Source organism: Convolutriloba macropyga, chromosome 9 (genome assembly GCF_964194025.1).
Source record: "Convolutriloba macropyga chromosome 9, txConMacr16.3, whole genome shotgun sequence".
NCBI classification, from domain to species: domain Eukaryota; kingdom Metazoa; phylum Xenacoelomorpha; order Acoela; family Convolutidae; genus Convolutriloba; species Convolutriloba macropyga.
The window spans coordinates 32,169,624-32,241,712 of record NC_134476.1 but is presented as its reverse complement, the minus strand read 5'-3'; the positions used below and the strand labels follow the sequence as shown (position 1 = coordinate 32,241,712).

The following is a 72,089-nucleotide window of genomic DNA, read 5'->3' as shown; positions in this document are numbered from 1 at the left end:
TGATAGGAGAGCAGCCGTTACATACAATTCATTAGAATTTTTTGCACAATTATTGCTACATTATTGTTATTATGTAGAGATATAATAGACTTAACGTTGACGTCATTCTGAAGTATTCTTAGCAAAAATAAAACAGATTGTTTTCAGTGCATAACTATTAAAGAAAAGACCAATGCAGAAGGTTAATTAAAGAACGGTCGTTACGTAATATTGTATTGAGTATAACTAGAAGGGGGAGCAGTTGTGTACTAGGTACCATAGGACAAGCAATTGCTGAAAATATCCTTTATTGTTTCCCCATAATTTGTCCTTCGAGCCCACTTCAGTCTGATCAGAAGTCAAATTCGAGCGGCGAAAAAACTTTCAAGCGCACTGGGATCTGATCAGAGGTGAATGCGAGCGCAATTCAAGCGCAGCAACGAAAATTTTGAGCACCGTTGAAGTCTGATCAGAGGTCATTACTGTCTGGGTGGTCTGATCAGAGCTGGTGATTTCGGTCTAGGACCCCAGCCTGGCTCCTTCCGCATAGTTGACGAGCTAAAATGTCATGCTGGTTTCATTAAATGAATTTGATTGGATGAATGAAAAATGAAGGGCATTATTTGCTATTGGCTTGCTTGTCTCTTTCATGATAGCCCTCCCTCCCCCCCCCCCAAAAAAAAATGTGAGTTTTTTTCCTCAATGCCAACACCTTCCCCCAGAATGAATAATTCCCCAGAAAATGAACTTCGTCAGCCGATTTTTGCAGCTAAAAACTTTTTGAAATGTGCAAAACAAAAAATTGATGCACAATACCTTAATTTCACATTTTTTAGTTTGAAACTTTCGCCCTGTATGATTTTAGTAAATGGGTTTTGCTCATATATTTACCTGTAAAGTTAAATTATATGTATCTATAGGTTTAAACACGTATAGATGACGCGGCGGGGGGTGCAAAATTGCGAGGTGGGCTATAATAGAAAAAGAACTCTTTGTTTTTGTGTTAAAAGCCGTTTATCAATTATGGGAACATCTCCAGTTTTAACCTGGAGAGACAAAATACTCTTATGATCAGAATCTTGTCACTCACCAATTGAAGTTTAGACAAATGTATCTGAAAAAAAACATCTTGAGTTACCCGAAACGTTGAGGTAATTTTGTCTTATCTTATATGATATTCACCTTAAAAATTATGGGGGAACTTTCCCAATTTTTACCTTAACAATACCTTAAATTTCACCTCAAAAAACCTCACGTTTTTACCTTAACTGTTAGAGGTGAAAAAAATTAAGGCAAAAATTACCTTAAAAGTAGAATTATCATTCAGGGATGTTTTGCAGTGTTTCTATGGTGTGATAAAATGTCCTACCTGTGCAACAGTAGGGGCCGTTTGAGAGACACAACCCTTCATTGGTCACTTTCTTGGTACAGTCACAATTTCCCGCGCACGACCCACAACAATGCGCACAGTGGAAGATGTTCAGGGCAAATAGAAAGAGTAAAATTTGAAATCTGAATGATTGCTGGAGCATGTTGTATAACATCTTGTATAACAAGATTAGACACAGAAAATGAGCAGCAATTATGGGATTTTCAGGACTTCTTATTACATAACAGTGTCGCAATTCTTGCGCAATTGTTGCAACATTATTGTAATTATATTGACGTCATTTTCTCGTCCAATGCACACATACTGAACAAATGTTTCGATTTCGAAATATAGCCATATTCACTTGGTTTACAATGAAGGCTTCAATTATTTTACAAAATTTCCACAAACCCTACTCCAATATTGCAACCGGGGAGGCAATTCTTCAAAAGAATTGGAATAGCATTTTATTACGTAATATTGAGTGAGAATTACGTAATATTACATTGAGTGTAATTTTAGAAACGGGTATTCTCCTCTGGCGACAATTGTTGAAACCATCCATTTATTTTTCACCCAAAAAAGGAGTTTTCCTGGTTGCAAATGCAAAAAGTTGCAGATGGCGACATTTAGCCTGCAAATCTCACAACTATAGCGACATGTAGTCTACCAGGGTTATAAACCCGCAGCTATTTCACTTCAGAGGAGACACGCACTGATAAGGAGTTCAATGTGATATATCATCACCCGGGTCGAATGTCCTCCCTAAAATCCTCCCATTTTGATGTAAGAATGGGGGGGGGGTAATTTGTCTATGGGGGGTAAATTGATGTAAGAGTGTGGGGGTAATTTGTTCAGAGGGGGTAAAATGATGTAAGAGTTGGGCTGCAATGGGAGGAATTTTAAGGAATTACCCCCCTGACTGAAATTGCCATGTAAGAGTGGGCTGCAATGGGCTGCAATGGGACGACTTTTAAGGAATTACCCCCATGACTGAAATTGCCATGTAAGAGTGGGCTGCAATGGGCTGCAACGGGAGGACTTTTCAGGAATTACCCCCCCCTGACTGAAATTGCCATGTAAGAGTGGGCTGCAATGGGCTGCAATGGGAGGAGTTTTCAGGAATTACCCCCATGACTGAAAGTGTCATGTAAGAGTGGGCTGCAATGGGCTGCAATGGGAGGACTTTTCAGGAATTACCCATCACGACTGAAATTGTCATGTAATTGTGGGCTGCCATCGGCTGCAATGGGAGGACTTTTAAGGAATTACCCCCCTGACTGAAATTGCCATGTAAGAGTGGGCTGCAATGGGCTGCAATGGGAGGACTTTTAAGGAATTACCCCCCCCCCCCTGACTGAAATTGCCATGTAAGAGTGGGCTGCAATGGGCTGCAATTGGAGGACTTTTAAGGAATTAACCCCTTAACTGAAATTGCCATGTAAGAGTGGGCTGCAATGGGCGGCAATGGGAAGAGTTTTCAGGAATTACCCCCATGACTGAAATTGTCATGTAAGAGTGGGCTGCAATGGGCTGCAATGGGAGGACTTTTAAGGAATTACCCCCCATGACTGAAATTGCCATGTAAGAGTGGGTTGCAATGGGCTGCAATGGGAGGAGGGGTGAAAATGAGGTAAGGGTTAGGCTGCCAAGGGGGGTAAAATGGTGTTAGAGTGAGGGGGTAATTTGTCCAGAGGGGTTAAAATGAGGTAAGAGTTGGGCTGCCAAGGGGGGTAAAATGGTGTAAGAGTGAGGGGGTAACTTGTCGAGAGGGGTAAAATGAGGTAAGAGTTGGGCTGCCAAGGGGGGAAAAATTGTGTAAGAGTGAGGGAGTAATTTGTCCAGGTCCAGAGGGGGTAAGAGTGAGGGGGTAATTTGTTCAGAGGGGGTAAAGTGATGTAAGAGTTGGGCTGCCCAGGGGGGGGGGGGGTAAAATGGTGTAAGAGTGAGGGGGTAATTTGTTCAGAGGGGGTAAAGTGATGTAAGAGTTGGGCTGCCAAGGGGGGTAAAATGGTGTAAGAGTGAGGGGGTAATTTGTTCAGAGGGGGTAATGTGATGTAAGAGTTGGGCTGCCAAGGGGGTAAAATGGTGTAAGAGTGAGGGGGTAATTTGTTCAGAGGGGGTAAAATGAGGTAAGAGTTGGGCTGCCAAGGTGGGTAAAATGGTATAAGAGTGAGTGGGTAATTTGTTCAGAGGGGGTAAAATGATGTAAGAGTTGGGCTGCCAAGGGGGGTAAAATAGTGTAAGAGTGAGGGGGTAATTTGTTCAGAGGGGGTAAAATGATGTAAGAGTTGGGCTGCCAAGGGGGGCAAAACGATGTAAGAGTGAGGGGGTAATTTGTTGTGGGGCAATTCTAACAATTATGATTTATATATATAGACCGTCAAGAGTTGGACAAGCATCGATGGTCTGGAGGATAAGGCGACGCAGCTGAGGGTACAGACGTTGTGGGTTCAAGACTGGCAGTCTTCAGGTAGGGGGGCTAAAAGATTGGGGGGGGGTTAAATGATGTAAGAGTTGGGCTGCCAGGGGGGGGGGGGTTGGGGGGTAGAATGATGTAAGAGTTGGGCTGCCAAGGGGGGTAAAAAGACGTAAGAGTGGGGCTGCAATGGGAGGATTTTTTAGGAAAATGCAGCTCAAAACTCTTACGTCTTTTTGGGCTGCATTGGGCTTCCAAGGGGGGTAAAATGGTGTAAGAGTGAGGGGGTAAAAGACAAATTAACCCCCCACTCTTACATCTTTTTTGGTCTGCCAAGGGGGTAAAACGATGTAAGAATGAGGGGGTAAAAGACAAATTACCCCCCAACTCTTACATCGTTTTACCCCACTTGGCAGACCAAAAAAGATGTAAGAGTGGGGGGTTAATTTGTCTTTTACCCCCTCACTCTTACACAATTTTACCCCCCTTGGAAGCCCAATGCAGCCGAAAGAGACGTAAGAGTTTTGAGCTGCATTTTCCTAAAAACTCCTCCCATTGCAGCCCCACTCTTACATCATTTTGGGCGGAAAAATTCAACCCGGGCACGCAATTTTTCCCCGTGGAATCTCGAAACTAAAACCATAAGTAAGATTGCAATTAACCCAAAAAAACATATAAATGTCAGAAGTCCAAGTTTAAGTTAAATATATTTTTGAAACTGTTGTCCAATGAGAAACCTTGACCAGTGTTATAACACAACTCAAAATAATTTTTGCTTGGAAAGCGAATATTTAACTAATTTGCTCCCATATAGATCTTTCAGAAATGACGCTGGTTTTGGTTGGTTTAGCATATTATCGGTTTGATGAACAGTTCATTGTAAATTGACTATCTTATTTTCAAACTGACCTGATAAAACAAAGCTAGATTTTCTGCATCTTATTTGTTGGCTTTAACTTCAATGTTAAACGAATTTTCGATTTTCGATTAGTTAGAATTTGATGAGGGTCTTTAATAAGTTATAGTGAGGCAGACTAGTGAGTAGAGGGATGTACCTATGTATTAACATTAGATATAGCCTATTTTCGCCCAACTTCCTAAGATGTACCTCAAAAAGAGAGTGAGAACAAAAGACCTATCAAATTATCATAATTACCCATGCGTGTGGAAATGCGTCCAGTTGTCATAATTAGCCCCAGGTAAAGATCGTTCAGTTGAGATAATTGATTTTCCACTCTAATGCGCTTCAGCTAATCTTATCAAGTTAAAAAATTTAACAGCAGAACTTTCACTTTCATACACTTCATTTGCACATAACTTTTTCAGATAACAAAAAAGTTTAAGTTTTTGATTTTTAATGAAATGTTGTTTCCAATAGGTTCATATTTTAGGAAGATTTTTACAAAAATTTCTTCAAGCAGAAAATTTTTGAAGTTATCGTTTTTTTTTCAATTTTTTTTTTCGTCATTATGTGAAAACGTAAAAAGCATGCAACGAACCGTTTTCTGGGCGGCTTCTTTTGATAATTTCTGGTTTGATTCTCAGTAGTGTCAGTTTTCAACACCTAAAACCGCGAAACAAATTTCAAGATGATAATGTTCGGATACACTATTAAAATGTTTTTGACGCTGATTTCAATGAAAATTATTATCGCACAGAACTTCATTGAAAGTTTTCGTTTTTCTTTAGTTTCAGATTTTGAATCCTCAAACTTATTTTTTTGAAGCTATATAATCGAAAACATTTTTAATGGCGTTTTTCAACGTATAAACGACAAAAACTATTTTGAAGAGGGATGCCACGACAACTTTTTTTACTGATTTTCAAAAAAAATTTTTTTCGATTTATTTAAATTTAACTAAAACACCTCACCTCATCCTTGCCACAAATTTACAAATCAAACCAAAAAAATGTCACTTTCGTGTCAAAAAATAACCAACTTTTGCTAGAAATACACAAAAATTGATAAGAAATACAGTCTCTTCGTGGAAAAAAACACCTTTCGTGACAAAAGTAACCATTTTTACCAACAATTTACTCAATTTTAGTGACCTTACCAAAGTTTTGCTACAAAAATGCCCAATTTTAGCAAAAAAAATACCCAATGTTTGCCGAAAAATCATTTATTGCCAAAAACACAAAACTTGCCAGATTATTCGAATTCCTGCAATTAATACCTAATTGATGCCAGATAATACCCAATTATTGCGAAAAAAACCCAAAACCTCCCATAAAATAGGCATTTTTTGCCCAAAAATGCCCAATTCTTACAAAAATAAACAAATTCTTAATAAAAAACCCAATTCTTGCCAAAATGTACCCAGTTCTAGCAAAAATTACTGAATTCCGTCCAAATCAGACAAAATCTCTCAATTCAAAAAATACCCAAATTGAACAGATTTTTATCAATTACTTATCTTAGAAATATCCAAATGGACACGATCTTGGCCATCATCTGTGTTTTTCTGAAATTCTGATAATTCAGTTATTTGGTTTTTTTACAAGTTCAAAAATTTAACGACCAAAAATTTTTTTAGACCACGAAACTTCTCAGGTGATTCATTAGGATTTCGTTATGAGCATAAAGATGTCACTTTTAAAAATTCATTAGGTTCCAAAAATAGTCATAGAAATGTCTGAGTTATATCACAATACTATAACAATTACGCCCCACTATCTTCACAATTACGTGCAATTAAATGGTCTCACCTTTGTAGGGGTCACTGAACTATTTTGAACAAAGTATAATCTATAATTGATAAATACACATTTTTATCAAACTGAGCACAACTTCCACATAGTATTGTCAATTTTTACCTCAAAATTGCGTAAAAATGATGTCCAATTCAAATTTTTTTGTTTTTGTCCAATCCCAAAAATTCCAGTTCATTGTTTTTGTTTTTTCCTTTTTATATTCAGCAAATCAATTGTAGCTAGCACTTAATCTTCTCTTGATACAGTTTCACTCTTTTATTACTGGCAAATTCTGATAATTCCGCTATTTGGTTTTTTTACAAGTTTAAAAATTTAACGACCAAACCTTTTTTTAACGACGAAACTTCTCAGACGATTCATTAGGATTTCGTTATGAGCATAACGATGTCACAACTTACTCACCATCTTCACAATTACGTGCAATCAAATGGTCTCATCTTTTCAGGGGTCACTGAACTATTTTGAACAAAGTATAATGCACAATCTAGAATTGATAAGTAGATATTTTTATCAAAGTGAGCACAACTTTCGCATAGTATTGTCATATTTACATCAAAATTGCGTAAAAAGGATGTCATTTCTGTCACTGTGCACAAAATTTTTCCAGTTCATTGTTTTTGTTTTCCCTTTTTTTCAGCAAATCAATTATAGCTAGCACTTAATCTTTTACAATTTTACTTTTTTATTACTGCAAGTCTAAGTTGTCATCTCTAAATCCAGTGAAAGTTTTTCATCTCCAGGATCTCTTGAATTTCCGGCTCCCAATATGTTATATCTCTTGTAAAATATGAAAACCAGCAATGAAAAGCGCTATCATATTCATTGTACTGATCGGCAAATAGCATATTGTTTTTTCAATGGAAAAATTGTTGATATTAATACACAAACACAAATTTGCTTTAATTTTTTTGTACTTAAGCTTTCTTTGTATCCGACAGAAAAACATTGGAATAAAGAACAAGATGAACATCGATGAATCTGTAAAATTGAACGAAAACATCACGGCACATTTATTCTTCCCCGAGTTCAAAGACAATGTGATAGTTTGGAAGGAGAGAAAAAAGTGATTCGATTGGAGTGCTGATTTACCATTCTCATTTCGGAGGCAGCTTATAGTCTCAAATGTTGATCCAAAAAAATATTTTTGAAACTGTTGTTCACTGAGAAACGTTGACCAGTGTTATAACACAACTCGAATTAATTTTTGCATGGAAAGCGAATTTTTAACTTGAGAAGTTGTAAATTTGCTTCAATGTAGATCTTTTTAGAATTGACGCTGGTTTTGGTTGGTTTAACATATTATCGTTTTGATGAACAGTTCATTGTAAACTGACTATTTATTTTCAAACTGACCTGATAAAACAAAGCTAGATTTTCTCCATCTTATTTGTTGGCTTTAAATTAAATATTAAATGACTTTTCGTTTTTCGATTAAATAGAATTTGATAAGGTTCTTTAATAAGTTATAGCTAGGCAGACTAGTGAGTAGAAGGATGTACCTATGTATTAACATTAGACAAAGCCTATTTTCGCCCAACTTCCTAAGATGTAACTCAAAAAGAGATTGAGAATAAAAGACCTATCAAATTATCATAATCAACCATGCGTGTGGAAATGCGTCCAGTTATCATAATTACCGCCATTTGGAGTCCGTTCAGTTGAGATAATTGATTTTCCACTCTAATGCGCTTCAGCTAATCTTATCAAGTTGAAAAATTTGACAGCAGAACTTTCACTTTCATACACTTCATTTGCACTTAACTTTTTCAGATAACAATAATGTTTTAGGTTTCGATTTTTAATGAAATTTTGTTTCGAATAGGTTCATATTTTAGGAAGATTTTCACAAAAATTTCTTCATTTTTTTCAATTTTCTTTCCGTCATTATGTGAAAACGTAATAAGCATGCAACGAACCGATTTCTGGGCGGCTTCTTTTGATAGTTTCTGGTTGGATTCTCAGTAGTGTCAGTTTTCAAAACCTGAAACCGCTAAACAAATTTCAGGATGATAATTTTCAGATACTCTATTAAAAGGTTTTTGACGCTGATTTTTCAATGAAAATTTTTAAAGCACAGAACTTCAATGAAACCTTTTGTTTTTTCCTTAGTTTCAGATTTTGAATCCTCAAATTTATTTTTTGGTGGTATTGTACATAACAATACAATTATATACGGTCCCTTCGAAGAACAATTCAATGGTGATAATTCCAAGGTCCAAAAAAATAATCTTCAGTTTTTTGTAGTTTTAGTTTACCAAATCTGAAACCGCAAAAGAAATTTTTCGAGAGTGTTACGCTAAATAACCTGTTTATAGGTCGTTTATCAAAAGAGCGTTTTGTGGTGATTTTACATTAACCAAAAAAACACGTTTCAATTTTTCAAATTTTCAGCGTCTGGAACATTAAACCTCAAATTATTTTTTCATACTTGTTTTTTAGAATGTTTTTTAACGTAGAGCCCAATGGTGTCAACTTCAAAACCGAGAGAGGACAACAAGGTTGTTTTTTTTTGAAATTTTAAACTCTGAAACATGAGACCAAAAGAATTTTTGAAGCTATAAAATCGAATACATTTTTAATGGTGTTTTTCAACGTATAAACGACAAAAACTAATTTGAAGTGGGATGCCACGACAACTTTTTTACTGATTTTCAAAAAAATTAGTTTCAATTTAACCAAGTTTAACCAAAAACACTTCACCTCATCGTTGCCACATATTTACAAATCAATCCAAAAAATGTGTCCAAAAATAACCAATTTTTGCCAGAAATACAAAAAAATTGATAAGAAATAAAGTCTCTTCTTGAAAAAACACCTTTCGTGAAAAAAGTGACCATTTTTACCAACAGTTTACTCAATTTTTGTGACCTTGCCAAAGTTTTGCTACAAAAATGCCCAATTTTAGCAAAAAAATACCCAATGTTTGCCGAAAAATCATTTATTGCCAAAAACACAAAACTTGCCAGATTATTCGAATTCCTGCAGTTAATACCTAATTGATGCCAGATAATACCCAATTATTGCAAAAAAACCCAAAACCTCCCATAAAATAGGCATTTTTTGCCCAAAAATGCCCAATTCTTACAAAATAAACAAATTCTTAATAAAAAAACCCAATTCTTGCCAAAATGTACCCAGTTCTAGCAAAAATTACTGAATTCCGTCCAAATCAGACAAAATCTCTCAATTCTTGCCAAAAACGAAAAAATCCTGCCAAAACTACCCCACTTTATCACAAAGCAGCTAAAGCCTCTCAAAAAATACGCAAAATTTGCCCAATTTTCTATAAAATTGTCAAAAAATACCCAAATTGAACAGATTTTTATCAATTACTTATCTTAGAAATATCCAAATGGACACGATCTTGGCCATCATCTGTGTTTATCTGAAATTCTGATAATTCCGTTATTTGGTTTTTTTACAAGTTCAAAAATTTAACGACCAAAAATTTTTTTAGACCACGAAACTTCTCAGGTGATTCATTAGGATTTCGTTATGAGCATAAAGATGTCACTTTTAAAAATTCATTAGGTTCCAAAAATAGTCATAGAAATGTCTGAGTTACATCACAATACTGTAACAATTACGCCCCACTATCTTCACAATTACGTGCAATTAAATGGTCTCACCTTTGTAGGGGTCACTGAACTATTTTGAACAAAGTATAATCCACAATCTATAATTGATAAATACACATTTTTATCAAACTGAGCACAACTTCCACATAGTATTGTCATATTTACCTCAAAATTGCGTAAAAATGATGTCCAATTCAAATTCTTTGTTTTTGTCCAATCCCAAAAATTCCAGTTCATTGTTTTTGTTTTTTCCTTTTTATATTCAGCAAATCAATTGTAGCTAGCACTTAATCTTCTCTTGATACAGTTTCACTCTTTTATTACTGGCAAATTCTGATAATTCCGTTATTTGGTTTTTTACAAGTTCAAAAATTTAACGACCAAAAATTTTTTTAGACCACGAAACTTCTCAGGTGATTCATTAGGATTTCGTTATGAGCATAAAGATGTCACTTTTAAAAATTCATTAGGTTCCAAAAATAGTCATAGAAATGTCTGAGTTATATCACAATACTGTAACAATTGCGCCCCACTATCTTCACAATTACGTGCAATTAATTGGTCTCACCTTTGTAGGGGTCACTGAACTATTTTGAACAAAGTATAATCCACAATCTATAATTGAAAATTACACATTTTTTATCAAACTGAGCACAACTTCCACATAGTATTGTCATATTTACCTCAAAATTGCGTAAAAAGGATGTCCAATTCAAATTCATTGTTTTTGTTCAATCCCAAAAATTCCAGTTCATTGTTTTTGTTTTCCCTTTTTATATTCAGCAAATCCATTATAGCTAGCACTTAATCTTTTCTTGATACAGTTTCACTCTTTTATTACTGCAAGTCTAAGTTGTCATCTCTAAACCCCGTGAAAGTTTTTCATCTCCAGGATCCTTTGAATTTCCGGCTCCCAATATGTTATATCTCTTATAAAATATGAAAGCCAGCAATAAAAAGCGCTATCATAATCATTGTACTGATCGGCAAATAGCATATTGTTTTTTCAATGAAAAAATTGTTGATATCAATACACAAACACAAAATTGTTTTAGTTTTTTTTTACCTAGGCCTTCTTTGTATCCGACAGAAAAAGCAATGGTACAATGAACATCCTGAACATCGATGAATCTGTAAAATTGAACGAAAACATCACGGCCCATTTATTCTTCCCCGACTTCAGTGACAATGCGATAGTTTTGAAGGAGAGAAAAAAGTGATTCGATTGGAGTGCTGATTTACCATTATCATTTGAGAAAGAGCTTCTAGTCACGACAAACGTCTCTTAACCAAAGAAACAAGCAATTGTTGACTTCAACAACAACAAGAAAAAACACAACCCTACCATTCTCAGACAACATGGAACAGAGGAGATTAATCCGTACACAATTCTGAGATCATGAGCCGTCCTACCGACCCCTGTTTTAAAATCAAATGTGATTTTATGAGAAGGAGAAAGAATTAAAGTTCCTCTGGTGTGATTCCGTCGATTGTGACAAACTGTAGGAAAACAATTCTGATTCTGATTGTGATGAGTGGGCAATTGATTCACTGACAGAGAATATTTTTGCTAGTGAAGAAAAAGACAAGGTACTTAACGTGAAGTTTCATTTTAAAAAAGTTGACCAGGCAATCGCCTTTTTGCTTTTGTCTACAGAAACTGGAACTGAATTAAAAGAGACAATGAAAGAGGTGAAGAGAGCGTTGACTGCTAAAAATGCTACACTGAAGTCTGCCTGAACCAACCATAGTGGAATAGTCAATAGAGATGAAGAGTACCAAAACCATAGTATTCCTAATGGGCCAATGGAAACAATATCTGCAAAACTTTCCACAGATTCTGAGTAATCGGCGTATTGTACACATTCATGGTCAAGAAAAGGGCTTCTGCTGGCAATAACGATTAGAGTGTGGGAAGTAAAAAGGCAGATGGTGACAAAATGAAGCGGAAATGTGTCCCCCATCGCGCAAATCGAGACGAACTGCTGAGTTGTATAGTAACTGAAACTAGCAAACTCAAAAGATATTCCGTGATTCATTGTTTGTTTATAAATATTGTATGAGCTCAGTTCTAAAGCAACATTTTCTGAAATAATTGACTGACTGTTTAATATGCATTATTCTTTTTTGGTTTCTACACTAACAAAAAGATGAATTTCTTGCATGCATTTGCGTTGTACTTTGTATTTTAATAATAAGGTTCACCAAAATAGTTTTTGTCTAGTTTTGATATAAACAATTTTTCCTGAGAAATTTGTTCTACAAGAAGCTTCAAAAAATGTTTGTAGAGTTTTCTATTCTGTGAAAGTGTGTTTTGCAAAATGTGTTCTTCGAAAAAACAATGATTGTTTTGTCAGAAACATTTCTTTTTAAGATGTCTAATTGTTCAAAAATATCTTTTTTATCAAGAAATTGTGACCCATAATTGCTTTTTTTCGAACATTTTATCAAAAAAAGTCTTGTGCAAAATCTCTTTTTCTATTTCACTTTTTTTGCTAACTTGTGTTTGGAAAATTGCGTTGTCAAAAACAATATCGTAAAAAACTTCAGTTTGCAATATATATTTACGCTTCTTAAAAGAAAAATGCTTCTTTTTTAAAATATTTTTAAAGAAAATGTAATTGTTTAATAAATGTTTTCATGTAATTGTGACTCAAAAAAACACCTTTCAGAAAAAGGGATTTTATAATTTCAATTCAGCAAAATTGTGGTTTAGAAAATCGTTTTTGAAAACAATGTCATTTTTTGAGTTTAAATTTCTGTTAAAAGGTGCGTTATTTGTAATATCTATTTGTTCTTAATTGTCGTTTTTTGTTATCTAATTTTGATTTTAAATATGCGTTTTAAAATCTCACAAAAATTTATATTTAGCTAAATTGTAGTTGGAAAAATGGGCTGTTTTTCAACAGTTTTTTGTAAACAATTTTGTTGAACTTCAAATTTGAACTTATTTTTCTGTCAAAAAGTGGAAAAACACGTTTTAAAAAATTTTTATTGGTAAAAACAATCGTCCTCTATTATGTAATTTCGAATTTATGAAAACTTTTGCATTTTTTGTTATATTCTATTCGATCACAAGTGTGTTTTTTTAAGAAAATTTTGATTAAAAAATGCTTTTTCTGCAATTTTTTTACAAAAAAGAACTCGACTAAATATATATTTGAACAATTTTCTTTTAGCAAGAATGTGTTTTAAAAAAATGCGTTTTTCGGAAGAAAGTTCGTCAAACAAATTTAATTTTGAATTATTTTTTTGTCGAAAAAAGCCCTTTTTGTATGATCTATTTGTACAAAATTTCGTTTTCACTGTGATTTTTATTCAAAACTGTTTTTTCTACAAAACTATTTTTAGAAAAAAACTCGAATAAGAAAAATTATCATTTACAATTTCACATTTTGCAAAATTGTGTGTTATTTTTTTTTGAAAACAATATAACTTAAAATCCAGTTTGAATTTAAATTTCTGTCCAAAAATGCGTCCTTTTGTAACATCTATTTGTCCACAAATGTCGGTTTCGATAATGAACGTTTGATATAAAAGGCAATTTATGCTAAATAATTTCACAAAAAACGCAACTAAAAATGCATATTAAAAACTGACATTTTGCAAAAGTGTGTTTCAAAAAATGCGTTAAATGAAACAATTTTGTAAAGAAATCCAATTTTCAACCTAAATTTTTGCAGAAAAATTACTTATTCCTTAAATTTCTACCTAATCCAAGTCAGTTTTTAATCCAAAGCAGTTTTTGTTATGTATTTTTGGTAAGAATTGCATCTTCTGCATGAAAGGTTTACGAAAAAAACCTAACTTAAAAGTATGTTTTTTTTTTACTTCACACTGTACAGATTTGGGTTTTTAAAATCACGTTTTCGAAAACAACTTTCAAAAAAATTGGTTTTGTTCTCTGTCGAATATTTATTTGTTAGTTAACATCGAATGCTTAAAATAGTTCTCTTTTATTATGTAATTATCTAAAAAACTCTATTCTCAGCATTTTTTCACAAAAATCACAATTAAAAAAGGTGTTTTAGATTTTATCATTTAGCAAAAAACTGTCTCAAACAATGCGGTTTTTGAGAAGACAGCGTCGTGAACAATCAATTATGATATAAAATTTTCTTCCAAAGAAACTTCTTTTGTAAAAACTAGTTAATCCAGTACTGTCCTATTTTTCTTTGTAATTTCGATTAAAAGCTTTTCTGCAAACTTTTAAAATAAATATAGGTCGCTGATAACAAAGTTATAAATAATTCACAACAATTGAAGAGAAATTAATAGTAATTTTGCAAAATTGTGTTTCAAAATATGCCGTTGCTGACAAATGTAAATCTTTTGTTCTACAAATTTGAGCCAATTACTATTGGGTAATCTCATGGTCTAAAAAATTGCCGATATACACTACGGCCGATCACAAAAAGTTTGACGTAAACACCCGTATTTGGATATTATTGATGCGTGGTGACAGTTACTCACGTGGTGACAATTAATCGGAAATAGAGGATCGTTGGGAGCGTACAGCGCGCCGCACGGCAGAGCGCGATCAACCATCTTTTTTTCAAAGAATATCCAAGGACGCACGATAGGCTTTCAAGAAGTGAATTATTGGCACCACTCAACAATGGTACACAACAATGGTATCTCAGGTGTTTACTCCAAACTTGTTTGGGATCAGCCGCAGAGTTAATCGGCAATTTTGCAATTTTTTAGAAGACTAGGATATTACCTAAAAATATATGGTTAAAAATTGTCTATGAAAGAATATACATTTGTCAGCAAACGCATTTTTTGCTACACAATTCTTCAAAGTTACAATTATATTCTCTACAATTCTAATGAATTGTTATTTACAGCTTCGTTATCAACAATCTACTCGTTTTAAAAAAATTGCAGAGAAGCTGTTCATTGAAATTACAAAGTATTAAAGGACATTAATGAATTAAACAGTTTTTGCAAATAAAAATTATTTCAAAGAAAATTCGTCATCTTAATTCATTATTCACGACGTTTTTTTCCAAAAATACCGCATTTTTTTAAAAACAGTATTTGGCAAAAAAGATAAAATCTAAGAAAGAATTTTCAAACTGTAATTTTTGTGGAAAATGCTGAGAATAGAGTTTTTTATATCAAAATTACATAATAAACGAGAACTTTTTTAAGCAATCGATATTATATAAGAAGCTGTCATTCGACAGAGTAAAAAAATTAATTTTTTTTCCACAAACGCATTTTCTAAAACCCAGATCTGCTAGGTGTGAAATTGTAAAGGACAATTTTAAGTAATTTTTTTTGTTAAAAACGTTTCGCAGCAGCACACCTTCTCAAAATTACATAAAAATAAATGACATTTTTGACTAAGTATAAATTACATATAGAAGCTTTTTTGACAGAGATTTCAATTGAAAACTGGACTTTAACGAAATTATTATTAAACAATTCTGATAAATATGAGTTTTGAAAAAAATTAACTGACTTTTTTGAGCAAATATTTTGCAGAAAATGCATTTTACGTGAACAGTTCATAATAAAAAACGATATTTTTCAACAAATTGATGTTACAAAAACATGCACTTTTGTACAGAAAATCCAGTTGGACTTATGACGATACTTCTTGCGAAACAATTTAAAACACAATTTTGCATTATGTGAAAGTGTAGATGACATTTTTTTTAAAATGATTCTCTTTGTTAATTTTTTTTTTTGCAGAAAACACATTTTTTTCAAAATTAAGAACGATATTTATGAGCAAACAGAAGTTACAAAAAAGGTTTTTTTATCGAAAGAAATTTAATTCAAAATTGAGTTTTAAACGACATTTTTCGAAAAAGCAAAATTATAAAAGAAATTTTTCTAAAAGATGATTTCTTTGTAAAAACTTTTTGAAAATATGGAATTTAATCACGTTTGTCAGGCCAAACAAAATGACAATAAACAAACAATTTTTAAGATCACTTTTTCTAATTTTCGTTGAGGCTTTTTTCCAGTTTACTAGTCTATTCCATACTGCTAAACGCACTTTTGTTTAAAACAGCGACTATCAAGTTTTTTGGTCGTTTTTTATGTTGATTACTTGGAGCTGAATTGTTGTGTCCAGTATAATATTAGTGAAAGACGTGCAGGTCGTTTATTTTTTGCGCAAATATTAGGTTCAAGTTTTTAACTTCATTTTCACTCAAAAATGAATCTTGTATGATCTTGCAAGGTAACCGTCCCTTTATGCTACATCACACAAGATAACCGTCCCGCATCTTACATCTCTTATCTTGCAAGAAAACTGTGGGAGTTTGTCTAGGGAGGTTGAAGATTAAAGAGTGAGATAATAGGAGCAAGAGAGATGCCGGTTGATGTTTTTGAAGGTGTTGCAAAATAGTGTAATTTTTGACAAAAAATTAAATCCATTTGGATTTTTGAGTTTTGTTTTCGAAAAAAAATAAACGCAAAATTTTGCATAATGTGAAACTGTAGATCATAGTTTTTTAATTATGATTTTTTTTGTGAAATTACTTTGGCAGAAAATGCATTTTTTAAATCAAAAATTCACAAATGAAAACGACATTTTTGAATTTATAGATATTACGAAAAAAATGTTAAAATTTTGAACGACAATTTTTTAAAATGCATGTTTAAAACACTTTTTTGCGAAAAAGCAAAATTATAAAAAGAAATTTATATAAAAAAGATATTATCTTTGCAAAAACTTTTTGAAAAAAAAAGGAATTTTAATCAGGTTTCTCAGGCTAACCAAAGTGACAATAGTAGTAATAGGGTGAGCAGAGCTCCACGGGGAGGGTGTAGAGTCCATGTATTAAGATAGGGTATAGGGGAATTTTTGAGAAAGGATCTACTCTAATGTATAACGATAAGATATAAATCTAGTAGTAAGGTAAGATTTTTAGGTTGATTTTTGGGAGTCACTTTTCACAATTTTTTTTAAAGGTCATTTAGCAGCGCGGTGGGGAATTGTACAGGCAGCGCGCACGCGAATTTTACAGGCAGCACGCATGGGAATTGTACAGGCAGCGCGCACGGGAACTGTTTAGGCAGCGCGCACAAGAATTAGGGGATAATTGACCTCGCAGTAATTTTCATTGTGCAACATTTTTTTTGTTTAATGCCGCAATGTATTAAGATTAGGTATAATCGCGGCAATGTATTAGGATTAGGTATAGCCGCCGCAATGTATTAAGATTAGGTATAGCCGCCGAGTGTATTCAAAGTAGGTATAGCCGCCGCAATATATTAGGAATAGGTATAACCGCCGCAATGTATTCAGATTAAGTCTAGCCGCCGCATTTTATTTTGATTAGGTATAGCCGCTGCAATGTTTTAAGTTTAGATATAGCCGCTGCAATGTAGTACGATTAGGTAAAGCCGCCGAAAAGTATTAAGATGAAGTATAGTCTCCACAATGTAATATGATTAGGTCTAGACTACGCAGTGTATTAAGATTAGTTATAGCCGCCGCAACGTATTAAGATTATGTATAGCCGTTGCAAAGTATAAACATTATCTATAGCCGCCACAATGTATTAAGATTAGGTATAGCCGCCGCAACGTAATAAGATAAGATAGAGCTACCCCAGTGTATTAAAATTAAGTATAGCCCTGCTAAAATTGAGAAAAATGAAACACTTTTAAAAGAATGAATTATGAAGGTACAAAAAGAGACAGATGGTATCAATCATGTACCTTATAAGTAATTTTAAACACGACAAAGAACGCTCACATTTGGAAAGAAATTTTGTAGAGCGTCAGCTTTGGAAGAATCATCACAATCGTGATCCCTCCGAGCTTACCACTCTTCTGTGTCCATTTCTAACTCTTCGAATGGGTCCACATCTCAAAATTTATCAAAAAAATTGTAATAAGCTCCAGCATACGCATTTTTTTTTGCATTGAAGTATAGAAAAGCCGACAATTATCGGTTCCGTGTGCTCAATTTCTGATTTTACAAGCTCAACTAGGTATAGTTCATTCAACACTTTGTTAAGTCACTTAAACAACTTCCCGTTGATAGCTTTGCGAGTCTTTTCATTGTTCAGGAATTTTGTCTCTGTATGTCTGCTTCTGTTCATGATTTGATAACCAAAAGGACTGTTCCCTAACAATTTTATTGTCTCTGCCACAACTCTTGATTCAGGATTTTCATCTCCAGCTCTTCTAGCATCCAAAACTGACTTGACAAAACTCTTGAAGCATTTTTTGGGTGTGTGCTGAACAAACAAAGCGATCAATTTTTGTGCATTTCAGCCCAAGCCTAAGGTAAAATATGAGTAAAGCTGTTATGACAGTTCCAAACTCCAACTTGACGCTTGAAATCAACATGAGCTGCGGCTGTTTGAGGAAATCGTTATCAATTGCATAGTCCCTCATATAATAGCCAGTATCTGCAAAGACTATTGATGCTCTAAAAATTGGTGGAAAATTTGAGAACTTGTATTTCAACTCTTCTGGAACTTATCTTAGCAAGTAGAGACTCTTGCGTCAGAGGTAGCTTCAATGGAAATTTTTTTCTCATGTAAATTTTTACAAATTCATTATCTTGAGAGATTCCCACTAATTACATTCTCATATCTCAACAACACTATATCCTTTGTTCCGCAAATAACTGCGTCTCAGTTCGTCTTATTTCCCATTTCTTGACTCTTTTCTGGGTCTCTTCCTCTGACATACTTACTCTTGCTTCCTGACATGCACTGAAGTGAAAGTAAAAAACCCATTGCTTCAAATATAGTTTTACAGTGAGCATAAAATCCGTCTACTTTAAAACAGTCAATCTTACGACCTTACCATGTTCTCAAATTTCCTCAACTTATTTTGCCTAGCTTTAACATTCTGAGAGTCTGAATTAAATTAACAACTAGTGTAAAGCCCAGTGGGCATTTGTTGGCACATTGAGAAGGGGTAAAGTCGACTAGCGTCTATACCAAAAATTGATTTGAAAAAGTTTTCTGAGTTTGGAATATATATTTGATCTACAACCACTTTTCTGGTAAAGACGATAGAGGGACCACCGGTCATATCCTCGCGTATTTTATCATGTCAATATTTGTCTGCTTCAACAAAAGCATAGAATTTGTTACTATTTGATTTGTAAAGACAAATATTTGCCAAATTAGGTAGTGTGCAACCAAGTTTTAACGTATCTATCCCTTTGTTATGATAGAATTCCTTCATTTTCTGAATCGCTTCTAGGGACAACATCCTTTTTATACCACCTAACAAAATCTTGAAAAAAGGTCATTTGTTCTTGCTTCCACACACCATTCAAGCGATTGTAGTTGTCAAACCCCGAGGGGAGCACTTCCATCATTCTAAGTTTTTTCAGAGCCTCCTGTTGGCAATGTTCAATATTCGACTTTTTTGTGAAATCCGTGACTTCTTTCTCCAAGGGATTGTGATCTCTCAACTTACTAAAGGAACATTCGTAAAGGGGAATGAAAGATGCATCAAATTCGTATGGTGAGCCCATTCTTAATGGAACAAAACTTTGGTCTCATTTGTCTTGTAAGCTTTGAGGGACGAATCTAGTGATGCTGCTCCACCAAAAAAGTTTAGAATATCGAAAAACTGTATATCAACAAAGTGAAAGGATACAAATTTTTTCGCTTTTCTTAACAACAGTTGGCTAAATATTGCGATCGTGAATGAGGTAGGGTCGTAAATAAGACTTGATAAGATTCAAATCATATTTACCGATGTTGAATCCAAATACAGATAAAGTGTTAACACAACGTTCAAAATGTTGTTGTAGTTCTAGACGTTGATTTTTTGAATTTGGAAGAATTGAGTTGACATAACAATTTCGTCTTCTTCACTATATTGAAAATTAAAATATCAAGCAATGGGGTACTCTGATTTTGTTTATTTGGCTTCTCGAAAATAGATTTCACTCTGGTTTTAATTGTAATTTGTTAGAGGAAAATTTTTCCAACAATTGTGTTTTTTTTCTAGCTAGTTCTTCTAGTGCTACAATCAACAAGAGATACAATCATTGTGACGGGGTCTTTGTTGCATAAGAAAATGGGTTGTTGTATTAATTTGGAGTAAATTGACACAGAGATTGGTTCAAGTTTTCCTATCCAAGTAGTTGTATTGGTATCTTTTACCTCATTAGATAGAACGCAGTTTGATTCGAAATCAAACATAGCCAAATTTTTGACCAGTTTTTGATCTTCCTAGTTTTTATTCCCGAATCTATCAAGTTTATTGAGTAAACTTCTTTAAACTCTTCTTTGGATTTGCCTCCAACTTTGCTCTATGTTCCCTGCTTCAGTCTTTTGGGTTGTTGAAGAGAAAAAACTTGGAAATTCTTCAAAACATAGCCAAATTTTTGACCAGTTTTTGATCTTCTTAGTATTTATTCCCGAATCTATCAAGTTTGTTGAGTAAATTTCTTAAAGTCTTCACTGGATTTGCCTCCAATTTTGGTCTATGTTCCCTGCTTCAGTCTTTTGGGTTGTTGAAGAGAAAAAACTTGGAAATTCTTCAAAACATAGAGTGCACAACGTGCGTTTTATCCTGAGGCGCGTGATGCTTAGCAAGGTGATAGTAAAATTCCTCTTCTCTCTTTGTTTAGAAATGTGGACACTTGGTACAAGATGAAGTCCCATCCTTTGTCCCGCAAATAATAGCGTCTTAGTTCGTATTATTTGCCATTTCTTGACTGTTTTCTGGGTCTCCTCCTCTGATATACTTAATCTTGCTTCCCGACAAGCACATGAGTAAAAGTAACTACCCATTGCTTCAAATATAGTTTTACAGTGCCAACAAAATCAGTTGACATTAAAACAGTCAATCTTTTTCTGAGTTCCAGCTGTGTAGTAACTTTCAATAGTGCAATTAGGACGCTGAGATTGTAGGTACGACCTTACCATGTTCTCAAATTTCCTCAACTTATTTTGCCTAGCTTTAACATTCTGAGAGTCTGAATTAAATTAACAACTAGTGTTAAGCCCAGTGGGCATTTGTTGGCACATTGAGAAGGGGTAAAGTTGACTAGCGTCTATACCAAAAATTGATTTGAAAATATTTTCTGAGTTTAGGATACATGATTGATCCACAACCGCGTATCTAGTATAGACAATAGAGGGACCAATGGGTCATATCCTCGCGTATTTTATCATGTAAATATTTGTCTGCATCAACGAAAGGATAGAATTTGTTATTACTTGATTTGTGTAGAAAAATTTTTACCAAATTAGGTAGTGTGCAACCAAGTTTTAAAATATCAATCCCCTTTTTATGATAGATTTCCATCATTTTCTGAATCGCTTCCAGTGTCGGGACAACATCCTTGTTGTTATACCACGTGACAACGTCTTGTCATTTTATCAAAAATACTTTGAATGTGTTTTTACAATAATATTAAATTATTGGAGAGGAAAACACCTACTATAATTGAAGATAACTTATATACAATTGACGTCAATGTAATTATATAAAAAAGACAAACTACAGTATCAAACTTCAGTATCAAAAAACTTGTTGTAGTAGTCAACAAAATCGTTTTGTTCGCCTCATTTTATTTTTCTACATTTTATTTATTTTAATTGAATATTATGTGAAATATTGCTCATTTGTGAAACCACATACAAGTTGATCAAAAACCACTTACAAATTTTAGAGAAGATTTACAAGAGAAGAGAAAGTATACTTGATGCATAAAAAATTGACGAAATTGATGTAGATTCATACTTTTTCAAAATTTCTTGGACATTTTTACAAAATCCAACAGTATAATCCGATTTAGTAAAGGTCTTGAATGTGCAACGTTCTCTATTAGAAAATTTGAATATGAGGAGTTTAATGTAAAACAATTTTCGATTTATCCTCAGAATTGCATGAAGGCAAATATGAATTGTGGTTCGTTTTGAACTCGATACCCGATATATTGGAGCAGTAAGGAATTATTTTACCAACAAACATTTAAACTTTTCCAGAGCCAATAACAATAACTTCTTCACTACAGAGTGCTTTGTATTACAGAGTGCTTTGTAGTCCATTACTACAAAGATTACAATGTAGTGGGAGCACGAATCAGGTTTAAAAGTCATTTACCTAACGCATATATCCAAAAGAATGATTCCAAAAATGGAACATTTTCCGATGTTGATCTGAAGTTTGACGAATTGGAAAAAATTTATCAAAACTTGAATTTTTGGTAAATTATGTAACCTGATTTCAACTAATATAGCCTATATTAGGTAAAAAAGCGGTGTCGGAAACTTGTACGTATCATTCGCTTCCTACCCTGTTATAAAATTTTAGCCAAGTTTGGACTTTAATGTCAGTTCGTCCGGAAATTTCAAGCCAAACGTCATTTTTCTAGTAAAATCTTCTATCTTTCTTTTCTGTTCCCTGATTAGATAGAGCATAAAATATAGAAAGGACGTTAATTTAGCCATTGACAGTTGATCCAATTTCTCTGAAAACATCATCGCTGCTGTATCTCACCATTATAATAACTACTCGTCAACGCTTTATCCTGCTATCGTGTTCCAACGTTCATAGTCTTCTTGTTTAAAAAAACTTTTGTTTAGATATTCTCTTTTCTATAGATATTTTGTTTAGACATTCTCTTTCCTTTTTAAAAAGTAAATTTTGGTTGCTTTCTAACTTCTTCACTTCACTTCAACACTTTTACCTGGTTCTCCGCTAGCATCTTTTTTGCTGCAATCTTAACAATTTCTAAGAAAAAATCTGCTCTATCATTTAATCCAAAATGAAGTTCACTGTTCAAAATAATAACCTTCTCTACTCAGTTTCTTTCATTGAGGAGGCTGCTCGGATAGGAATACAAGATTTATGAAACGGACAGTATGAGTCTGATCTCTTTACCCGATACTGTTTGGCACATTGTTGAGCCCAAGCGACAACACTTTGACACGTATCATCAGGGGCAGATTCCAATCACAGAGAATCAACTTGGAAATCAGGAGATGGGACTCAAAGTTGCTGTTGTTATAGGACCATTATCCTCACGTTATTGGATGTGATTATGTTGTCAACTACGCAGCTGGAAGCACTCAGCACAGATTTTCTTGGGAGGAAGGGCAAATTCCAAACAGCTGGATCACTACATCGGAGGCATGTAAGGTATCAAGCCCCGAGATGGACAACAATTTTCTCCAAATAGTTTCAAAAACTCTTAGTAGAGAAGAGAGGGAATTGAGTATCAATACTAGTACAACCTCCCCATTTAACGATCTGGAAAATTTTGATCCAGCGCAGTACCATGTATCGATCTACTGACATGTCAACCACACCCTCGATGACAACTCTTTCGATTGAGGAAAGAACAGCTCACAACCCTATATATTAGATCGATGTACCTAATACCCCAGGTGCTGTTCAACCAACCCAACTACCTAGTAGATTTGAACCGACAAAAAGGTTTCGGTAATGATTTCAGAACTTGCCCGAATACGTTATTGAAACTCTTTTTGAATGGCTTCTGTGTTCAATTTTGTAAACTAATTTGCATTTGTTCACAAATTTAAAAAAGTAAAATACCTTATAGGTGTTTTGTGTTAATTTTACACTTTCAATTACATTATAATTTTTTAACTACATTGTTCAAGTTTTTCAGAATAAAATCAGGACGAAAAGTTAGTTGACAGTTTAGATGCTTGGTTATCAAAAAAACTTTGTTTTTCGACAGTTAAGAAAATGTAGTATTTAATTTTGATATTTAAGAAAATTGTCGAAATTTTTTCCGATATATAACAAAAATTGTCGAGAAAGAGTTCGATTTTTAGGATTACAATTTTTTTGAAATCCGATTTTTAAGCTGACTCAAAAACTTGTCATTTTAAAAACTGTCAAAATTTTAGTTATTTGCTTAAAATCATACCTTAAAACTAAGGAAAATGAGAAAAAAATTGCGCATTTTGTACGCACAAATTGGTTACCTTTTCGATTTTTAACGAAAAATCTGAGATTCTCTATTGATTTTAACAAAAATTGTTTGAAATTCGACATTAAACAAAAAGAATGAGTTTTTAAAATATACCTTAGATATGAGACGGAATATGTATGCAGAAGTAACCAATAAAAGTTTGATAATTTTAGACAAAAATTGTTTTAGTACAAACACTTTATTTCCTTCTAACTTCAAAGTATAAAATGAGGTTATCAATTATTCCATGACCATCTACTAAAAAATCAACAAGTTTTATTAATTCACTCTCGTACTTTGACTTCTTAAGCGTCTGAATTCGGTCGAAGAAAAATGATCTCAATGTTTGTGTGCTTGCATTTCTTTGCTCAGTTCTCGAAAGATGTCTCTTGAAATTCTGCCTACTCAATCCGTTCTTGTACACGCTGGATAGTTTTTCAAGAAAATGTTTTCCGAGTTATGTTGTACCGCTCTCCTCAATTGAGTAACAACAAGTCCTGCTTTGTCCATTGTGTGACCGAAAATCTGATGTTTATATACGGCGTATAAGCGGTCCACTAATTGATATTGAAAAGATATTGAAATCTTCCATTTTCTGGAATAATTGATTAATGGAAGATGAAATGCAAATATTGTGACAACAATTTTTCAGTGGACAGAACCTGTGTTTGTGAGACGCAACAGAGTATTTACTGGTAAGCAAGTAAGGTTTATAATCCTCAACCGATACGGAAATGAACAAAGCTTTTTCGCAAAATCATTTTTAAAAGCCTGGTAGAACTTGACACCTAACTGCTGCCATTCTGTAAAGGAATTGATTTTGGAGCGATTCGTATAAACTGCAGTATGAGGAAGTAAAAAAGTTCAGTTCAAATCACAGAGTTAAAGAGACAGCAGCTCAGAAAAATCCTTTGTTTTACTTGTTCCAAATGTTTCAAACACTATTAACCGCAAATGCAACACAGACGTGCTAAATATCGAGATAAATATGAATCTTTAGTTCAAATGTTTGCTCAACCTAAAACTTCTGACTAAATTTCACTATAAGGAATTTTTGAAAATGACGCAGTTGAATTTTTCATAATTGAAAATGAAAGAAGGATAATGACATAATTACTGAAAAGATGATTAGAAACAATAGAGGGAATAAAAATACAAGTCAAACCATTCAATTCTTTTCTCTCTGTCAAATCAAGTTGATAAAATTTCTCTCTCTCTCTCTCTCTATCTCTAAAGTCTCTCCATTTTCCTCGAGTTCTCCTTCTATGAGTACCGATTCTCAATCTAAAACTGGAACTGATTCGTTTCCCTTTTATATAGATTTTGTTTCCCACCCAAAAAGATTTGGGAGATTTAATTTGTCCCGGGTTTTTAAAAAAGGACAAAATTACTCTGATTCAACTTTCCAAGTCTTCAAAAAAAATAACTCTGGAACCTTTGAGAAGTACCAACATCTTCACATTGGAGATTACGAATTCACAAAATTCTGTTTCCTCAAAAACAATATCTTGAATGGGGAGTTGTAAATGAGTGAGCACCCAGCTCAATTTGATAGGAACCCAAATTTGGAGGAGGTGCTGCAACGATGTCACCGAGTCAGAGAAAACAGCATAGGACGAAATCTGCGAATATGTGTGACTTGCTTTCAAAAGGTTCAGGAGAATCCAGCTTTATTTATGTGCAGATTCGACTCTTTTGTCGTGAGGAAAACAAAGAGTTTAAGCAAGTGACTTTTGGCAGCTACACTTGAGACGAGTTCAAGGAACTGATTCAAAATTTGAATGGTTTTTCTAACATTGAGCAATGTATATTTCAGTAATAATTGTCGTCTAATTTTGTAATATGTCTTTTTCTTCTCTACAATAAAATTTTTTTAAAAGTCTTTGATCTGGGTATGATTTGGGATATTGGTTTCTCAAGAAACATTTTTTAATCTCAGAGATAAAGTAAAGGTTCTTCTCGTTAGACTCTATTAAGAACTTCTTATATTCCTATTCCCATACTGTTCTTCAAGCTCAAAACGTTCCAAAATTAGAAAAATTGGACGTAGAGTTCCAGATTTCAGAATTTAAATGGGTTTTTGTAAAGGATTACGTGGAACAATTATTATAAATCTTTCAGATAAAGAACAAGTTACCATTTCACAACATCGTTGGAACGGATATCAGTGAAGTTTTCTGACAAAAATTGAATTAAAAAAGAAGAGTACGAGAACTTACTGGAGCATCTCCCTACTCTTTTATCTCATATTGAAAACTTTAAGAAACCTTGCACTGAATGTACTGGATTATACTTACAACAGAATTGAATATACCTACAACAGAATATTTTGTAAAAGGGTTAGACAAGTGTAATCTCCTCCCAAATTACTTCTCAAATTACCACTCAAATCACTTGTGGAGAATCTAGATGATCTTGGTTGTCAAAAAACTTTCCAAATTTCTCAGCAACTCGAATACTGACTCGGATTGTAGCAACTATCTGTATCGACACAAAAAAGATATTTCACTCTGCAGAGAAAAAAAACGTATGCTTCGGAATTTAGACACTTGATTTATTGATAACGTAAAATATTTGTAATTTTTATTTCTATTTGTGATCGTTTAAAAAAAATTATTTTTGTTTTAATACTTCCTAATTCAGAGAAAAGTTCCATTGGAAGATGATTAGCTGCGAACACTTTCTACCTAGAGGAAGCCGGATACTTTTGTTTATAATTTTAACGTTTTTGAAACTTTCAACTCTTTCGTCATCTTTCATGTTTTTTTGCTACCAACTCTTGTGAACAAACAGTACTTTGTCTCTCTGTTTCATTCAATTTCTCTCTAGGTATGGAACCCTGTCACATTTTTCTTGTTTTTTATATTGTAAATCAGTTGGAAAAATTGATTTTGCCCTTAAAATGAAGGTGTAAATGACTGAAAATACAGATAACGGTGTAAACTTAGCTAGTTTTTCTTTAATTATAATAACCAGGAACGACAATCGTGGAAAGATTTTGGACAGGTTTGTATTAGATCTACAGCCGTTTTTTTGTTCCATTTTTTATTTTGTTAATTTTCGCGTGCTGTATTGTAAAAGTAACTCTTGCCGAAACCTGTGAAGAAACAATATTTTGGAGTGTTGTCTTATCTAGTACGGTCAGTTATAAATTTCCTTGTCCTAAACTATGAAAAAAAAACTCTACGAAAAAGCGCTTTTTTAAAACTTTGGTCGGACCAAGCCAGTCCGAATAATCTCATCTTATCCATGATTGGTTTTTTATTGGAACTTTTCAACTCGATTTTCATAAAATTCATTATTCTTACCACTTTACGGACTAAAGTCTAAAAATATTAGGAACATTCATTTTATTCAACAAGTTGACTCTGAGTTCATTCAGAGTCTACCCATTAACTGAACAAAGTATTTGCGGATTTTTGATAATTCGTGTGAGGAAATCTCAAGCTCGAAGCATTTTGCAACCGCTGGAAGACACAAAGCACTCAGTACAATATATGTATACACATATATATATATATATATATATATATACATATATATATATATACATATATATATATATATATATATATATATATATATATATAAATATATACATTATATGTAAATATATATATATATATATATATATATATATATTTATATATATTTATATATATATATATATATATATATATATATATATATGTAAAGCATAGTTTTTTCATCAGAGTAGATTGGGAGGATATTATGATTTACAAAATAATACTCATATAGTTTTATTCAAGTCTCCTAGATATGTTCTCCAGATTAACACTTTCAGTCAACAGCTCGGATTAGGATCACAATTACACAATTAAAAGATTGGTATACAAAAACCACTTCTACCCCGTATGGTAATTTACTCGTCGACCTGACTCCAAAAACGGTCGACTCTCTTAGATTTTGCACGAACAGTGGATCGATTCCCACATTTTTTCCTTCCTAAAACGAAACAAGAGATTACTTTTTGAACGATTAACACACAACATCTCTCTACACTGATAACGTTCCGAACGTATTCCCAGAACTTCAAGAAAACTTTCCTAAGAAATTGTCAAAAAAATTTTATTCAATTTTAAACGAATGCGTAGTATACCTTCCCAGAGGAAAACTACAGGAAAATCAAAAACCAGGCGTAATAAAAGATAAATTACACAAACGAAGTTCAGCAACTCGTGCTTAAAATAAATGGAATAGAAAAAAGAAGAGCAATTTTAAGTTCACAAAAAAGAATAGAGCTCATATCAATTTTGACACCATCTATCATTAATCGATTGTCTTGGAACAGTTTGTTTTGATTCTTCAAGACCTTTAAGAACAAAAAGTTAAATTGGAAATTAAAATTTTTTTATCAGAAATCAGTATTTGTCCCAACACATTTGAATCATAATTACAATGAAGTCAACGCCAGAACAGGATCATCAAAGAACGAATCAATCGTAGCGCTCATTTTTGAATTCGCCAAGCCATCTCTCGCTGACTAAATTTTATTGGATGGAAGAGATACAGAAGTAGCTTTTGCTAACTTTATTTTTGCATTAAAAAGAAAGAACGTTGATTTTCCCGATGTATTACGCAAAACTTGATGCTAACGGAATAAATCAAGTAATAAACAAGTAATATAACAAATAATAAACAAAGATGCCAAAAGCAAAGACAGAGGGAGCAGGAGTCGTTTCAAAATCTGAAAAAGTCAAGCTACAAAGATTTTACAGAGATGAAAAAGCCGAATATGGGTCATTTAAAAATCTACAAACGACAAGTGGGTTATCCAATAGGAATGTAGCGTAATTTCCGCACAGTAAAGATTCTTACACAAAGTATCAATAGCAACACTAGATTTAAAAGGATTACCAGCATTTGCTATGCAACACTAGATTTAAAAGGATTACCAGCATTTGCTAAGCGAATCAAGGAGATCTGGTGTCTCGATATGGCTTTTATGTATTAATTTTTGGACTCTAAGAATGGAGTGAAGTATTTATTAGCATGTGTTGACGTCTTTTCTTGCCTTCTTCGTGTGCAACCAATGAAGTTAAAGTATTCTACTGATGCAGTTGTAGCTGTCAAAATAATATTGCTTAAAAAAAGTATACGAAAGTATAGGTTGATCAAGTAACTAAGTTTAGTGGTGAGTTTAGAAAACTTTGTACGAGAAAATTTTGTAGAAAATCAAAATTTACTCTACTAGAAGTGAAACAAAGTCTGCTGTAGCAGACGTCCTATAAAAACTGTGAAAAATATTTTTCATCACTATATGGAAGAAAAAGTTGACAAATACATCAGAAAAAGGTTCATTTTTTGGAGTCTGTTCGGAAAAAGTTACCAATCTCAGCTCACGGATGAAATCTTAGAAATGGCTAAAATTGCTACATAAAATCCGCCAACCTATAACATTTGCTGAGAACAAGCTGATGAAATTCTAGGTAAATTTTATGAACAAAAGCTTTCAAAGTGTATCATTTAAAGATGAGTTCACTGTTGAGTTGGTTTCCAACGGGTCGCTTTTTTTGTTACCCAAATAATACATTAATTTCATTCACGAATTTTCTAACTGAACAAATTAATCTTGATGGAGAATGGAAGGTAGCGACAACAGAACTGTCGTAACCTTACTTGTACCAAAACATAGCAGATGGAAAATTCTTCTATCTAGATGAAGCAACACCGGATACAAAACTATCGGATTATTACACAATTGATTCAGGGCTACACCCCTCGATCGCTGATTTTTTGTCATGTCTTTAGTTGCGAAGAAGCCGTTTATGGTATGGGTGTTTTCATGAGTGGTGCTGGTCCATTTTTTCGACATTTTACGAAGACATACTTTAACGATATATAGTGGTATTGTTGAATACAAAATTTTGGGTGATACAGAAGCTGCTCTTTTAGGACGCATTCCGTTTATATCAAAGGTTATTAATGGGGACATCATCTCAACGTGACAATACAAGAATTATCAAAATTTTCCAAAATTGCTGTTTAAAACAATTCTGAAAAAATTTATTCCACAGCATAAAACTCGAGCTGCGGGACTCCTATGGTGAAAAAATTCCTTTGAACATTGTTGGTGTCGCAAGAACAGTACTAATTTTTAGAAAAAATCTTTTTAGATTTAAAGTTGTAAAAATGGTTGCTAATTGTCTTTTACCGTGTTTTCGTGGTTATCGAAGACAGAGGAGATGATTCGGAGCGTTAGCACAAGCAATTGCGAGGACAGCTATTCCATTCTCGAGGAGATATGTTGTCCTAGCAGCAAAAAGATTTGGTGCGGATTTGCTTGATATAGCTGCTCCAAAAATTGGAAATGTTCTAACTGGTAAGAAAAAACTCAAATCCGTGGCTGCAAACATTACGTAAACAGCTAGGCCGTGAAAAAATTGGGAAACGTCGCGTTATTCGAAATCATCCCTCAAAAACCAATTGACGTCGTTGAACTGGGATTTTTTAAAACTAAAATGAATGTCAGATCAACAAACGACAGCAACTTTCGTTATAGTGATGTTAAAAACTCTTGCATGTAGATTTTTGACAAATTTCCGGTTTTGGAACCAATTGGATCATCTTACGTTCAAGAATTTTATCCCAGTATTTCATTGGATGTAAGCAGCATTGAATTTGAGTTTGAAACAGATAGAAGTATATATTTTGATATGAGAGATATCCAAATCAATGTTGCTTTACAAAAGTGAAGATTGTTTGATGACGCTATGAAAAAGGACAAGCATGGTAAAGAATAAATGGGAATGATATTCACAGATGATGGTTTGCATTATCTAATTCACGTCAACAACTTATTACACTCACTCTTTTCCAACTGTGAAGTGTATCTGTACAATCAACAGATTGACAACTCAAATGGACTCTACGGATAGAAGGCTTTACTTTCCAAACAATTTAGCTCTTCAGCGAGAAATAATGGAGATATTTTGGCTTATCACTGTTACGAATTTGAAAAGAGCCTAGCAATTTTGTGAAAAGTCATTTTATAGATCGAGAGTAAGAAAATTTCCTGAAAAATGGAACTACTTATTACGGTAAATTAGTTATTTGTTTTCTTCAATGTGAAAAAAACTGCTTCCAAATACAAAAGTTAGACTGAAACTGATTCGTGTAGGACCCTTATTTTACATAACCCCAACAATTCTCACGTCTCCTTAAAAGTTTTTGACTGTTCCTTATTTACAAGACGTGTTGTTGTTAACTGAGTGTATCACCAGACTATGAAATAACTATTAACTCATCAACCTGCTTGTTACTACTTTATGGAAGCAATAGCACATACATTTTTTATTCTTTCTGGGCAGAACCAATCTATTCATATTCTGGGCAAAAATATATTTTCAACAACGATCCAATCAGAAGAATTGGTACTGCGATGAACACAAATTCGGCATTCACAGTGCATTTTCAAGAAAATCTTTTCCCTTATCAGGAACTTGGTTTTTGAGAACTAAGAATTGTTCGAGGAGGTAAAACTGTAGTATCAGTTGATACAAACAATGAATGTAGGGCGGGCATATGTATAAACAATGAAAGCAATGATTTTTAACGGAGAGATTTCTGCGTTACCAAATACTCTTTTCCAGAACCATTACGTACTTGTATTGATCTCACTTCGCTTCAAGATGCTGGAGAAAATATTAATTATCCTGAACTCAGCGGTGAAAGTATCCAATTGGAAATGCTTTCGACCGCCCGCTCTGAAGTGGTACAGAATAATTAGTTCTGGGCAAAAGCATGTCCGCTGTTAAAATTGATCATTTTGGAACAGTTGCTAAAAATGTCTGAAGATATTTGCGTTTACGAAATTTTTTTTATTTCTTTTCATTTCTTATTGGTTTTTACATTATTACGTTTTGTATTGGAACATTTGTGGGTTTTATATTATCGACAACCAGTTGGCACTTTTTTGACAAAATTGAAAAATCAAGCAAAGTTTCACTAGAAAAGGGTAAAGAGTCCAATGACTTTCGTTTGTTTTAGGTGAACGAGTCTTTTCAGCTTGACTGTACAGTTCGAAAGGCGTGTGTTAATGATACTTGCGAAATAAAGCAGAGAAAAATTCTTTGTCACGGACAACACTTCCCTGAGAAAGATTATTGAATGCATCCCAGAACTCAAATACCGGTATATTGTATCCTTTCCAGCAGATTGCATTCCAAGTCTACCCGCATTCAGCTTCGCTATCATCAAAACTTTTCCAAGAAGTGAAGCTGGAGAGCATTAGATAGTGATTGCTCGACTCAATCGAACTCATTCCTATGCTGATTCTTTGGTTAAACCAATCACACAATGCAAATTTTTAAAAAAAAATATCAGCGTAAAAGTCCACTAGTACTGTGACAATGTCAGATTAGCAAGAGGGAGTTTTGATCTACCAACCTCTTTTTATGATCCCCGCAAGCTACCACTGTGCCATCTGGCTATTAAGTGTCGGCTATACCTAATCTTAATACATTGCGGCGGCTATAACAAAGAAATGTCGCATTTGATGTTCACAGCGATGGCAATTATCCTCTATTTCACGTGCGAGCTGTCTGTTAAATTCCCGTGCGCGCTGCCGGTGCAATTCCCGTGCGGGCCGCCTGTATAGTTCCCCTCCACGCTGCTTAATGACCTGTAAAAATCACGTGACAAGTGGCTCCCAAAAATCATCCTCTTACCATTTTACTAGGTTAATACACTATCTTAATACATTAAAACGGACCTCATCTCAAAAATACTCCTCTAACCTATCTTAATGCATGGAATCTACGCCCTCCATGTGGACCCTTGCTCACCTTATTACTACTGACAATTTACAAACAAAATTTAAGATCCTTTTTTCTTATTTGTATTGATGTCTTTTTCCTGTTTACTAGTCTAGTGCATACTGCTAAACGCACTTTCTTTTGAAAACAGCAATTATCATTTTTCTTGGTCATCTTTATCTATTGATTCAATGCAGCTGAATTGTTGCGTCTAGTATAACTTCAGTGCAACGAGTGTAGGTCATTTTTTTGCGCACTGAATGGCTTCCAGTTTAGAATTGCCTTTCTTCACACAAAAATTCAGACATTTATCCTGTACCATCTTGCAGGATGATCTTCCCGTATCTGGCATCTCCTATCTTGCAAGAAAACCGTCGGAGTTGGTCTAGGGAGGTTGATTATTTCAAATACCTAGCTTCAGCAAATTTTTAGGTGCATTGATGCTTGTGGACGGGTTTTACCAGATAAAAATCAAGTTTGTATCACCTCAACTATGAAAAAACCAAATATCTGTGATACGAACCTTGAATAATAATTCAAATGGAGAACCGCTATGGGGAAGATATAACTTTCTGGAAAATGGAATCTGCATAATTGAACTTAGTTTATTGTACAGCTGTTATAGTACAACAGGATCTAAGAAGTATGATGCATGATGGCACGACGGTCCTTTGTGTTGTAGTTAGGGTTACGTCAATTGTTTTATTTTTCGCGGTAAATTTGTGTTTGACTTGTTTGATCATGTCCAGCCCCGCCATATTCAGACGGTTAATTCGCAAGATTCTGTCAGAGTCTTAAATTGTACAAAAAATGCATTCTCAAGCAAGATTTTTTCAAGATTTTTACAAAGTCTTGCGAAATAAGAAAAAAACAATTTACAAAGGTCTTGCAAAGTAACTCCCATATTGTGAGTACAAGAACCAAGGGGAACAGGTCACAGGTTCTGCATGCGCCTCCTAATACTTTAGAGACTAGAGAATAGGCTGCGAACTTTTCCCTAGCCTCCAAATATGAAAAGAGACCCTAAAATTCAATAGCTGAAAAGTTTAAATGCAAAAAGCGCAGAAGCTTTACAGAAAGGGATTTGGGTTTTGGCTGTAAATTAAAAATTTAAAGCGACACATATCAGACATTACCAAAGCAGAAGCACATGAGAAGAGGCACAGAGAATATCGTGTTTAAAGAGCGAGACAATAGGAGCGAGAGAGATGCCGGTTCAGATTACGCGTGCTGAAAACACGAAAAAAATATCTGGGCTAGAGGCGAAAAAAGGGGATAAGTGAAGATCATGGTGGTAGAATCAGCAAAAAAGTGGCAACTAGAGATTCAAGCCAAACTGAGCATCAGAAGTTGAGCCACAAAACCAGCAGGCTTTTCCTGTCAACTCCACTAGGAGTGCAGATCTGCTATAGAGCGACTTGAAAGCTTGAAAAGGTTTTTCAGTCTAACTTACAAAAGAAATTTAAGACCTCCTTTATTAACTTTTTTGAGGCCTTTTCTCCTTTACTCTTCTAATCTATATCGCTAAACATACTTTGGGTTAAAAGAGCGTTTATCATGGTTGTTATTGGTCATCTTTATATATTGATTAATTGGAGGTGAATTGTTGTGTCTAGTATAATTTCAGTGCAACGATGTACGTCATTTTTTTGCACACTGAATGGCTTCCAGTTTAGAACTGCATTTTTCTTCACAAAAAAATCAGACTATTATCCTGTACGATCTTGCAAGACGATCCTCCTGGGATCTGGTATTTCCTATCTTGGAAGAAAACCGTCGGAGTTGGTCTCTGGAGGTTGACTATTTCAATTAGCTGGCCTCATTAGATTGTTAGGTGCATTGATGCTTGTGGTCATTATGGACGAGTTTTACAAGATAAAAATCAATTTTATATCAACTCAATTATGAAAAAAAAAACAAATGTCTGTGATAAAAACCTTGAATAAAATTTCAAATGGAGTACCACGATGAGGAAGTGGAAAATTTCTGGAAAATTGAATCTGTATGAATCAACTAAATTTATTGTACAGCTGTTATAGTACAACCGGATCTAAGAAGTATGATGCATGATGGCATGACGGTCCTTTGTGTTGTAGTTAGGGCTACGTCAAAAGTTTAATTTTTTCACGGTAATGTTGTGTTTGACTTGTTTGACCATGTCCAGCCCCTTCATATTCGGACGGTTATTTTGCAAGATTTCGTCAGAGTCTTAAATTCTACAAAAAATGATGCATTCTCAAACAAGATATTGCAAGATTTTTACAAAGTATTGCAAAATAAACAAACAATTTGCAATGGTCTTGCGAACTAACTCCCATATTGTGAGAAAATTACAAGATAGTCGTCGCCTAAGAACCAACGGGAACAGGTCACAGGTTCTGCATGCGCCTCTTGATACTTTAGAGACTAGGGAATAGGCTGCCAACTATTCCGTAGCCTCCAAATATGAAAATAGAACCTAAAATGCTAAGGCTGAAAAATTTAAATGCCAAAAGCGCAAAAGATATACAGAAAGAGTTTTGGGTTTTGGGGGTAAACTAAAAAGCTAAAGCGGCACATATCGAATATTACCAAAGCAGAAGCACATGAGAGGAGGCACAGAGAGAGAGCGAGAGAGAGAGAGAGAGAGAGAGAGAGAGAGAGGGAGAGGCCGGTTGAGATTAGGCGCGCTGAAATTACGAACAAAAAATCTCTGGGATAGAGGCAAAAATAGGCGATAAACGAGGAGCATTGTGGCAGAATCAGCAAAAATAGAATCGACTAGAGATTCAAGCCAAACCGGGCATCAGAAGTTGAGCCAAACAACGAGCAGGTTTTTTTGTCAACTCCACTAGGAATGCAGTTCTGCTATAGAGCGGCTTGAAAAGGTTGAAGAGGTTTGTCAGGCTAACCAATATGACAACTTATAAAAGAAACTTAATATCACGTTTTCTAATTTTTTGGGGCCTTGTCTCTTTTACTCTTCTAATCCATACTGCTAAACCCACATTCGGTTAAAACTGCAATTATTATAATTTTTGGTCGTCTTCTGATATTGATTAAAAGGGGGTTAATTGTGTGCATTATAATATCAGTGCAACGAGTGCACATCATTTGTTCTTTTGCGCACTGAATGGCTTCCAATTCAGAATTTCTTTTTCCCCTCAAGTTTCAGACTTTTATCTTGTACGATATTGCAAGATAACCGTCCCCTTATGTTACATCACGCAAGATAGCCATCCCCGATCTTACATCTTGCAAGATGGTTGTCCCGGATCTTAAGTAAAATAACTTGAAGTCTAGTAAAGTCGAAAGCAACATTTTCCTAATTTCTTCAATTCTTCGTCAGTTACTCAAATTTTTGTTGTAGACTTTATTAACCACTCGGCTAAATTTACTTTGGTACTGCTCTTTCAGTTAGTACTATCATCATGTCAACGTTTGATTAATTTTGCACTTGAATGTTCTTAATTTATACTATGTCTGTTTTATTTTGTACTTTTCGATTCATTTTATTTGACATTTACCTAAGATATGAGCTCGTAAAAGTCCACTAGTAATGTGACAATGTAAGATTTTCAAGAGGCAGATTCGATCTATCGACCGCTGGGTTATGAGCCCAGCACAATAGCACTGCGCCATCTTGCTATATAGTGTCGGCCATACCTAAAGTTAACACTTTTTGGCTGCTATATCAAATATAAAATGTTGCACCTTGAAATTTTCTGTGATAGGAATTATCCCCTAACTTTCGTCCGCGCTGCCTGAACAGTTCCAGTGCGCGCTGCCTGTGCAATTCCCGTGCGCGCTGCCTGTACAATTCTCCTCCGCGCTGCTAAATGCCCTCTAAGAATCACGTGACAAGTTGCTCCTAAAACTTAACCTCTTACCTTACTACTAGTTTTATACCCTATATTAATACATTAGAGTGGACACTCTCTCCAAAATACCGCCATTTCCTATCTTAATACATGGGATCTATGCATTCCACGTGGAGCCGTGCCAATTCTATTACTACTGACAATTTACAAACAAGATTTAAGATTACTTTTTCTTACTTGCGTTGATGATTTGTTCCTGTTGACTAGTCTAGTGCATGTTGCTTAACGCAATTTCGTTTGCAAACAGCGATTTTCAAGTTTCATGGTCATCTTTTTATATTGATTAAATGGAGCTGAAGTGTTGTGCCTAGTATAATTTCAGTGCAACGAGTGTAAGTCATTAATTGTTTTCCGCACTGAATGGCTTCCAGTTTAGAATTTCCTTTTTTCGCCACAAAAATTCAGATTATTATTCTAAACGATCGGAGTTGGTCTAGGGAGGTTGATTATTTCAAAAAACTGGCCTCAGCAAACTGTTAGGTGCATTTATGCTTGTGGTCAGTATGGACGAGTTTTATCAGATAACAATCAATTTTATATAATCTCACTCATGAAAAAAACCAAGCTTCTGCACTCTCCTCCTTAATAATTTAGAAACAGGAGAAAAAGCTGTGAACTATTCCCTAGCCTCCAGATATGAAGAAAGACCCTAGAATGCTCAGTCTGAAACATTTAAATGAGCAATGCGCAAAAGATTTTCAGAAAGGGTTTTGATTTTTTGCAGTAAATAAAAAAACTAAAGCCACACATATTAAAAATTAAGGAAGCAGAAGCACATGAGAGGAGACACAAAGAAGATCGCGGGTAAAGAGCGAGACAATAAGGGCGAGAGAGATGACGGTTGAGATTACGCGCGCTGAACACGCGAATAAAAAATCGCTGGGTTAGAAGCAAAAATAGGCGATAAGTGAAGAGCTTGGTGGCAGAATCAGCGAAAAGTAGCGATTAGAAATTCAGGCCAAACCGGGAATCAGAAGTTGAGCGACACAACGAGCACTATTTTTTGTTAACTTCACTAGGAGTGCTGTTTTGCTATAGAACAACTTTAAAAGGTTTGTCAGGCTAACCGAAGTGACAATTTACAAACAAAATTTAAAATCAATCTTTTCTAATTTTTTAAGCATTTTCTCCTTTAAAAGTCTAGTCCATACTGCTAAACGCACTTTCGGTTAAAAACGGCGATTATTAAATATTTTCGTCGTCTCTTTAAGTTGATTAAATAGAGCTGAATTGTTGTGTCCAGTATAATATCAGTGCAACGAGTGTACGCCGTTTACTTTTTTTCGCACTGAATGGCTTCGAGTTTAGAACTTCATTTGCTCCTCAAAAATCAGACTACTGTTTTGTACTATCTTGCAAGATAACCGTCCCCGGATCTTACATCTTGCGAGATAACCGTCCAAGATCTTACATCTCGTATCTTGCAAGAAAACCGTCGGAGTTGGTCTAGGGCGGTTGATTATTTCAATAAACTGGCCTCAGCAAACTGTTAGGTGCATTTATGCTTGTGGTCAGTATGGACGAGTTTTATCAGATAACAATCAATTTTATATAATCTCACTCATGAAAAAAACCAAGCTTCTGCACTCTCCTCCTTAATACTTTAGAGACAGGAGAAAAAGCTGTGAACTATTCCCTAGCCTCCAAATATGAAGAAAGACCCTAAAATGCTCAGTCTGAAACATTTAAATGAGCAAAGCGCAAAAGATTTTCAGAAAGGGTTTTGATTTTTTGCAGTAAATAAAAAAACTAAAGCCACACATATTAAATATTACGGAAGCAGAAGCACATGAGAGGAGATACAAAGAAGATCGCGGGTAAAGAGCGAGACAATGAGGGCGAGAGAGATGACGGTTGAGATTACGCGCGCTGAAACCGCGAATAAGAAATCGCTGGGTTAGGAGCAAAATTAGGCGATAAGTGAAGAGCTTGGTGGCAGAATCAGCGAAAAAGTAGCGATTAGAGATTCAGGCCAAACCGAGCATCAGAAGTTGAGCGACACAACGAGCACTATTTTTTGTTAACTTCACCAGGAGTGCTGTTTTGCTATAGAACAACTTTAAAAGTTTTGTCAGGCTAACCAAAGTGACAATTTACAAAAAAAAATTTAAAATCACCTTTTCTAATTTTTTTAGGCATTTTCTCCTTTAATAGTCTAGTCCATACTGCTAAACGCACTTTCGGTCAAAAACAGCGATTATTAAATATTTTGGTCGTCTCTTTAAGTTGATTAAATAGAGCTGAATTGTTGTGTCCAGTATAATATCAGTGCAACGAGTGTACGTCGTTTACTTTTTTTCGCACTGAATGGCTTCGAGTTTAGAACTTGAAAACTCAAAAATCAGACTACTATTTTGTACTATCTTGCAAGATAACCGTCCCCGGATCTTACATCTTGTGAGATAACCGTCCCGGATCTTACATCTCGTATTTTGCATGAAAACCGTCGGTGTTTGTCTAGGGAGGTTGAACATTTCAATTACCCGGCCCCAGCAGATTGTAAGTTACCTTGACCAACCAAATACACAAAAAGAAACGTTTATCCAAATTCAACCTCAGAATCCGACTGAACTTTTTTCCAAAAAGAATTTGACTATAGATGCTAAAACTTGAGTTGTACATGTAATAGGATTGAATTAAGAGCGCTTTATATAGCGATTTTTTACCCAAATTGTTAACATTGTGGAGAAAAACTAGACTACGCTAGACACAATCTAGACAGTATTATTCATACTGACTGATATCGAGGTTAGGCTGCCATTGAGTTCCATCGATAAATCTTGGTAATTTCGTAGAAACAGCATCTATGATTCAATATCGCTGATCATGGAAAACCCATTGGTGGGATATCTCTGAATTTCACTGGAGCATCGAAGATCCATGAAAAATAAATTATTTATCCACAGATTACTGAAGTTAGGCTGATGCGTCGATGGAACCCAATGGGATTTCAACCTGGGTCACTAGAGATCAACAAGGGTCTCTCAACAAAGCTAAAATTATTAAAGCTGTACAAGAACAAGTTGTGTTTTCTCAACGAAATTTGACTCTAAGGTTCTTGTTGCGACTCAGTTCGTTCGTTCCTTCCATTTCCTTCGTTCATAATTGTAGTAGCCCTGTAGTGCATTGTTCTGTAGCTTTTTGAGATTAGTAAATATCCATTGCTAAAAATAGTGGCTGTAAGGAATAGAATTGATGTTGTGAAGAATGTCTTGTAGAAATCCAGATACGGGTACACGATCCCACCGAACACCACAGAGCCCAAAATTCGCCCCACTGAAATTTAAAACACGCACTTTTGTAGTTTTGTTTTAACGCATTAAGTATATATAAAAAAATATTCATCTTTTTAGTTAGTTCATACATATTCAGGAAGACATGTTCAAATTTAAGAGATCATGATTCCTAATTTATAACAGAGAATTATATTAATCTGGAGAATTATAGTAATCTGATTTATAGAAGATGAAGTTATTTTTTTATTTTGTTAAACGTATATTTAACCCATTTGGTTATAAACTGAATTTACTCGTTTCAAAATTATATTTACACGGATTGTCTTCTATTGCTGCGTGAAATTTAATATATAGTCACCGATGAAAAATTTTTAATAGTTATACTCCACAAAGTTCAAGCGTTGTGGAGGATATTTTTAAAAATTCACTGCTGGTTATTTATTAACTTCTACTAAGCAATAAAAGACAATCCATGTAAATATGTTCTTGATCAAAAATTGTGTACTAATGGCAGTAAATGGTTCTTGAGTCGTTTTCAACATTTTCCCCAGACATTTGTAGAATTTATATCGTGTAAGATCTTACAAATTTCTTGCGAAAGTGTCTTACGTCTTAGTTATAAGATTACGCGTCGCCTAACTAAGACTTTGCAAGACAATTTATCAGGTCTTACACGATAAAAAAATGTATCAGGTCTGATAATATCTTACACGATAAAAGTTCACTTTTGTCAGATCTTACAAGATAGCAATTCTGCCTTATCAACGTTTTTGTCAGATCTTACACTAATAAAGTTCACATTGGGTAGAATTTAATTTTTATCCTGTAAGACCACAAACCATCTTAGACGATAAAGATTTTTGATCAGCATCTATCAGATCTCACAATGTAAAAATTCGAGAATCTCTGGGGGTTTGTTCTCAGAGTCGACATTTTCCATTGTCGTTAATAATTTAGATTTTTTTCTCTCGAAAATAATCAGCGTGTCTTTCGATTTATTAACATAGTTAAGATTTTTTTCGAACTATTTTTTTATTGACAAACAAAAACTAGGGGTAACAAACTTAAATGCGTACCGGCCATGGCGAAATTGACCCAAATTCCAACGACCAGTTTCAAACTGTCTTCACTGTATTTGTAGCCCCTGTCCTGGGCAATGTTTTCCAGTATCAAATACACTGGCACAAATGTACCAGACAGGGCTATTCCATTTAGGGCTAACATTGTACCTAAAAACATAGCAAAAACTTCATTCATTTTTATCGTTTCAAGTTTTCCGAGATTAAAGCATAAAGTTATGTTTTTTTTTTGAAATTTCTCCGTTAAAAACAAAATCTTCAGACGTTTTAAAATATCAATGGAAGATACATGTGCGGATTCTCGACCTACTGTTTAGAATTTTTCTAAACGGCGGGATATAAGTTTAAATTTTCAAAATTCAATTTTAGTCTTTGTAATCGAATTAATGAATGATAAGACTTGTGACATTTTAATATGTGATTTGTGACATTTGTGGCATCCAGATTATGCAATATTAACTTCATCTTACTGTTTTATGCAGAGTTATTCAGAGCTGAAGCTTTAAAAGATAGCTTGGTTTCACAGGAGTCTTCCTAGATAGGATTTGACTAGTTTAAAGTATGATCATATTATTTCAAATATCTGGTGATAGGTAGATTTTACCTATGTAGTATTTGCTCTCCAGAAATGAAATAGCGTATGGCAATGAGAAGGTGAATGATACAGCCACTGTGGCTACGCAGCTCCAGAAGAACACATACACTCCATACCCTGAAACAACCATGGACTTACATTGCTAATTCCAGCTATTTTCTGGGTTAACCTTGGATGGAAATACAACGAACAATTAACTACCCTTGTTCAAAAGTCAACCCTTTTTCTCGACCTAAATTGGATGATATGGCGGAAAAGGCTTCATCCGAATCGGCTATGGAAAGACATATAAGACCAGCTGAAAAAAGAGCGCTGCGCTAGGGTCCTCTAGCATGTAATTTGTACAGAAATTAAAGGTTTGCGGATACATTGATTGTAAATGCTAGCCTAGATCAAAAGGTGATGGGAAACTTGCATCCTTCTTGTCATATGCAAATCATACTCAACTTTGTTCAGTGTTCAGATAAATTGGGTATTTGCAATATTTTTTTCCAGATAACCTTGTAAGATTACAATTCGAAGTCAAACATGTCAGTAAAAAAGTACGCCCTCCTCACCTCCCCCTCCTGCCTCTCGTAGGTTTTTGGAGGGTGGAGCCATGCATAATTATCATCTAGCTTGATATATACAAGATCGTTGATTGAATTTGTTCGCCAAATTGATTATAAGATTCCCCTCTTTCTAATGAATACTTTTACATTCGTGAGTTAAAAGATGGGACCTTGATTTTTGTCCAATGCAAACTTTTTATACAAAATTTAATTAAGAGGCTAACAAACATGTAAGCTGCGACAATTTTGGGGTCATAATGTCCTAAACTTGCCAAATTTGGAAGAATCTTATTTCTAACAACCTTTCCTCTTTCTTAGATTTTAAAAAAATTTTCAAAACAAGCAAGCGAGCTTCATTGAAAGGTTATTTGAGAGCATTAAATTTAAGGTCAGATTTTAAATCCATAAGCCTGGTTATGAACGAAATAATTTAAACTTGGACTTCGTCGGTCAGTTTGGTTTTTGTTGCTTTTTATACTCAATGCAAACAAACATAACTTGAGCTTGCCAACCTTTTAAAAATATTTCGTTTACCATACCAACTGTATGTCAAACAACAAATATTTAATTTACACAGATATTTTGAATCAACGGCGTGATTTATATTAAAGAAATTTTGTTTCTTAATAGATTTAACATTAATCGGAGATGTCATAATGTCGAGAAAGTTTATTCTTCTGTCTTTCTTTGACAATTTATAGGGATTGTGAGGTTAGCAATTGTTCAAGGTTAAATGAATTGACTTTTTTAATGCTCCATTATTTTAATCAAATCGTGAAACTATGGTCGTAGATTGCTTTTAAAAAGGGATGTTTTTAACAGCTGTTTTTTAGGGTCTGCATATGCGGCCGAAAAATCTGCGCAAGCGTTTTCTTATTGTTTCCTACCAAAATTCAAGGTAATCTTTGCATGAATTTGATCAGAGTTAGTTCAGTTTGGTACAGGATGATCACGACTAACATTGATGTGACTGATTTCTGAATAAAAAAAAACGAAAAGGTGAATACTTGATTGGACGAACACAATTTTTGTAGCCATTAGGCGAAGATTTTAAACTCAACTTTTGTGGACATTATGAGAGTAGTCCTATTTGATACACTTAAAATTGGTATTTCAAAATCTATTTCACGCTATAATGTAATCAAATGCTCTTAACAATTGCATCTACCTGATAATACGGTCAATGTCAATTTGTCTTTTAAATTTTGAGCATTTGCAGCATTTCAGTTTAAGTCTAACCAGCAATTATGGCATTGTTTTCTCAAATTTTTAAAGCCTCATAGCTCAAAACTTTTGAGGATAAAGCAATAAATTTTAAATTGTTCTCCACTATTATCCCGTATTTTTTGCTCAAGTGTTTTGCCCTAATGTTACTAAGAGGTCTATAATTGATGTAAAAGTTTAAAAGAAATTTACAATTTACCAGCGGTGTGTCACCTCTTTTTGATCAATAGACAACTGTTAGAGATTATAGAGCAATTTTGAGCGTCAGTGAACTTTAGACCACAACAGCCCCCCCCCCCCTGACTAGTAAATGTTGATTTAAATATATTTGCAAGCTTTTGAATATTTTGATTAACGGCTATAATTTTCAATTTACACGTTTTCTCCTCAAAAACTACTAAGAATTACCAGGTCGGTACAAAATAGGCCGTAATGGTGTTACCTTTATCAACTGCATACCCCACAAACTGGGTGCAGATTGCGTAGAGACCACCCATTGACAGGTAATACAAGCCAGCTGTGTCCCCATCAACGTTGAAGGTCTTCAACAGGTAGGGCGAAAGAGCCACATCAAATAACCCAAAGGGCGCCGAACCCATCACGAAGAACATGCTCACCATCCAAATTCCGGGAAATGACAGGAAATGGGCGAAAGCTTGGTTTGTATTCTCCGGGTTCAGAGGTTGCAGTTGGGGTTGCTGGTTTTGCAATTGCGTCGGGGGTTTTCAAATCGTCTTCCCTTGGCACTAGGAGTGCGACGTCTGAGTTTTCGTGTTCCAGTCCCGAACTGCTATCCAGCATCCTGGAATAGATGTTAAGGGGGCTAATAACTCGACAATCATTACCAATATTGATATCTAACAACAATTTTTGGTTTCCGCATAAGAATCTGCATATAATTCATCGTTGACCTGACTGTGTTCCGAGTAATGCTGATCTTTTCATATTTTAAATCTGATGATTCCTTTACATATAAAAAAGAGGTTATCAACTAAGATCTGTTCTTTAGAACGCTCTCTTTTTATGCCCAGATACCATTTTATGAGCACTTTATTAGCAATTTTTGCCATATAGAACGATTCGTTCTTGAGAGAGCCGTTGTCTACATAACACAAATACGTTTAAAATATTCAAAAACATTTTAAATGCTCTCACATTAATGACCGCAAATCTGATTAAAGGTCATACCACATGATGATCAAACGAAGCCACAGTTAATCACACCCGTTTTAGCCCGGGACGAGGTTTTACCCTAGAATAGGGTGTAATGCATATTCCACTACTATTTATCGGGTAAAAGAGTGTAAGAGTATAATTTTAAAAAAATTACACTTTATTTACACTCTCTTCTCCACTCTTATTACAATCTTTGCAAAGAGTGTAATTTAGGGTGGACTGATAAAAAATTACACTCTTACACAATTACCATTATAACCAAATTGAGACTTTTTCTAGGGAGCTTGTGCGTGTAATAAAAACGCTCTTCAACCCCTCCCCCCCCCCCCCCCCCACCCCAATCAATGCGTCTTTAACTGTTACCTGTCATCGTTGTTGATCGCTCCCTCAGACCTTGTGTGATCAACACTTGACCTATGTGATCCATTGGAACCTGTCATCCTTCCGGGCAGCGAGAAAGCAGCCACAACCACCAACACCAACTCAATGCCCCCAGATGCTAAAAACGGGTACATATACCCTCCCAACGCGTACATAAACGACCCGATGGGGGGTCCCAAAGCGACACCAGCGCCCACGCCGGATTCCACTAAAGAGGTTATCCTCCCTGCGTAGGCTGGGGCAAGAGCCACTAAGGTTGGGATGCCAGTTGACCATAACATGGCGGCGCCCATGCCGTTTACAATTCTACTGCAAAAGCACATTACTGCATATCTCCAACCACCTGAAAATCATTAAAAATTGGAAGTCATTAATTGGATAATTAAATTGTTGTCTTTGAGAATTTAGTTTGGTCTTAAAACAGAAGATCAGATAAGATGTGTTTTTTCTGGCATCCGTAGCTTAAGTCACCTATTATGAATATATACTAAAAGTGGTTTGTGTTTTTTGTTCAGTCAATTTTGGCCGATCGATATATTCATCGCAACGTCTGAAATTTTTAGTTTGAGTGAACTTGTTTTTTTACAAAGAAAAAAGAACAGGTGCCAATTTCCAAATAAACTTCTCAAGGCTTTCTTGTTATAGCCCCCCTACCAAGATTTTAGCCTAAACAACGATCCGACAATCGTTTGCATCTTTTTTCTGGTACAACTCCTCCACTATAACTAATGAAATATTCTATGAGATATCCGATTATTGTTTGAGAAATTTTCAAAGATTGTTATAATTTACTTATAACAAAGTGAAGTTACAGACCTGGTCCAATGCCAAGCAGTCCAAAGCAGATGTTGCCAACGGCTCCAAACGTAGCTCCTGATATGAAGAAGAATTTGTTCAGCTCGGGCGAGGCTATGAAGGGTAGAAATATTGTGAAGATTACATTTGCGAAATCAAAGCTGCTTGTTATTGCACCAACTAAGAATTCACTCAAACCCTAAACAAAGAAAAAATACATTTATAGTAAACAGATTTTATTGTTCCAGCCTTTCTTCAATATGGTGGAATATATGCGAGGCTGGCTCTTTTTCTTTTTTATACTTTTTGTTTACGCATCGTAGCGAAAAAAGAGAAACCTTTTTTAAACCTTAGAGGATACTTTTGATTTTAATTTAAAAACTACACAATTTATTACAGGGTAAAGGAAAGGTATTGTTTGACAAAAATGCTTGAAAATGAATACAAAGTGAAAAATTTTTCAAACGATAATAAAAAAACAAATATTCAAAGGACAAAAAAAGAAAATATTACACAATTATCTTAAAAAGGCAGCATCTTTTAGATCTTTTGGATTTTTCCAGCAATTTTTTGAGCCAAAAGAGAATCTGATTTAACATCTGTCACACTCCTGATGTACACCAAAACTGTAGGAAACAATTTTTCTAGAGAACTAGAAAAAATCAAACAATTGAAATTCTTCGTAAACTTTTTTGCTGGTTTTTTCTGGATTTCTGAACCAACAATTTTGCGAGAAAGGTAGGTGCTTTTTAGGGGACTATTTGATTCAACAGAGGCAGTTTTTGTCCATTTTATTGTTTTTATTCAAAAGAAAAATCAATCAAATTTTTGTCAATTTCTGAAGACACACACGCTAAATCCAAATTGCATAATTCATTCGACAACTGATACACTTGAAAATTCATGGAGTAGACCAAATGATGGAAACATAATGTGGAGCAGCAATAGTTTATTTTGCTCTCATTGAGAAATAAAATATTTTTTGAACAGCACAAAAGTTTTTAATTGATTGTAAATATATGCAAAATTTCTTTTTCATGTTTTAAACTTATATATTGGTATCAAAATTTGTAATATGGTTTATTAAGGATTATTCGAAAACAGAACAAGAAAAAGATCATATTAGATAACGATAAAAGCTATTTATCTTTGTTTTTGTCTATATTGTATAGACTTAAATTCACTTCGATCCTTCCGCTGTCAATTTTGTCTTAAATTGATGAGCTATCAATTTGGTATCATATTTGGTTTAAAGGAGATTTTGTAGAAGTCTCAATTTTATCTATTCAAATAGAAACAGAAATCAATTTTATTAGAGACGTAGAAAAACTTTTCTTTTTGTTACCGCAAAATGATTTCCAAAACCATATTTTCCATATAATTAAGTGTTCAATTGGACAGTTATTTATATTGGTCACCTATCGGAACTTTGTAATAACATCAAAAAATCACTTAAGAAGAACCGAAGAAAAAGACGTTTTTCAGCACTGCTCCAATCTTCTCAACTTATGTCTCTTAAAGTTTTCAACAATTTTTCTTCAATTGATATGATTGGTTAAAACACATAACCTTTATACACCTGAACCAACAGCGTGAGTTGGTTGATAAACAAATATCTTCACTTTTTCATTAGAAATTAATTTTTTTTCAAAACTCTAGTTCGATTGAAAACTTTGAAAAAGAACATTGTTGTTTGGATAACTTTATATTATTGCCAAAACTTCTTGCTAAAAAGACGCATAGTAACTGACTCTCATTTTTTTCATTTCATTCTCTATCAAAAGTTTTTAAGCTGGTGCTTTTCTAAACTTGAAGTTTCAGTAAAAAATCTTTTATATTATGAAATAATTGTCGACGCAATTGGTTTTTTATCATTAAAATTATATCAACATGAGGGTTAGGGTTCTGAGATCCATGTTGAGTTGTTTTCTTTTCATTGTTCTGAGTTGTTCTTTTTTCCAACAAAAAAGTACCTAAAATTACTACAGAAAAATGCTCCAGTTAGAGTTTCGAAGAATTGATAGTCAAATTGTAGGTTCACCTTATGTGACAAAAAATGGATCGAGTAATTCTGCTGTCAAACTTTTGATCAGTGGCTATGTTTCAGTACCTTCAGTTTATATATACGCATATATATTTTGTTGAAGGCAGAAAAACAATTGTATAGAAAAGCAAAGATTTGAATTGGAATTACATATATATAAATTTTGACTAAGTTTGCATCTTATTAATACACTTTTAACTACTGAAAACCGCTTCTCATCAGAGTCTCTTGCGCCCAAAATTGTCTCTAAGTGTCAAAAAATTGGATCGCTGCACCTGTAGCTGAAACTGGGTTGATTTGTTGTTAAAAAATTCTCAGTTTTTGTATGCCTGAAATAAAAGGGAAGCCTTTTAAGTTCTTTTTAAAGCAAAATTAGATTTGATTAATCTCAAATGACTTCAAATTTGTCTCTGGTCAAGCCCACTTGCGTTTTACCCACCTCTCATCTGAAAATCTCTGATCTACCATTTTTTGAAGTCCTTCAGGCCTTCTAATTCGAGTTCGGGAGTATAAAAGGTGTGCGCTCGAGTGGGTGTGATCAGACGCCGATCCCTGCTGGCCTCAACTTGCATTTGCGCCATATATACACAAAGTTTCTGAAAGGATTCAGTATACGCCCTGTGATATTGTGGCAAGACCAACTTTTACCTTATTAAGTTCTGCCTCGTTTGGAAAGAAGGGTGCCAATTGTGAGTAATTGATTCCCTCTGCCACAAAAAGGAAAAGCGCCACTGAAATGCTGATAATAATTGACACACTGAGCCTCGAATTCTGCTCAACGGCACCAGTACTTGTAGATCCGGTCATATTTTAATCAAATTTTCAGAACTCTTCAAATTGCTGCTAAATTCAAGTAGTGAGAAATACAAACGAATACTGTTCTATAGTTTACTTATTTATGGTCTATACCGGACAATGTTACTTTTGCCTTTTTGTGACCTAACTTTTCGGTCGACTCAATTGAAGGTTGAGTTTTAGGAAGAATGAACGAAATTCAGTTGTTTGTCTATCAAACAGACTATGGTTTGTTCTATCAATATGATGTCAGAGCAAATATAGAACAAAACGAGAAGAGAGTATTTGTTCAAACGCTTCATTGAATATATTCACAATCAAATAGGAGAGACAAATTGAAAACATTGACGTCAGTTCTATTTTTAGAATTACGACAGACGCTTTAATAGGTTACCATTTACATAACAATATGTTTACAAGCCCATAAAGTAGATTAAGATGGAGGAGTAAATTAAGAAAAGAAAAACATCAAAATGTGTCGGTCTTTCCCACCAAAACTATAACACCCTCCCTCCCTTATGGTATATTCACGCTAATGGGGGGAGGGGTTGGGGGGCTATAAATGTCGGCTTTTCCCGTTTTAGTCAACCCCAGCCCCAGCTTCAAACATACCAAAACGGGGGCTATAAATTCGTGGATAGCTTTAATGGGAGAGACGCAACCATGCCAAATGCAGAAATATACAAGAAAAAATTCTGGAGGATGCCAATCTAGACGAAGGGGGGATCTTTTCTACAAAGGGGGGCTATTTTTGAATAGAATTTGAGCGAGCGATTTATTAATCAATCAGAGACGACTAATAACGTTCCACGTATACGCATACTATGTCAAAATGAACAAAATAAATTACACCATGCTATGTTAATTAGTCGAATTGAAATACAAAACAAAGAGAATTTACGACTGGCGGGTCGGTGGGCGCGCTTGCGCGCGTCGCGGCTCAGCAACGATAATCGGATCTTTTCTGCTAGCGCCCCACAGCCTTATATAGCCGTTAAATTTGCACCCCCCCCCCCCCAAATCTAAGTTTTCGCGAATTGTGAGAGCGATATTTGAATTTCATTGAAACAAGAGTGTCTAGGTAGATTGAAGGCAGTTTTAGAATAGTTTCCTCAAGAAGTTTTAAAAAATCAAGCCCTTATCGTAGCCAAAAACACCAAAAATGATCTAATCCAAAATTTTTATTGATGTTTACGCTATATGCAACAAATTTTGGTTGAATACGTAATATTTTCAAACCATAGCTATGCTAGCTTTTAGTAAACGCATATTGCTCATATATGTTCACGTATAAGATTACGTAGCTTTAACAATATGTTTACACATTTATAAATGGTTCTACTTTTTTTCACCCCTAGTCATTTAACCCCCTATCATTCAACCCCGATTTATTCACCCCTCTATCATTTAACGCCTCTATCTTTTCAACCCTCTATCATTTCATTCCGCCAATTAGGAGTCGATATTAAAGGCATGTTTTGTCATAAATAAGTGGAAATTGATGCCACGTTCGGTTGTGATAGTTTAATATCAAGTCCCACGGGCCGCTGAGGCATGGCCATGGCCCGCTAGGCATGGCCAAATGAGTATATTGCTAATTTAATAATCCTTATTTGATAAAAAGATTAAAATCGGGGAGAAATGATAGAGGGGTTAAATGATACAGGGGTGAATAAATCGGTGTAAAATGAAAGGGGGTTAAATGAATAGGGGTGAAAAAGCGGGACACCTTATAATTGGGGGTTGCCTAACTAAGCGGGGGATGCTAGCAGAAAAGATCCCGATAATCGACCCGCGATTTCCGGATTAAATCCCACAGAGCGCGAGAGGCATGGTCATGAACAATACTCCGCAATTGCGCTCAAACTGATATTCGGCCACCTAAACTGTAGGCCAAGTAATATTGTGGTAAAGTTTAGCACAGAAGGGGAGCGATTCTCTACTAGGTACCACGGGGGGGGGGGGGGGCAACTGTTGAAAAGATCCCAAAAGATTGTAGAGCAGAGTGAGAAAAATTGCGAAATAAAGCCGAATAAGTCCTGTTGTCACAATGCTGTTTAAACATCATTATTTTAACCGCCATATTATCTGAGTAATGTCCCCAAACAAAATGTCGCAACATGCGGGTCCTTTCAGCTGTTTCTGGGCCGTTTTGAGCCACTTTTTCTGCGGTTTCTGTCCATTTCTGTACCAAATTTCAAGAAAATTTTTATTTAAAGCAGTTTTAAGACATTGTTGAAATATTAATTTTCAACGGAGAAATTTTTTAACGAAGCGCCGCTGTTAACGTCCTTCAACTCACTGGCGGAAAGATTTTTTGCAGTACAATTGTAGATTCGATCAGAACCTTCTATCCGTCCCAATACTGAACCCAAAATCGGCTCCAAGGTAGTCAGAGAGATAGTGCCAAAAAAATCAGTACCTGAATATGAAGTAAAAGAGCCCCTTCTGCACATAGTTAGTTTCGTATATATGATGTTGCAAGTTATTATTAGTAGTTATCATAAAAATTCACTGGAGCGCGAGAAAACCTGCATCTACAGCCGGGTATTTTCGGCAGCTTTTTGCGGATCAATTGTCGACGTGGGGACCCATTTTGCGTTTTTCATACTAGTTTTGCGATTTTTACCTTTTTCAAGTCTTGTTTAAAACTTCCATGTCTCAATGCAGCTTTTGACCAAGATGTGCAAGTCTATTTGGAAATCTCAGTCAAGACTTGTATTTTGACTTGCACGTCTAGGTCAATATTTGCATTTGAACGTGCCCGTGGTGACTCAAGGCTTGCTTTTAGAAAGTGTAAAAATGAAATAATCATAGCTCCTATAAGGTACTAGAAAGTATATCAGTGGTAACACTTCCAAAAGGGGTGGCCACAGAGAGGCCGACAGCACCCGACTTCACATCAGTTATAAGGCTTCGGTCAACAAATAACTCTTTTTTTGGTATGTACTCTTGATATTTAGAATCAAAATATTTATAATTTTTTAATATAGAAGAATAAATTACAATAATAAATAATAAGTACAAAAATAACAATAATTAAAAAATTACAAAATTACAATAATAAATACAATAATAAATTTATTGTATTTAAAATTTTAAGAATTGAAATAAAATTTTGTCAGTCAATCCCAATTATGTGTTCTGCATAAACACGTATGCTTCTCATTCTGCTGAACAACTCTTAAGCTAGAAGATCATACCCCGAAAGTGGATGTCACGAACTGAATAACCGTCCAATATGTTGTGAAAAACATATATTTTCAGCAATCATTGTTGAATAGAATTTAACATGTGAATTGTCAATCAGCGAAAAGAATTAATTTTTCACAAATGAGTAAAGCAATTCTGAACTGGATAAGACATTCTAGGTCTGGACTTAGGGCAAAATTAAAATTTTAGAGGGGGTGGGTCAAAATTGACTATTAACATACTCTCTACCATTACAATTAAAGTCGAGCTAAAGCGTTTCTTGGGCCGAGCCTTTTATACTGCCCGATGAGCGAGCATGCTATTTTCAAAAATATAGAAACCACTTCTTAGGATTATTGGATCTTTTCCCCTTGTGCCCATCCCCCAGTACGTTATGCTCCCCAGTTATAAAGCACGTGTTATTGCATAGTAAATCATTATTTTAAAACATGGCACGTGCGTCCAGGGGTGTGAATAATATGCTAAGCTGGGCAGAATAGATCCCGAATATTGATAGTAATTTATTCTCAGTGATCATGCAAGCCTCGACATAAAAAACACTTAATCAATCAATACCACTCTTGAAACAAATGAAAAATTGACTAATTTTTTTTTGAAAAAAAAATTGAATTCTTTAGAGAAATTTGCTGTCGCAAAAAAATTATATATTGTCAATCCATTCGCCGTGTGTTATTCTAATTTTTGGGTTTATGAAAATTTTCAAATTTATAATGACACAGTTCCTTTCCTTAAGTAAAAATTCTTTATCTATAAATTTTGAGGGGTCACACCCGTGGACTACGTTATATGCCTATATCGACTCTTAAAGTGCACGTTGTTTTTTAGAGTGAACATGAAACTTTTTAGTTGAGCTTGTGCATTGTTTTTTATACAATTTCTTTGTAAAACGAGGTCGTTCTATAGGTTGAGGCCTGAATCTGGATAAAATATGTAAAGTATGTTATGCGATAAAAGTTTGCCGAATTGTAATTCGAAGGGAATCTGCCTGGCTGTTTCAGGATTACGTTTCACGGCGCATGAGACGCTTGGTGGAGCACAATGGTCCCTAATCGCCCTCAAGCATTAAAAGTCACAAAAGCTTTTCTGAACCAAGTACTAATTCTTCTTTTTATATTTGGTATATCTGAAGTTGACGTTGAAGTTTATTTTCTAGATGCTAAAGGGGAATTGCTGAAGAAATCTGATAGTTTGAATTGAAGCTAATATTGGAAAATTATGTGGTTGCTGCAAAAAATGCGGTGAAGTTTTTAACGTAATTGTTTGATGGAACCATTCAAGAGCGTAGCTCAAATGAAAAATATGTTTGATTTTTATCGCTGGATGTCCTGATGCCTGAATTGATTGTTGTAATTTTAGCATAGACAATAACAATTTGTGAACGAAATCTCTGAAGACGCGATGCTATTTTGTGATTGTGATTTTTGTCTATTAACAAGTTTATTATTTTTTTATTTCCTTAAAAGATTAGAAAACACAGTTTTTTTCAGACTTTTGAATAATTTTATAGGCGACAGACATGATTGTTACATAATTACACCAAAGGTGACAGACAACATTTTATTTATTGCTTGTAAAAACTTTCACAAGTCTGTCTCTGCAAAAATTTTTAAAGCCTAACGGTCAGGCGAACACCACAATTTCTATTAAAATAATTAAAAAGCTCTTAAAATGCTTACGCTGGAGCAAAAAAAAACAAGTCATAGTACTAAATAAAAAGAAAAGGCAAATCTCTATCTCGTTTCATCTTGAGTCTTCATGAAACAGTGAGATCTACTTTTGCCCTATGCACTAATAGTTAATCTACCATTTGCCTAATTTCTTCGTGTTTTCTTAAAAATCTGCTGCTCAATGCTTTCTATTAATAACAAGGGGACATATATAAACGCATGAAATTCCTTTTCTTGCCACCAGAAAAATTTTGGATGAAATCTTTTTAACTCAAATTTTGAAGTTTATGCTTCCAGTAAAGTTTTTGATGAAATCTTTTCAAGTCAAATTTTGAAGTTCTAAAAGTTTTGTGGTATGATTGCTATTGGGAAAATGAACTGATTACAGCAAAAAGAGGTAAATTTGTTCCGGGAAATTGTCTCTGCTTTGGAGGCTTTTGTTGAAAAAAGAATAAGCTTTTTATAGAACTGAAGTATTGCTACAATATGATTTACTGGTTGAAGATATAAATTGTAAAACTACTGCACTTTATAACATCTCATACGTTTAACTAGGTAAGTCTGTGTGTAAGGTTTATGCTGAACCTCGATGTTTACTGAGCAGCTTAAAACAAGAATTGTGTTTTCACAGTGTGATTTTTCATGAAAAATCAAATAACAATCTACTATAATCAAGAGTATATGTTCTTTTGTCGTGAGAAACACGAAAACAATTTTAGACAAAATAATAAAAAACCTTGTCACAATTATGCACATAATGTTCAAACTGCGACATAAATATTTTCGGAGTTATTTTGAGATGACAAATTTTGTCAGTTTCCGGGATAACTTTCTATTAGAAAGTAAACAAGTAGATGTCTACTCAAAAAACGCTGTATAGTATGTACATCTTTTTTTAATGCTTATCTTGTTTTTTTTAATTAATAATGACTCATTCGAAACTATCAAGAATCCAGAAACAAAGGAACATGCATAAGATAGACTTCCGTCTGGAACTAACCGAGCTTCATTGCTATAATTTTATTAGAAATAATTATTTCTTTGTAGATGAAAGATGACTAGGCAGAACATTGTTATACCATTGCATTTTTCCCATATACCCAGGTATTGGTTTATATGCAGTTTTATTAACTAGGAGAGAAGTCAGTGTAAATGTGAAGAACCGAAAAATTGAAGTCATATTTTTTATTTGTATTTGGTACAATTGGTTTATATGCAGTTTAATTAACAAAGAGAGAAGTCAGTGTAAATGTGAAGAACCGAAAAATTGAAGTCATATTTTTTATTTGTATTTGGTACAATTGGTTTATATGCAGTTTAATTAACAAGGAGAGAAGTCAGTGTAAATGTGAAGAACCGAAAAATTGAAGTCATATTTTTTATTTGTATTTGGTACAATTGGTTTATATGCGGTTTAATTAACAAGGAGAGAAGTCAGTGTAAATGTGAAGAACCGAAAAATTGAAGTCATATTTTTTATTTGTATTTGGTACAATTGGTTTATATGCGGTTTAATTAACAAGGAGAGAAGTCAGTGTAAATGTGAAGAACCGAAAAATTGAAGTCATATTTTTCAATTAAATTTCCCATTTTATTCAATCTTTTCAGGGTACGAAAAGTCTGCGGTCTCGTAGTTTTCCTCCAGAATTTGCTCAAACTTCTTTCCAAACAACCTAATCCATATTTTGCATTCTTTGCTTCCCTTGTTCTCAAAATGTCTCAGGTTTTCCCATCGTTCATCACATGACATGCCCAAATATGGTCGCCAGTAACACGGAAACTGCTGAACGGTCGAATTTTGCGGTAACTTTACAAATAAATTGTAGTCCAAGCACATTTCAAAATCATTAATTTTGCGCAAGTCAATAATTCCAGCTCGTCCAAGGCGATTTTGATTTTGCAAAACCATATACAACCAGTACATATTAATTCTTCCACGACATGAGAGCTCGAACATATCCATTACGAATATCTTGTAAAAGGGTGCCAGCTTTATTTTGTTAGCAAATATTTTGTCCTTGATCCAGATAAAAAATTCTTTATAAACTTCATCCGGGTAATGAACCAAAAAATTGCCCTGGTCATACGCATTTATGAAATATAGCGGATTCGCTTCCAGGTCAAAATACAAACTCGCCATCGATTTGTTTTCGTTAATTATGATGGGATTTTGTAAAACGTGGTTGTTGACATCTCGAAAGACGACAGCAAAATGAGGTTGAAAGTTCGATTCCCGTTCATGGCATTCGCCACTTTCAAGTTTCTCGTAACTGCTGCACAAAAACGAATACGTGATCAATGCTTTGTTCATTGTGTTCTGAAAATTTGTGGTATTTGATCCTAGTCGTACTTCAATTTTAAGAATAGGAATCTTTTCATCAAATAGCCAATATCGCATGAATTCTGTTACGTTCACTGTTGAATAAGGACAATCTGTTAACTGGTCAACTACAAACTTTGCCGTCATTGATTGATAGGGAAACTTTGAAGGAATAACTCCCAAACACACCATCAAGTTGTCATTCATTGCAGCGTCTAATAGAGACACGGCGTACCCAGCCTTGCTGTAAAATTCTTTCGAAAAGCCGAAAAAATTAATCTTATTGGCAGCTGTAACATTTTTGGAGTTGTCTTGAATCACTAATTCTTTCAACAACCGTTGATTAACTGCAACATAGTTTGCATGAATTGAAAGCCGTTTGAATTTGACAAGAGCACGTGTTACTTCAGACTGGAAGAACGTCGTGAAGCCTGCAAACAATACAGAGGAAACCCGGAGGTTGGTGGCAGAGCAAATCAGCGCCGAATCAGTCAGGGACATTCTGTTGTTTCTGGATGGCCAGTACTCTGTTCATGTACACTGGACATTCTTCATTTTGAGTAAAATATACTGGAAAATATACTAAAAAAACAATATGGGAGTCACAAGCAGCTCTACCTATTTTTGCGCCACTGACGTCAAATATCGTAAGAAAAACTCTGCTAACAAAAAGAGCACTAATTGAAGGTAAGTAAATAAGGCTCCACAACAAATCGTATAAAAATTGGATGAACAACTAACCACCTATAAGGAACTGAGACTATAGTAACTATGCACCATTTTACACATAAATCAGTTTCATCATATTCCTTTAGGATTTCAGAGGAAAAACCAGTGAAACGCAATCGTAGTTGCCAAACAAAAAATCCTCCATACAAACCCACATACTTCAATCGCATACTTCCACGCAAACACACACACACACACAGACTAACTACGATCCTTTTCACATTTACAGACAGCGTGCATAGTTCTATGATTCTTATGCAACAACAAATTAACGCTATAGGTAATTGATATGGACAAAAAAGTGAACAAGACGAAATGTCCTATTTTTGTTTCCATCTGAGGTAATAAACGAGTCCAAGATGTCCAAGAAGTTCACCTTCCAGGAGATTGAGTCAGTTTTCGAAAAACTTTTATTGATACCATTTTCGTTTCTCTACATAAAGGATATCGCCGCATGTCTTTCTTATAAAAGAGAGTTCCATGGGCATAGAGTTCCGGCTCCCGAAAATTTGGGTTTGGACCAAAAAACTTTTTATTCTTCTTTACCATGATGGGATCATCAACCCAAAACCCGTATGCACAAGACGGATTGCTAACAGGGCTGTCCTGAACGAACAAATTAACAGTCCGGTATGGGCCAAATCGACAAACTTTGACTACTGAGCCAGACCCGAAAAAAGTTAAGTACGTTGAGTCAGACCAAACAGACCTATGCCAGACCCTAAGCCAGAACGACTTGAAGCGCGTTAAAAATTTATAATTTGAGCACTTTTCAGTTCAGACTAAAATTCAGACTGAACTGTTGACTGTTATTTTTAATTGAATAACCGAAGATTCTAAGAACAACGCAATTTTGAAGCTTAAAATTTGTTTAACCGCCGACATTAGGTTGCTAGTTGCTACAGATCAACTGTTGCTAAAAAAATGGTCATTTCATTCTCAATTTATTTTTTCGCTGAAGACTGACTCTTATTTTGGTCCATACTATCAAAATACAACGGACTGTTACAGATCACACAATACGGGATCTCTTTATGTATGCCGATCTAACTGGATAAAAGATATAACAAATCGAAGGCAAAGATATAAGTCTCAATTTAAAAATTTGGGGGGGCTGAAAGTGTTTAATTTATAAAAGAGTAAGTATCAAATTACAGCTTACTAATTACCAGTTGAGTGGTTGTAATATTGAGATGAGCTGGGTGGCGATCGATGATGTTGTATATCGGATAGATGTTCAATTTAGACGGAAAAAAACTTATAAGATTTATTGAAGAAATTGCTTAAGTTGTTACTGTTTAAACAGTATAGGTTTGAATAATTTCTGTTTGGATATTATAAGCAAAGAAAAGGTGACCGTTGTCTGCGGTCTATATCAGAAACTCTAATAATCTCATCCTTCTTCACTTTCTCAATAATATCAGCGAAGCATTGGGCCGATAGGGGGCGGAAAAACCACGTTCACGTTCATAGTGAAACGGTTTCCTAATTTTCCTATTGGTCCATAAATCGAAAAAATTAACTCTGCTCATCTCATGAACTTATTATTGTTTTTTCCTTTAAAAAATATTTAAAACGGGAGCCTTTGATCCTGTTTCATCCTTGCGTAGGCGCCTTAATTTTTCCCCTTCTGCTCTTGTAACCTTGAAGTTTGTGGGGATTATTATTGCTTTTCATCAGATGCACCTTCATCGCTTTTAGTAGTTCCCCTGAGTTGCAAATGTAAGTGAAGGAGCAAGGAAGTTGAGCAGTATTACCGGCGCCTACTCATATTTAGTTCTAGTTTTAGTTCGGATTTGGTCCTGGATAATCCAGGCCCAAACTGAGGCTCGTTTATTAATTAGAAAAGTAAAGGCTGAAATGCTAATATATTGTTAGCCTAAGCGCGCGTTAATTTGTTTGGCGAGTGCTAAGAGTGGTGGCAATTAATGCTTAAAGGTATGCATTCGATTTGCTTTGCGTCGGGATTAATTGTCTGTTCGTTCGTTCGATTAGAGAAGCTCTAATACTACAATCCTTCTGGTGTTTGATCAGTCTACGTATTTTGTTCGGACTTTGATAAGTCCACATAGTTTGTTTGGTCTTCGATGAGAGCCACCTAAGAGACTGAAATTGAGTTTGTTTCAGACCAAATAGGCCCAAATATGGGCGTGGACGAGACCGAACATACCATAATACGGGCATCGGCCAGACCAAATGTGAAAATGAGCCAGACCGAAAAGAGCAAAGATTTTTCAGTTTGTAAGCTCAGTCGAACGAGGTCCCCCTGCCAGTAACCCAAATCCATCCAGCACATACCTGTTTTGTGTGGCGGGTTTCATCATGGCTAAGATCTCCTATCCTGAATCATCTAGTTACGTTCCATCCAACAAATTTATTTTACTCTTAGTTTGGAGTTTGTGATCAACTATCTGATGCTATATAATCAAAAAACTAATTTATGATACCTTCATTGAGCCAGAAGCTAGACCACCACGCATTAGTCATCAGTCCTCCTGTCCACTGATGGATCAACTCATGTATTATAGTTGTATAGGCAGTCTCACAATCCCTGATTAGAGAAACACAAACATCAATAAAAACGTATGTGATCCTTTCTCGGCCATAATGATTTGTGTGAAAGCAGCAATCCATTTCTCGTTGTTGACAATAAAAACCAATCAAAGAAAAATGTTATGTAACTATAGAACATTACCGTTGGTTCTATCGAACTTTAAGGATTGCCTAACAGCAGTCATCAAATCGGACAACTTAAGTTAAATTTTTCAATTTTTTTGCGATGTTACTAGAAAGGCTAAATTTAGAGCATAAAAGGTGCAAAGTTATCCTAATTCTGCTAAGTTTGCCCAAACTGATTTGCTTAATGTTTTCAGCCATTCTTTGCATCAACTTTGGGCTATTTTGCCTTTGTTTTGAGACACCTTTTTTCCAATTTTGCTTAATGTAAACGCCTCATCATCAAATACTGCTCTATAGTGTCTATGGTCTAGACCTCGACCTATGAAACTCCATGCTCGGCATGCTCGGCCAAATTTTGTCACCCTGGACATTTGCTCGGCTCCAAAAATTTAAGCTGGACTTTTGCTCAAACCTAATTAGGCGCTGGATTTTTCCTCAATCAAATTTATTGCGGAGTAAAAATTGCGTCCATCAAAAAGCAAATCATCAGTTAAGAATGTATTTTTTCATGAGTCTATTTACCAAGTAAGAGGAGAAGAATTTTTATTGTCAACTGAAAATCTGTAGTCATATCTAAGAAATAACTAGCGACAAACGCGACCCATGAAGTTTAGTTATTCGATATCTGGTTCAACTTTGTCCAATGTAGGAAAGGGTTGCATAAAAAAAATTATTAAAAAAATAGAAAAATCTTCATTTTTGCCGCCTTCTGTCCAGTTTTGATCTACTTTCAACAATAATAAACATTTCATTCTCTTGTTTTGTTCAAAAAACAATGTAGCTTCAGTATAGATAAAGAGCAGCGACTTCTCATGGCGACAGTTTTTTTTGTTCCGACCCCACTTGTGTGGAGGAGGAACTATATACTCAGACGGGTTTTTTTTTGTTCAGTCAATTTTGGCCGATCGATATTTTCGTCGTAGAAAAATGTGAGTGGTATCATTAAAAAGCTGGCCCAGCGTAGAATTCAAAATTAAAAAGATTTTTTTGATTTTCGTTTTTTTTTTTCGAGGAGTTATCGAGGATTGAAGTTTTGTGTGAACACGGGATATTTGTTCACTTTTAGTGTAATTTTTCTCAAAATTAAAACATTTTCTATGAAAATAGTGTTTCAAATTTAAATTTCACGCCAAAAATGGACCAATTTTGTGTTCCTAATAGACTAAAAGCGATCAAAAATACTAGTTCTGGTCTCATAGGGAAGTTCACTATCAAAAAAAATTCGAGTTCTATTTGAGAGCTCTTTTTTTTTAATAAAATTTCTTTATTTTGCTTTTTTTAAGTCACCTAGAGACAAATCACTTTTTATTTTGAGTTCATATTAATGACAAACCTCCTTTACATTCGAATGAAGCCCAATGAACGAGAAACCTCGTTTTCAAGGAATTGCTCATGTTTTTTTGGCTTCGATTCTGAGTTTTCGTAATTTTAAAAGAAATTTTTAGTTTCCTTTTGAGGTTTTACTATTTCTTTGGAGTCCTATGGCATTGATTCTTCAACTAACAGTGTAGTTTGATCCATAATGAGCATTAAGTGAACATATCTAGTGCTTTGAGGGGACAGCTAATGGCTGTTAAGAAATAAAAAATAATTTTTTTCGATTTTTTTAACATTAAAGAATCATAAATTTATTATCGTGAACTGTAAGTCAGTACAAGGGTGACAGCACCCTCCTCCTACCTACTGCAACCAAATTTAATCTGGTTAGCGATTTTATCTTCTAACTATTAGTTATATGACTTCAATGACACAGGATTTCAAAAAATTAAAAAAAAAATTGTATATTTTTGTATTATTGGTTACTTTTGAAATCTTATCACATTATCCAAATATTGATATCTCCCATTGGCTTACAGAAAATGTTCAGTGGATTGCAGATAAAAATTGCATAGAAAAACTTATGGTTTAAATGGCTTCGACACTCTCTTCTCGCACTTTTATTTTGAATTTTTGGTTTTTGCCTGTTTTTGTTGTTGTTTTAAAAGTCATAAGACTTTTTGTGATATCTTATTGATTACCTATGCATGACCAACATGATTATACTCCCATTGGGACATCTTTGAGCGTTTTTATGGACTTCCGTTGAAAGCTATTGAAATTAATGGCTGTTCAAAATTTAAAAATAATTTTTCGAAAATTTTTTTGAACACTAAGTTTTTCGTGAACTGTTATTCAGTGTCAGTATTGACAGGACCCACTTGCTTTCTATTGCAATTAAAAGTAATCTGGTTAGCGTTTTTATCTTCTAACTATTGGTTATATGACTTCAATGACACAAGATTTTAATTCCTTTTTTTTTCAATTTTTTTTGTATATTTTTTAATAATGGTTACTTTTGAGCTCTTATCACATAATCCAAACATTTTACACATTATCAAAACAAATTCTAGCTTCATTGGCTTAGAGAGGATTTTCAGGGCATCACAGATAAATCTTTCAGGGGAAAGCTAATGGTTTAATTGGCTTCGACACTTTCGTCTCGCACTTTTCTACTGAATTTTTGTTTTTGCCTGTTTTTGTTATTGTTTTCACAGTCATAAGACTTATTGTGATGTCTTGTTATTTTTCTGCGCATGACAAACAGCCTCTGTCTCCCATCGGATTATATCTGAGCGTAGTTGTTTAGCTCCGTTGAAAGATTTTGAGTTTAATGGCTGTTAAGAGTTTAAAAATAATTTTTCGAAAATTTTTTATGATTAACCAATCCTATTTTTTTCTTGAAGTCTTGATCAATGTCAGTACTAACAGAATTCCTTTCCGTTCTTCTGCGGCCAAAATTAATCCGGTTAGCGGTTTTATCTTCTACCTATTAGTTTTAGAACTTCAATGCCACGAGATTTATTAATTTTTTTTAAATTTTCGGGTACTTTTATTTTATTTTTGGATCCTTTTGGAATCTTATCACATCAACCTACTGCTGATAGTCACCATTGGTTTAGAGAAGAAGTTCAACGGATCATAGATAAAGTTTTCAGAGAAGAGCTTACGAGTTGAATTGCTTCGACGTTTTCTAATGGCACTTTTCTACTCAATTTTTGGTTTTTGCCTGTCTCTGTTGTTGTTTTCATAGTCAGTAACTTGTTGTAAAGTCTTATTGATGAAGTATGATTGGCAAACAAACTTATTGTCCCATTGAGGCATAATTTAGCGTATTTAATGGCTTCCGTTGAAAGCTAATGAATTTAATGTCGTTGATAATACGTGTTTTCTCGATAATTTCGTGGTTCCAATGTATTTGTTCATATTTGTTGATTTTTTGAAATTATGTTGATAAAAAGAGAAATTCGATTGCTCTTAAAAACCATGGAAAAGAGAAAAGTTTTTAGTGAAAAGTTCATTTTTTTAATGTCTTCAACTCTTTTCCCGCTCAATTTTTTCGCGAATTTGCTGTTTTTGTTCTTTAGGTAGACATACATTGATGACAGGTCTCATAGGCTTGTAATTAAGGATTGAATGATTGATGCTACCCGAAGCAGTCAGTTTACAGCGAATAGTTTTAATGTTTATGGTAAACATTTTGAAATATTTTTCCAACTTTTCAGTTTTTGTTGTTCTTTTCGTCAAATTGTAACTTTTTTTCATCAATGAGAGGTCCCATCCAATTTCTTGTATTTCAAGAAATAACATATCTGTTGATATTATTTTTCACGAATATTTTGTTTGTTGGACAATATGCTTTTTTCTGAACGTTTATTGTGTGGCCAACATTTGTGTTTCTTTCTCCTCTTTCAGAACAATCGCGTAATAACAGATCCCAATGGTTTTAAAATGTGGCCCAAGTAAACTTATTTAATCTCTCAGTGTAAATCCTTCAGCTGAATTGGTAGAAAAACAATTGAAATAAAAATACATAATTTTCACATGATAGCTAATGATTTTAATGGTAGCAATAGTTTGTGTTTTCGCAAATCGTTTGTAATTTTTTGATTTTTTTGTGTTCGTTTCTATGGCTTTGTCTAACCAAAGACAGGTCCTTTTGGTTTTGTAATAACTTTTTAGTAATTTATCAAGGATTATTTAGTTAAAAGCTAATGATTTTTAAGATTTTTGAAATTTCGTGGTGTAAAAAATGTTGATTAATTTATAAGTTTCGCATCACTGTTCGTTCTTTTTGTCGGCTTGTTACCTAGTCTCATTAAGAAAACTCTCTGTCTGCTGTATAGTTAGGAAAAAGTAAACTTGTGTAGTTAAGGTTTTATCTGACTGCTTTATGACGTTGTTACTAGGTGCTTTTAAATTTAAATGTTCCGTTTTTGCCGTGAAATTTTTGTTTTTGCTAATTTTGTTGTTTGTTTTATTTGTCGCGTAATCTCTTTAATGTCAGATCATTTAGGCGCTGTAATGAGTCATGGCATTATGTAATTCAATTAGTAGATAGGTTGTGTAACGATTGTTTTAAACTCAAGCATATATTTTTGTTATCTCTTCATTTGGTTGACAATTTGGTCAAAAATGTAGATGAGCTCGGGTCGGAACATCATGTGCGAACGCACATTAACGAGCCGCCTTGTTAATAATCAAAATGTGAATATTCTGACAGTGTTGAAACAAAATGCTACCTTATTGTAGTTACAGGGTTTGTACAGTGCCAGTACTGTGTCGCGTCAATTGTTATTAGCCCAACATTTTCCATTCCACCCCAAGTATTTCTTTTCCCCAATTTTGTCAGCAGGAAATCAATCTTCTTAGACATTTTCCATGGAATCTCAAAATGGCTCTCGCAGTAGGAAAGAGTGAACAAAACTATTTGCTTAACAGCGTCTCGAATTTTTTTGTGCTGCAAAAACTTGTAACGATGATAAATAGATATTCTTTGAAAAAATCTGATCGGAATTCCGAAATACTCAAACTCCAATAATTTTCGATGAACATTTTTGTTCAAAACTGCAAAACCAACCAGATAAGCTGGAACTGGAACTGTTGACTCAAACTCATACAGCCGCCAGTTCTTAATTGAACGTTCTGCTATTAAAGGTGTGTTAAAAAGGACCGTTTCAAGAATTTTGTCCGTATCTTGTAACAACTTGAGAGTAAAGGTGAAATTAAATCTGAAATAGGGATCATCAAAAGTTGGGAATACTTTTCTAGCAAAGCAGGGTTCGAACATAGTCACCAATTGATATGGCGGACCCGTTGAAAAGGGCTCATAAACTCCTGTGAATGACCCTAATTTAATTTGAAAATTATAACTGATACGAATTTTTAAAACAGAATGGGGTTTGTGAATATTTAAAGTTATAACTAAAGCTTCGTAATCCTGCTTGTAATAATATGTACTTTCTACTAAACTACTAAACTACTAAAGTAATTTCTAATCCTGAAATATTCAGATTGTAAGCGTGAATTATAATTTGGTGAAAGTTGTGTTTATCAACGCTGTTCACATAAATCGTAGTTTCTCCCTCAATCTTTAGATCTTGCGAGTAATAAGTAAGAGTAATTAACTGTTTGAAAGGGTAGTAATTTTTGGGAATTCGGTAAGCTTCACTTCCCCGTACTAATTTGGCTCTGCTTAAGGAGAAATTGGTTAAAGTGATGGTAAACATTATATAGTAAAACGCTTTCATATTCGTTTTAAAAAGTTATCAAACTTGATTTTCGAAGAACTTGATAATGCAAATTAAATATTTACTGAACTGGAGCATTTCTGAAATATTGCAGGTGAAAAGTTTGTTGAAATAAAAGAATTCGCATTGATACTTGATAAACGCTAGAATCAGCAAAGTGCTTATTTTATTCTACGCAAATATGTATTTTATATCGTTATCCTGACCTAAAAAAAGTGAATTGAACATTTAAAGCAGCTGTTTTTAGTCAATTTCAATGGGTCTATACAAGAGCACATGAAAAAATGGGACTGCTTCCCAAATATTTGAAAGCAACAAATTTCGCTGAAAATGAGGCAGAATGTTTTGAACTCATTGAGGGCACAGCCTTCAAAGCATAAGGGGACATTTTTGCTCAATTTTCATCTAAGTGAAACAAAACTTGATATCGGTGATACGAAACGCAATAAAAAATGGGAAATTATATCAATTGTTTTGCTATGATACTGAATGAGAACATCAAGAGATATATACAAACTTACAAGTTTCACTGTTTGTGTATCAAGATTTAGACTGCGCAAAAACATCCCAGGAGAGATTAAATGAAGTCCGCCCCGTTCGAACCTCTGCGTAAGAAATGACCAACACCACAGGGACTGTACCAAGTTCAATTCTTTAATTTATTTGGTTGAAGTGTTACAAAGTGGCGTCAATTGAATCAATTGTTATATATTGACAGGGATTTGTCAAGATCGTATAAGAGGTTGAAAGAGTTCCAAGTAATCAAATACTGCCTGCTGAGGCATCTCAAGTTATGAACAGAGTTTTAATATCTTTTAAGTGAGTGGTTCATAATTTAACTTTCAAACTTTTTTATTTGATCACGCAATGGAGAGTTATCCTGGAGTTATTTTAACAAGTTGTACGAGTACAAAAAAACGTTACCACTTTATCAAATATTGTATTCTGAACTGTAACTATGCAGTATGAGCTCCTGTAAATGTTTACTGCCCTTTTGCCTTCATGAGCTCTAAAACTTAATGTTAGTTAATTATAAGCTTTTGCTTAGAATTTTTGAGTACAGTATAGCAGTGTGACCATCCAATGGTGAAAATGTCGAAACGTGAAAAATACCGAGGAAACTTTTATGGTCAGTTGTTTTGTATTGTTTCAGAGACTCAATTAAAATTAATTCGGCATTTTAATAAATTCAAGACAATAGATCGAAAGACAACAGATCGTAAGCGAAAATTGGGACAACTGACCAAAAAGAATTTGAATTTATTATCCAATCCGAATTGAGTATTAGTGAAAGCGAATTAAACCTAGAATATACTTGAGGAACAGTTCTACAACAGTTCTCAATGGCGTCCCAATAGGTTTCTACCGACAAATGGCCGCCAAGATATGAGTTTTTCAGTCTTAAAAGTCTCGAATCAAGGTCACAAAAAGTGGGGGTCTTTAAAGGTTTTTTAAAGGTGGGGGTCTCTTCACAATCTTTTCGCCGCATACCCAATCTGGTAAGAAGCTCCTGATGCTGACATTGGGATATAATTTTCAATAAATTTGGTTTTGTTGTTCCAATTTCTTTGGTCCGACGTCAATTCCACCCCTCACAGATAATTGTTGTGCGTGAATTTTCCGGTCGGTCAAAAACTTTCCATATATCAATAGAATTAGGGCCGAGAATCCAATTATCCCAAATATATTCAAAAACATTTTTTTCAATTTGCAAGGCTATTACAAAGATCGATATGAGTTGGCGAGGAAATATACAATGTAAAAGCACTAATAAGTTGATCCGGCGGTAAAAAAACATAAAGCGAAAAGTCTGTTAGCACTTTTTTTTCAAACTTTCGTTAGTTCGATAGGATGATGTAAAACCGAATTCTGGAAGTTTTCGATGAACGCATTGACAGTAGAGAAACCAGATAACGAAAAAGAACTTTTTGTTGCAGAAATGACTCCGCTCTCATAATCTGTTATTAAACCATAAGGCAGCAATGGACAACCTAACAACTCATTGCATTTTTGAGTGAGAATTGAAAAAAAATGATATTAATAGCTTTGGTTTTCTCTCGAAAAATCCCCAGACAACAGGTATCTTCCAATTTTTTCTGTCGCAAATACCGTGTATATTTATATTTGAATGAAATGCGGAGGAGCTGTTTTCGAAATACCATGCGATAAAAAACGAGAACTCTTTGTAAGAAACTTCAAACTTTTTTCGGCAAAAATAATTAATTTTGGAATAGCACAGAATCTTGATCGTTCGATGTTTTCGACAATTCCCCCTCCAATATTACATGTTCAAAATTTTTTGGAATGACGGGTAAAATTGATAATCTTTTTCGGAAGTTTTTGCACCTATTTGGATCTTGGGGGAACAAAATTTTCGTCAATGACCTCCAAATGCTCATTGTAATTTTTTTTCAGAGCTTTCGTAGGGGTTCCTTCAGCTTGATTTACTTTTTTCCCGAAATTGAAGCTCAGCTGCATTTTGATCTGGTGCACAATGATTATGTTCTGATGGTTCCTTCTCAGTACTTCCTGTGGATAAGTTTATTCTAAGAATGGATCTCCAATTAGTTTTGCAGCACTCTTAGTTTTAATTTTTTTGAAGAGATAATTCTGAGCAAAACTTGACTCGATGTTTAGATTTAATTACACAAAATTCCATCATGCGTCAAACTCTGCAAATTAATAGTTCAGTCAGTGTATTAGAGCGATTAAATTGAGGCGCTAATTCATTGTATTCTTTATTTAGCACTACAATTTGAAAACAACTTTGAGAAAATCAACTTGTTTAATCAAAGTAAAAATCTCAGAAAAAAAAGAATGCAGGCTGCCTCCATTGTTTTTTGGTCGGTTTTTGTATAGCAAAGAGCACTTAGTGAAACGATTTTGATTTGTCTCTTAGCCGCTTAAACTCTAAGTCGATCAATTTTTTCTCTTATATAAAAAGAAATCGTTGCATTGTGCTTATATGGTATTAATATCTCCAAGGTGGCAAAAAAATGTAAACAAAAAAGGTTGATTCATATATCAAAAATTGTACTTTTTTAATCTTATTTAGCATTCAAAGCATTTTTTTAAATTTCAGATGATGACAATATACTTCAATTACATTGATACAACCAGGTATTTGCTTAAAAATTCTTCAAAAACATTTTCTTTTCATCAAAGAAATTTTTGTTTCAGGAAGTTAAAAATTCAAATCTTTTTCATAGTTTCAATAGTTTTGGTAAGCTGTAACAACCTTGAGCAGTGATCTGGTGCGTTAACTATGGGCTATAAACTCAGTTGCGGAGTACATTACTTACCAAATTTTAGTTCTTCGTTTTTTATCCTCTCCACCTATACGGCGACCCCCAGTTTCTTGCTCTAAGAGTGAATTTGGATGAACGGTTTTAACTAGTATTTTTTCAAATAAATCATCCAAAAACTCCAAATGCACCAATTAGTCACAAGTTATCAGTCAACCAATGATACAAGTGACTCTTTTGCTTATGAATCAGTTATCAGAATCAGTTTGACTTTGTGAAACATTGCAGCATTTTTAGGCGATTTAAGATGAAATGAAATCTCTTTCTTTATCACTGAGTTAATTAAGATTGTTCAGCTGCAACCCGTTTCTGGTTTGAAGTTTTCGAAAAGTCGGACGGCCTGGTGTCAATTTTTGTGTGTGAATGCGTGTTTGCGAGCCGTGCCTCTTTTATGTATGTTTTATCTATGTTCTGATCATTTACGACTCTTGTCTACTGGCTGACGATTTCATTAAGACAGGGAAAAATAAGCATAATTAATTTAATCATTTATAATTTACCGTTATTGACTAGTGTTTGTTTCATAGAGTATTTTGAGATGATATATTTGTTCTAAGGTCATGAAATCTGTTATAAAGTCACAACTTTATCTCTAACTCTTGTCCTAGAGCCATAAACGACCACCTTTTGTTTGATTTTTTTGGCAATATCCATTTCTTGGTAGAATCTAGCGGGTTTTGAATCTTCTTGCAGGAAACTTGCAAGATCACAATCTGCGCATCACCAGATGCCCGTGTTGACCACCATAGGCCTATGTTGTCAACTATATCAAAGCCATACACGAAGTTCATGGCAACTTGTCAGCCATATAGTTGACCATGAAAATAATCAATATATAAATAGTCACTATATAACTCTTAGAACCACCAAGCATTGAACTTTGAATGGTGAAAAACTCGTCAAGACACTTTTATAAAAACAAAAACTCATGGTATTTTAAAACCTTATGCAAGACCATTTATATGCATAACGCCATGTAAATCGTAAAAATCAACCAACGTTGGGAAAAAAATAGGGAGAACACATCAACCAACAATCTGTGACTGCATTAAGCTTTCCGAAAAACAACCTCGGTCAATTGAAATTTTTCATTGTTTCGCATCCATATTCAAGACCATAAAGATAAATAGTCTTTCTTATGTTGCCAAGAAATCGATCTCAAAATTTTTGCTAACAAACAAAACAATAAACAAAAAGAACTTTTGCCTTTGTAACGAGACTTTTTCTCATAAAAAACAAACAGAAATTTGAAAAGATCTTTGTCAATTTTCTCATAACTGCAACAAAATAATGTACACAATCACATTTAAATGAACTCGCAACGAATTTCGCTTTGATTAAAAATGTTGCTCGATCATTCCGATCAATTTAATTTTTCAGTTTAATCGTTAAAAATGTTTTTATTTCTATATGAACTTTTGTAAGCTTTGATATATTAGTTGCTTGATTTGATCAAAAACTATATGTAAATTGGTACCAAAGAAATGCAAAATGTTTTCTAAAAGAGACTGATGTTCAAATCAACAACATAACTATGCAAAAATAAATGAAAAACAGTTGCAAACACGATAATTATAATTGCAAATACTTTAATAAAAGTTGTTTTTTGTTTTAAAAAAACACTTTGTAGCCATTGATAAGGAGCAAATATTTCATATAAGATTCTTGGATACCATATAGAAATCAATAAAGAACTATGCAGGGACCACACAAGAAGATTCATGTACCGTACAAGAATCATTAAAAAAACGTTTGAAAACCATCTGGCAACTATGTAAGAGCGATGTATAAAACAAGTATAAACAATATAAAAACTATTTAAAAAAACTATTCAAGAACCCTTTGTATGGAAAACAATGTATGGAACAAGAATGAACCGAAGCATGTATGAAACATGTAGGAACCGAATAACCACCATTCATGAACCGTGTAAGGACCATGTGATCGCCATGTATGGACCATTAACAAACCATGTATGGACCCTATAAGAACCATAACCAGTTATTTTACCGATATGCCTTTAGTCGTGTAAGGCACTTAAAGCTTAGTCTGCTGTATAACCGATGTATGGGTGTTGAAAGAACGCACAAATAAGCGTTCCGGATTCTTGGATACCATATACGAGTCATTTATGGAAATCTTGGCAAGATCATATAAGAAAATTTTGTATGGCTTGGCTTGTATTGAGCTATATATGCAAGAAAGATCAATCCGGTGGTGTTATAAGAAAAGTATCAACTGCGGCACTACTTCAAAATATTCAAAATCCGTAATAAAAAATCAATGCGAAAAATTGGCTATTTTTTTATTTCTTTCCCTCACTAAACTGTTTTAGTTGAACTTCAATCGGTATAGTTGTTGCATATAGCCTAACAACAGGTTACATAAAGTTTCAAGCACAAAAACAACTAAAACCATTTTTTAAAACCTAAGTTTAAAACTTCAAAATATCGTTACATTAAAAAAATTGCTGTTTTTGTTGGTTCTTTGATGTAAAAAAGACATGCGTTTAATAATAACTGAAGATAAATTAGTCATAATGTTGCTCTTCTTGTGTTGTTTTTCATTGCTGAGAACAGATCAAATCTAACAGATTACTGAAAGACAAAATACGTGATTTCAGTGAAATTTTCATTTATTGTATCGTGTTATTTCTCACAGTTCATCAAGAATTTTATCACAGGGTTGGTAACAACAAACCAAACAGCAGCATAACCAAAAAAAATCAGAAATCAATTTCAAAGCAGACGACCCATTTATTATAATTGTTATTATTACACTTTAGTGAACTACGGCCATATTAGATCTTATAGACCGAAACCCAAAAATACAGATGTTTTATAACTTGCATCTTTTATCATATCTTCCAAATATTTCAATTAGTGTTTGTTAAAAATAGAATAACAAATTCTTTCAATTTCTCAGTGTCTGTGGAATCGTTTTCGTCTTATTGAATTGGCCCGAAGCTTAGCAGTTAAGTTAAGTTTTTTGTAACGCTCGTAATATCTTCTAAACGCTGAAAATTAAGTTTCAAAAATATTGTAAGAAATGCGCTGAAAATTGCCACTTTTTTAGTTCTCTTTTTGAACTCGTTCGTCGTTTTCACACATAAGCCTGGAGCTCCGATAGAAGCTGTAACCTCCCCTAGTCTAGATAGGATTGCTTTTTGGCACTTTTTGCATTGATTTTATCAAAAACGGCTATCTTGCATGCGTGAGAGTATATATATATATATATATATATATATATATATATATATATATATATAAATATATATATATATATATATATATATATGTGTGTGTGTGTGTGTGTGTGTGTGTGTGTGTGTGTGTGTGTGTGTGAATGTATGCGTGTGTGTGTGTCTTTGTGTGTGTTTGTGTGTTTTGTGGAAGGCCGTGCAGTTGAAAAAGTATGGAGACAACTATAATCTGTTTTTTCCTGCTTGAGCCATATGCCCAACCAAGTTCAATTATCCTTACTTAACTATCTATCATGGCATTTTGTCCTGATAAAATTTCACACTCAATCAAAATTACCAAAAACCAAATTACCAATCAAAGTCCAATTCAATTGCTCAATATCTGCTTCTATAATATCAATTAAGTGTGATAAAAATTGTGAAAAAAAAACTTATTCTCTGACCGTATGAAAAAATAAAACTGAAAAACGAGATCACATAGAAAACTCAATAAATGATTCAATAAAATATTTTCAATAACTGAATAAGTGCCAAACTTGAACAATATTATTTTCTCATGGAAGAATTATTTCTGTTCACCATTTTTTACATCTGAGGATACGTTTGCAACCAATATTTCGTGTTTGCTGAGTAAAGTTGTATTTGTTTTCGTTTTTTTGCTTTTTATCACAAAATATTCAACACTTGACTTTGATTTCTGTTGAGAATTCTATCACTTACTCCAATTTCCAAAGCTGAGAACAGTATTTTGAGGCCTAGAGTTTATTTCTCTACTTCATTTTTCTCGAAATCAGTTTTCGTTTATTAACGTAACAGCTCAAAATCAAGTTATATATTTGTTTCTATATCGTTAGTGAAACAATGTTTAAGAAAATCCAAATAAAGTTAACATCACGTTTATGTCACCTAACTTTACAGCTCTTGATTATGTTATCAC

General features: G+C 34.3%; 1 pseudogene; it reads right to left on the bottom strand.

The window, feature by feature from the left end:
* Positions 1-39,197: 39,197 nt before the first annotated feature.
* LOC142345342 (MFS-type transporter SLC18B1-like) lies at positions 39,198-48,674 on the bottom strand (annotated as a pseudogene).
* Positions 48,675-72,089: the final 23,415 nt, after the last annotated feature.